The sequence below is a fragment of the Triticum aestivum genome, chromosome 3B (genome assembly GCF_018294505.1).
Source record: "Triticum aestivum cultivar Chinese Spring chromosome 3B, IWGSC CS RefSeq v2.1, whole genome shotgun sequence".
In the NCBI taxonomy this organism is placed as follows: Eukaryota; Viridiplantae; Streptophyta; class Magnoliopsida; order Poales; family Poaceae; genus Triticum; species Triticum aestivum.
In genome coordinates, this window is record NC_057801.1 from 270,674,002 (window position 1) to 270,746,090 (window position 72,089).

A 72,089-nucleotide genomic window follows, 5' to 3' on the forward strand; every position below is an offset into this window, starting at 1 on the left:
CATTGGATGGACATCGTACGGTCATTGGAGCTAGAATCATTCATATTGACTTAGTTGACAAAGCCCTCCATCCCCGTCAACTTAGTAGGCCCACAAGTTAGCCTCCCACTATGGTAGTCCCAGCTAGCAGGGGGTATTCATTTTTTTGTGCGTAATAAGGAGGCACTTTCTTGCGTGCGAAGATATAGATGGTGGGTCCGACCTGTCAGTGGGCAGAATGTTTTTTTTGTGAAATACAGAGGCCCTTCCGGTGGGTCCCAGATGTGAGGTGGAGGAATCATTATTTCGCGCGTAATAATGTGGCATTTCCTTTTGTGCGGCCGTGGACCCAGCTGTCAGCCTCTCCACATACAGTCCACGCTCGATGGAAGTCGTTCCTTGACCATGTTGACCACGTTGCATCGAGAGCACCAGGGCGGTGGATGACGGCGAGGCCTAGGAAGGGGACGACACGGAGCCAAGGAAGACGCGACAGTGGATGCCCACGCGGAGAGGAGTACGAGGGTTCACTGGTTCTCCTTTGGTGTGAGGCTGCCATCTCCGCAGAATAACAGGGGGTGTGGGTGAGTGGAGGGATGGCCTGGCCAGCGGTGGGAGTAGTAGGGGAGATGAGGCCTCCGCGGCAGCACAGCCGGCCACGAGAGGCAGGAGCAGGCGGCACGACCGGCACTGCTTTGGGCGGCTGGAGCAAGAAGACCAGAGGTTGAAGAAGCACAGCGACCGTTGAATGGACACCGTGCGGTCATTGCAGCTAGAATGGTTTATATTGACTAAGTTGACAAAGCCCTTAGTACGTGACAATTTAATAGGCCCACAGGTCAGCCTCCGAAATGGTGCACCCCAGATGTCAGTGGGAGGAATCATTTTTTCGCGTAATAAGGAGGCAGTTGATTGCGTGCGGCCAGGCTAGCGGAGGGAGTAGGGTGGGCCGGTGAAGCCTGTGCGGCATCACAGCGGGCCACAAGAGGAGGGAGCAAGAAGTCCCGCCGATGCTAGTTTAGGCGGCTGGAGCAGCAAGATCGGATATTGAAGAAGCACGTCGGCCGTTGGATGGACATCCAACAGCCACCGCTGCTAGAATCATGTGTTGACTGACAAAGCCTTGCGTAAACAAGTCAGCCTCGAAATATGTGGCGTGTACAACCCATTTGCTATTATTTTTATAATTTTTACTCATTTTCTAATGGAATTTATTGCAGCCCATTTTCCATTTTTAGAATTGCTGCCCATTTTCTGGTCAGTACCAGGGTTAAAAAATTGAACCAAATATGTGCGAAATTTTGAAAATTCGCAAATTTTTGCTGGGGAACAAAATATTCTTAATCCAAAAATCAGTAGCCATACTAAAACAAATTTAAAAATGAATTAGTACTATGTCATGTTAAATCCAATGAAATACTCCCTCCGTCTCAAAATTCTTGTCTTTGTTTTGTCTAAATACGTATGTATCAAGTCACGTTTTGGTATTAGATACATCCGTATCTAGACTAATCTAAGACAAAAATGTTGGGATGGAGGGAGTATAAAATATCAATGAAGAACAAAAACAAAAAAAGAAACTAATTTCCCATTTGCTATAATTTTTTTTGGAATTTTCAACCCCTTTGATATTACTTTTAACAGACACTGACCATACTCTTTGGCCAGGCCGGAATGCATCCCTCCTTTTCTTGAAAGATCTGCAGCCTAGTAAGTCGGAGAAAACAAATAGTCCTAGCTTGGGTATTCTTCAAAAAGAAATAGTGGGCTACCTATTTTCCCAAAGAAAAACTGTTGGGCTGGTCATATTGCTAGACGGGCCACAGAGACTGCATAACCCAGTTTATAGCCTGCTCCTCCGAATTACTACTCAAAAAAAGTTGTGCAATTCTATCGTTAATTGACTATACGTTGAAAATGATGTGGGTCCCAGATATCAGCAGGGTGGGTTAGAATAAAAAAACAAGGGGTGCATCTGAGTAGTAAAAGAGGTGATTGCTTGTGTTCAGGAGTGGACCTGGTGGGTCCGTACTATTATACTCACAACTACAGTCCTCTCCCGATTCACTATGTTGACAGGGCCGGACAGCGGTGCCGCGGTGAGCGCACCAAGGCGGAGGATAAAGTGTTGTTGCCAATGTGCTGGGCTGGGTTGGACATTCTTATTGAAAAATAAAAATGGACCGGAATTACGACGTTGACTATGATTTGCATGAGTCCGCTGGTTGCAGGAAGAAAATGCTGGGAGAAAGAAGACTGTTCTCTATCTTTTCCTAAGAACAATATCGACTGAATGTAACGACACTGTCATAGGAAATAATATCCTCCTGTTAAATGATGAATTTAAAGAACTAGTGCATGAGCATTTAGCTTTATTTATTTACTTATTTATGTTTAGGGGACCATGAGCATGTACTTGGGCCGGATTCATATGAGAGCCTCCCTTCCAGTTAATTATGGGATCCTCTATTGGGCCTTCATCAGTGGGCTGCATGTTATCAACAAGTGGAAAATGTGTTTCATACCAAAAATAGTATGTGTTACGTACGGTACGGGGCACAAAAGGATCGGACCGTGCAACGACTTCCAAAACATTGTGTTTGTCGTTCTAACAACACATTTATTCAACCAATATACGGAATATACTACTGATTGTACATTGAAAACAGCAGCAGCAGCAACCAGGGCTGGGGGTGCAACAGAAGCAGTAAGCAGGCCAGAAGAGTAAAGACGTAGCTCTCTCTTCCAAACCAAACATCAACCATCATTAGAAAAGGGCTACCAAAAAAGAACAAGTGTATGCATCAAACTAAATAAAGATCCTACTAGACCAAGTGTACGCATCTAACTAACTGGCTCAGTTAGACGATACTATTTATTAAGCTGTGGAGGTTGGCTGACGGCTTGAACCAGATGGGTGCTTGATGGGGGAAACTCTAGCCAGCAGGTCGAAGTCTAATACTTGCGACCCTCTCTCCTACTTTCGACTGCAGAACGTGGCGGCACATATCAGGGTATGGTGCATGCAGAGACGCATGGTATGCTGTGTACACATAGTTTTGCCTGATGAACGAAACGGCGATGCCATCATGATCCTTGCCGTCGGTTATCTCCTGGTTAATCGGATAATTCAGTCCGAGAAACAGAGAGCGTGTACCAAGGCTACTTACCAGCCTCCAGTCAAAAATTCCTGAAGGCCCAGAGAAGCTGGGATCCTGCTCAAAGACCTTGCAGTGACTGTGATTGTATTCCGCAAAACAACAAGCCCGGTACGTCCGAATGATCATCAATCGTTCGCCGTCGTCTGATCGAGCCAGGAACCACCTGCAACTGCCATGCCGCTTTTCTTTGAAAGGTTCTGTGATTAGGAAGGGTAGGGACACCAGGCAGCCTACAACATCATATCAAGTTGAAGTCAAATAAAAAAGGCTCTTAATCTAGTCAATCTTAAGAACATGTTATGAGCATGAATATTTTTTTAGTAAATGTTGACAGTAATATAAGCAAGCCATCATGATATCATAGGAAAGTAACATACTACTGTAACAGCTGTTTGTAGCGATGACTGTTGTAGGCCAGCAATACGCCCAGCCATAGATGGACTCGATAGCGTAAATGAAGCCCTTGTGTTCAATGGCATCAGAAAACCATGGAGGATCTATGATCCTGCGATGGACGTGCAGATTTATCCACTTACCACAGTGACCTGTTAGATAGGCGAGACCGCTGTTGAGGAAGGCAATTAGCTTGAAGTCTTTATAATTCACAGATCTTGTGGGCACTTGGCAGATTACAACCTTGAGCAAATCAAACTTGGTATCATGTTGGCTACTATAAGATTCTGAGTATTCTGGGCCGCGGTGCCAAAGCGGTGTAGTGTTAATCGAAGGAAGGAGGATCAATCGCCGGGTGTAGACCTCCACGAGCATCCAGCTGCCATGACCGTCGACGAGCACCATCCAAGATGTGTTCATGCCAACCCAGTACATACCGTTAATGTAGTTGAGGGTGACGGGGATCGGGTCGCAGTCAAGGGGGTTGATGCTTGCAACCCTACGATCGTTATGCTGCGTGACACAACGTTTCTGAAGATCAGGCGGCATTAGCAAGCAAGGAGCTGGCTTAAAAAGCTCCAGCCTGAGGGCTTTGAGTAAATGGTACAGCCTCGACGAGCACGCGACGAGCGGCATGGTACTGAGATTGTCCACACGTGAAACAATGAGCTTGATTACCTCTGTGGGGAGCGAATTCCAGCCACTCTTTCGGCGGACGCTGCTCGGTTCTGCCATTGTTAGTGCTTGGGTTTCGGACGAGGGGGGAGGCACCTTAGCGGGGATGGAAGATTGGACGAGATTCTGTGCGGACAAAGATGGATAAGCGAATATGTGCTACGAGAAGTGGACAGGTGATGATGACTACAGCATGCCGCTTGACTTGCGAGACATATACCAATAGCATAGGGTCATATCGATGCCAGACAACTTGCTTGAGTGATCACAGTACTGGTACTCCCTACAGTACCTACTACTATTCCCTAACTTGCTTGAGTAGAGTAGTAGTGGAGTAGGACTCTGCTCTACTACTAGCACCGGAGGAGGCTGATGACCCACAAGTATAGGGGATCTATCGTAGTCCTTTCTATAAGTAAGAGTGTCGAACCCAACGAGGAGCAGAAGGAAATGACAAGCGGTTTTCAGTAAGGTATTCTCTACAAGCACTAAAATTGTAGGTAACAGATAGTTTTGTGATAAGGTAATTTGTAACGGGTAACAAGCAATGAAAGTAAATGAAGTGCAGCAAGGTGGCCCAATCCTTTGTATAGCAAAGGACAAGCCTGGACAATTTCTTATAATGAGAAAAGCGCTCCCGAGGACACATGGGAATTATCGTCAAGCTAGTTTTCATCACGCTCATATGATTCACGTTCGTTACTTTGATAATTTGATATGTGGGTGGACCGGTGCTTGGGTGCTGTCCTTTCTTCGACAAGCATCCCACTTATGATTAACCCCTATTGCAAGCATCCGCAACTACAAAAGAAGTATTAAGGTAAACCTAACCACAGCATGAGACATATGGATCCAAATCAGCCCCTTACGAAGCAACGCATAAACTAGGGTTTAAGCTTCTGTCACTCTAGCAACCCATCATTTACTTATTACTTCCCAATGCCTTCCTCTAGGCCCAAATAATGGTGAAGTGTCATGTAGTCGACGTTCACATAACACCACTAGAGGAGAGACAACATACATCTCATCAAAATATCGAACGAATACCAAATTCACATGACTACTAATAGCAAGACTTCACCCATGTCCTTAGGAACAAACGTAACTACTCACAAAGCATATTCATGTTCATGATCAGAGGAGTATTAATATGCATTAAGGATCTGAACATATGATCTTCCACCAAATAAACCAATTAGCATCAACTACAAGGAGTAATCAACACTACTAGCAACCCACAGCTACCAATCTGAGGTTTAGGTACAAAGATTGGATACAAGAGATGAACTAGGGTTTGAGAGGAGATGGTGATGGTGAAGATGTTGATGGAGATTGACCCCCTCCTGATGAGAGGATCGTTGGTGATGACGATGGTGATGATTTCCCCCTCCCGGAGGGAAGTTTCCCCGGCAGAACAGCTCCGCCAGAGCCCTAGATTGGTTCCGCCAAGGTTCCACCTTGTGGCAGCGGAGTTTCGTCCCGTAAGTTTGCTTATGATTTTTTCCAGGGTAATATACTTCATATAGCAGAAGATGGGCACCGGAGGGCCACCAGGGGGCCCCCGAGGCAGGGGGCGCGCCCAGTAGGGGTGGGTGCACCCCCACCCTCGTGGCCAGGGTGTGGGGCCCCTCTGGTACTTCTTTCGCTCAAATTTTTTTATTAACTCCAAAAATGACTTTCATGGAGTTTCAGGACTTTTGGAGCTGTGCAGAATAGGTTTCCAATATTTGCTCCTTTTCCAACCCAGAATCCCAGCTGCCGGCATTCTCCCTCTTCATGGTAAACCTTGTAAAATAAGAGAGAATAGCCATAAGTCTTGTGACATAATGTGTAATAACAGCCCATAGTGCAATAAATATTGATATAAAAGCATGATGCAAAATGGACGTATCAGAGGCATGTTCAGCCGGGCGTGCAGCGGATGGTGCAGTACTATTCAATTTGTTATAAAAAAGAAAGAAGAGTAGTAGAGATAGAGATAAGAGTAGAGATCGAGACTTAGGGAGGAGCACCATCTACTGCTTCGTGTGCTACTCCTGCGCTCCATTCGGCGCCCGCAACGTCCCCTACAGCTACTCCCTCCTGCGCTCCATTCGGCGGGCGCTGTTGAAATTTGGGGAGCGCACTCTCGCGACTGCTGGCAGCGACGACTTCACCGATGAAGACTTCTTCCCCAACCTCAGCAACCTCTTCCTCAACGACATGGTCGACAACCTCAACGCCAACGGTGCTGCTCCCGTTGCACCGTATGTGTTTCTGTCCTTCTTGTTAAAAATCGTGGTAGAACTCATGTTTCTGGTCTATGTCCTAGATTCTATCTGTTCATCTATTATGCTAGTCCACATGATTAGTTTAATCTCTGTTATAGCCGTCATGATTTATTTTGTGCTTATTCGGACTAAATCTCGTAGTAACTTGCTCATATATTCTACTGGCGCAACGTCCCCTACAGCCACTCCCGTTTCATGGACGGCCTGGTCGATGCTTCAAGGAGCCCTTTTTGTATACTACTATGAGTGCTCGATGCTGTTTTGGGGCTCGCTGGCGGACATCGTGCATCACCTCACGCAGGCGTGCGGTGATCACTACTGGCCCTTGGCGAAGAACATCAAGTACGAGACATGCTACCCGTTCACCGTGCCGGAGTTGTTGGAGGATCACTGTTGCCTGCTAGTCTCGGAGGAGGACGGTAGTGTCTTCCTCTTGATCATGGGCATCGGCGAGGCCCGCGCAGGCCGCCGCCCCATCTCTGTAGTGTGCGTCAGGGGCGACGCCGCTGACGCTGACACTGACACGAGGCCGATGTACGGGTGCATGCTCACTGTTACTACCCCTCAGAGGTACGTCAGCGGTGACACCGGCTCCATCATGCTGACTAGGACTATGCCGAGTTGGGACCTTCCCGCTGATGTGGACATGGAAGACACATGGTATGATTCCCCCCCCCCCCAACGTGGTGCACGGGAACTCCAAGGAGGTTCACCTGGACATATGCATTACCAAGTTAAAAGTTGATCATTAGTCTTCACTCAATGTAATCCGCTGTCTAAGCATGTGGAGACTTCCATGCATGATCTTGCTCTATTGGAGTATTGTGCATGAATAAAAGTGTCTCCATTTATGGTTTAGTCTAGAATCTTCCATGTATGAATTTTTACTACAGTACTGGTGAAAGACTTACGATGAACATTTCTTACATCTCCTCTGCCCCCTTCCAAGTCATCCTGATTTAATCCCTCTGTCTAGGTGTATAAGGGCATGGTTAATACTTAATAGTATAGCCAACTGTTGACTATAAGAAAGTGTCATGTCATCTGTAGCCAACATGTATAACAATCGATACTCAAAAACTAATTCTTAAAGATCATTTCTTGCAAAGCACAATAAGTGTTATTTCTTCACAAGTTTTGGATGCACGTTGAATAGTTGAACGCTTTTGTTTGCAAAAGATACTTTTTTATCTATTTCACCTAGATGTTTGTGAGCTCTAGAGATGAAATAATATCCGAAGAAACCTATCGATACCCGTTACACATGAGATGACCCCCACATCCTTTGTCAAAATAAACAACTCCCTGATCAATGCATTTCACTCTTCTGTGCAACGCACGGGCACCTTACTATAGATTAGTACGACCAAAAATTGAACTAACATTATATATAGTACGATAAATGCTGATGCATGTCACCTAAAATTATATCATTGAAAACTATTTTCAAATACGAATCCAACGATGTAGTTTTTGTTGACATGCACTAAAATTTTGTCAGTTAAATCTTCAGTCAAATTCAATGGGGGATTAATAAACCATGACCGATGTAGTACTAGTGTAGAGGGCGGCGCTGCACGGGAGTCTCACCCCGCTCGTGGCGCGGCAGTAAAGCCGTCATATCACAAAACCCAACCACTCCCAGTAATAAGTGGCCTGGTAAAATAAATGGACAAGCAACCATCACATCCCTCCGTCTTTTTTGCATTTCATCTCTCTGCATTTACTTTCTCTGGTTCATCTCGTACACTCGATCCTAGCTACTACTCCTAGTATCCCTAGCTACTACTCCTAGGGCCAGTTGTTTTAGCGGCTCAAAAAATAAGCCGTCTCTTCCCCAGCTTTTCCCATAAGACTAGTCACAGTGGAGAGTAACATTAAGGCTCCTCACTCATTTATTTGGGCTTCTAAACTACTACTAGTACCTCCGTCATGGTTTATTTGTCACCATTTTAATTTGTGCTAAATTTTGACCAAAGATTTAACTGGTGAAATGTTAGTGCATGTGACGTGCACAAACATTTCATTAGTTAAATTTATGATCAAAATTTGACACACATACAATGGGGACCAATAAACCAGGACGGAGGTAGTAGTACGGGATTACTAATCTAGAAGCCTAAAAGAACAGGCCCCTGGTACTCCTACTAGTAGTAGTACTCAAGTTGGAATTCCAATTTCATAACACAACTTGTTAGGCAAAAAATTCGATACAGGGTGTAGGAAGCGGTTTGGGAATTTGCATGCCATTCCGACCAGTGAGATACTCCGTACAAAGTACGGCAGAGAAATAACCACAGAGAAAGAAGCTAAAAGTAAACAATCAAACAAGCATTTTTGCATTTGTTTTGCATTGAATCGTTTCACAAGCTTGACTAGTGTTGTTTTTCTACTTTTACAAAAACCGCATAGTAATGTTAAAACGTGAATTTGCACGTACATAAGTAATAGTAGTACTCCCTCCGTCTAGGTGTATAAGTCTTCCCTCCTTCTTGGTCAAGGTGCACAACCAAAGATGACTTATTCACCTGGACGGAGGGAGTAGCACAGTCTGCAAGCATATACAGAGAGAGACACGTAGTGCGATAGTATATAGTAAAGTTTGTGCTATATGCACGTACTTACAAAATGCGTACGGATATACAAGGTTTCCAAACTTTCCCTTTTACATACTTAATTAAGGATGCTAATAATTCCCGAACGTTCGGGATTTATCATTTGCGTCCCAAAACTAATGAGATCACCTTACGAAACTAAACTATACTCCTACTAAAAGCCATGACACTCACAGGAGCGCTTGCGGCGTGCCATGAGTGCCCTGGTGCGCGGCCGTTTCCCAGCGTGCCGACACAATGCCTCTTCCTCAGCTTGCAACTTGCGAAGTGCCGATTGGCGGCTTGTCGGCGGGCAAGCGCGATCTTACCGGTGTAGTGATCCAGCGCTAACAGGTACTCTCCTTGCTGGAAGCGTGCACCCGGTACAAGTACCGCCAAGCCTAGATGAGGCGCTTGGGCCCGACTACACTCAGGGCTTTGGCACGGGCGTCCTCCACCACCCTCACGGCCCTCGCACGAGCCTTCTACCAAAGAGCCAATTGCCTGACTCTCTCGGACGCGATATAGACCTGCCAGGTAGCATGCCTTGCGGCGCGCTTCTCTTCCTCGGCCATCTTCTTCGCCTCTATTTTGGCGTGCTCTGCCGGGCTGGGGGGCTTGGCAGGTGGTGTGGTGTTCTCCTCATAGCGGGGAGCCGATGCGTCCTTCGACGCGCGTGCTGGCAAGATTGGGAACGCCGACGCGTCCACCTCGACGCGTCGTGGCGAGGAGTGGAACGCTAACGCATCCTCCTCGACTAGTGGCAGCGAGGAACAGAACAGTGACGCGTGACCGTCCGCGCGGTGCAGCGAGGGGCGCCTAGGGCTTGGGAGGGGCGATGCCATGGTGGTCGACATGAGAGGGAGGGGGAGGAGATGGCGATGAACGTGAGCATTCTTCCGAATGTCGTGGGAGGCGCAGTATTTATAACGAGCAATGGCACACCTACGTAAGATATGGACTGAGCTGCACTGACTTAACTGCAGGTCCAGATGCGTCACTGACATGTGGGCCAGACCCCTGTTGGGCCCATATGTCAGTGACCCAATGCACCTGTAGTTAAGTAAGTGAAGCATCGTCCTGTAAGATATCACTACAAAAAAGATACACTTCCGTGATGATACGTGTTTGTCACAGTAGGTCACGTTTTTTGTCATGCATGTACATCCATGACGATTTTATGACAGAATCAAGATAGTCATACATGTGCTGTCGTAGAAGTGTTCCATGACATTACCAAAATTATCATCACGAAAGTGTCCACTTCCATGACGATAAATCGCGCGTCACAGAAGTGTTTTCGTCAAGGGTGACCGACACGTGGCATCCACCGTAACGGAACGCCGTTAAGCTATCAGGTCGGGTTTTGGATCCGATAACCCGTTAACAGCCCGGACCAATGGGAAATTTCGACGTGTAAAATTCTGATTGGCCGGAGGGAACACCTGTCAGCTCGTCAGTGGGCCAGATGTCGCCCGTCCATTGGAGGAGACATGCCTATGATACGTCGACACGTGGCTGGGCCCAATAGAGGCCCATATAGGTTAAAAAGGCCGCCTCAGTCAAAGGCACGTAGTACTTAATCAGGTACTAGTGGGCCAGCCCAATAACGGCCTGCTTAATAAAGGCCCATTTATGGCCCGAAGCCAGATCTGGCCAGTTAATTGTTCACCCAATATTTGGGCCCATTTACGGCCCGAAGCCAGATCTGGCTCGTTAATTATTCACTCAATATTTGGGCCCATTTACGGCCCGAAGCCAGATCTAGCCCGTTAATTGTTTGCTGAATATTTGGGCCCAACTACAGCCCAGTGACTTTGGGCATGTTAGAGGCCCGGTGTAGACATGGGCCCATTTCAGCTCGGTGTGACTTTCGGTCTGGGAATGGCCTGTGATGCCCATGGGCCATATATGGTCCGACGGGACATCGGGCCCACTAACGGCCCATGCTAAAGGTGGAAACAGTTAAGCCCAATGTGACTTTGGAGCTGTTAAAGACTTGTCGCATAATTCGGCCCGTTGATGCTTGTACTAAGCTTTCGGCCTCTAAAAGGCCCATGATATTAGTGGGCCAACTAAGGCCCGAGATATGTTTCGGCCTGGTAACGGCCCGTGAGCTAACTGGGCCCAAAAAGGCTCGGTCTACATTTCAGCCTGCTGAAGGCCCGTCGACAACTAGTGAAAATTGAGGCCCAACATGCATTTCGGCCTGCTAAAGGCCCGTGGTTTCATCTGGGCCGTAACAGGCCAGTACAATATTCAGCCTGTTAATGGCCAACACTACCTGGGCCAAACTAAGCGCTGGGTCGACAAAAGGCCCAACTGAAATATAGGCCGGTGTAAGTTGTGGGCCTGGCGCAATGTGTGAAGTCCCTAATCATTCGGGCCCAAGAAAGACGCAGGACGGCCCAATTGTGGCCCACTAAAAACCAGGCCCGTTAGAGTCGAATGTTTCGGCCCGGTCGGCTACATCTGATTTTTTTTCAGATAGCGAATGATGGCAGTAACTAGTAGGAATTAAGAACAAACCTACTCTATACAATAAAGAAATTATGACATAGTAACTAAGAATAAACCTACACTATACAATAAAGGATTTAAGGTATATTACATCCACTGGGCATCGAAGTTCGCCACCAGTGATCATAAAGCGCAACGAAGAAGCAGATTACAAAACTGGGCACCGTTGCAGCGTAACAAAATAATACTAAACCGAGACCACTTCCAAGACAGTTCAAGAAAGGTTAGCCTTGCGGGGGAACTGCTGCGCAAGCTGCTGAGCAAGGCTGTGAGACCGGCCTAGCATGTCGGTCATAGCTTCCAGGTGTAGCTGTTTAGCGATGAGGTTCTCATTGGTGTTCTCCGCAATCTTTCTTAGAGATAGGACTTCAAGTCGAAGTTGAGTTGCAGAATGCCTTTCTGCTAGAACTTGGGACTGAAGAAGTCAAACTGATTCAGACAACGAATTATGTGAGCTTGTCTGACTGCTAGTCTCAAGTAACTTGAACACTGCATCAAGACAAGACTTTGGGGTTGTCTCGATATCTTCAAGATGTTTTGCCTTCTTTGCTGCAATATATGTTGGGTTTGTCTCACAGCCTTCAGCAGACTTGTGCATGCCATCAGGCATATCACCCGGTTTTGCACGTGTATAAACAAAGATGATAACTGTGTTGTCAATTCCATCCAGTTTCAAATTAGAAAATAAAGAGTAAGTTCAAGATATCAATAGCATAATTTGGCATTGTTCATAATGCGGGGAGCTTCACCACACTACTGGATTACCATGTCAACATAACAAGCATAGATTAAGGGCAAAGAAAATCATTGTATCTATTTTGGTTAATGTGCATGGCATGTTGTTCATATCATCAGCCACATCAGTAAGATAAAACAGGAGATGACAAGGTGCAAACGTGGTCTGCTTCACCACACACTGGATTATAGATCCACAAAAACAAGCATACATATAGGGAGTATTGAGTAATGTGCATGGTATGAATAAGGAATTTGGTTTTACAAGTAAAACTTAGAACTTACGGTTCTTGCGAACATGCATTTTGGTAGAAACAGCAAACTAAACAGCAGTAAACGATAGGGAGTATGAGCAAATTAAACAGTAGTTGAGGATAAAGGCTTTAGAAGGACTGACTTACATTAACAGTTAACACCGGCTTTATAATGCCCTTCTCCATGTCAAGGGAAGGATAACTCAAGACTTTCAGCACATAATCTTCTTCATAAGCATTGCCTGTACTCTACATTTTGTAGAGAGTAATTATAGATATGATAATACTCGAAGGGATAGAGGATAATGAAGATAAGATGCAGATTGATGCTACATAATCAACTACCAATCCCTGGAAGTACAAGCGTTGCAGGACAAAATGTACTGACAACAGCAATGGGCTACACTTCTGCACTGGCATTGTCTGTGTATTCTACTTGTTGGTAAGATTAAATATAGATCTGATCTTTTTTAGTAAATGGTGGGCGAGGGAGATAAGATGCAGAATGCTACACAATGAACCAATCCCTCTTCCCATAATACAAGAGTGTTTTGAACACTGGTGTACTGTACAAAACATTCTTATATTATGGGACGGAGGGAGTAGCTGTTAATGTAAGTACAGTGATAGACCACGTTCAGTTCTTACAAGCGGACTGCAGAGCTAAACCTCTTCAAAAGCATTGGGTTGATTCTAAATTTATGTAAGAGTCCATACGGATCTTATAATGTCCACCAAATGGACGATTACAAGGCTAACATGTGCGGTGATGCTACATAATCAAACAGCTATGAAAGTAAGTATGGTCATACAGGGCAAGAGGTACTCACAAGAGCAATGCAGTGTGCAGTATAGTTGCGAGATTCTATGGTCCCTTGAGAACGAATGTTCTTCTGCTAACAGTTTTCGTACAAGTGAGACATTAAGGCAAATGCAGAAATGTAGTTCAAATTGTGATGTGATATCATAGACAGTACCTTACACTGCAGCTGAGACCAATGTGTAACAAGATTATTCCAGTCACCGTCGGATAAATGTAGCACCGGAGACTTTACAGAAATTTCGTTCAGAGGCTTGCCATCAAAGTGCGCTTGCCTCAGGTAGGAACGATACTTCATCAATGAGTGCTTGAAAAGCGCAACCAACCCTTGCTCGTCTTCACAATCCAGTTTGCTCCTCGCCTATTTAAAAGAATGAAATATTGTGTCTTCTGTCAGCAGAAACATATGCAGTAATGACCATGAATAACATTAGTGCATTACTTACACGTAAGTTGTGGAGGAAGACTGGAAATTGTTCTGTGTCTGCGGTATAATCTTTCCATGAAGGAAAGATGCACACAAAGTTCCTGACAACAACATAAGCTTCGTCTTCTAAACTGGGAAGAAATGGAACAGGGGTCCTATTTGCTGCAATTGGGGCTCTCTCTGGTTCGAAAAGGGATTTGGCAACTGGATTTGGTGTACTCTTTGCTGGAATGGGGGTTTTGCATCATAGAGCTAGTGCTATGTCAACTAGCATAATCACACTGTTTGCTGCAGTTGGGGTCTGCTGAGTTGGGGCATCAGAAATGACCAGTGTAGTAGGGCTAGAGTCTGCTAGAGTTGGGGTGTTTTGTGGTTCAGGTGATATTGCAACTACACCTAATGGGCTATTTGATTTATCAGGTGCCACTACCTTTTCCAAATACTTTGCTTGTGCTCCTCCACGATCAGCAATCGCCCTCTTCCATTTGAACGTCTGATACACAAGAACAACATTTGAATGGATAAATATGGTATGATGACAAATGGAATATGTACTGAAAATGGATAGGCAGGGCGTATTCACATACACAATGTGTAAACTAAGCTAATGGCAGTTCAACAAAGTAGAAGCAATGCAAAGCATTAGTTGCAAGATATGTGCGACCAATGTAACCTTGCAAAGTTAGACCAAGCACCTTGATGGGTGAATAAGATAGGGCATCTTCCTCTAACTCCTCCACTAGGGAGCTACATTGACTTAGGTCTCCCTCTAGCTCAGAATCACTGTTAGGATAATATTTTGAGCATGAATCTGTAGGTGGAGAGCGTTTGCATTGCATTGCATCCAGACTTGATTTCAGTCCCTTAATGCCAAGTTTGACAGCCATGGCATTGTTCTGCTTTATTCTTTTCATGCGCGTAAGCTCATAATCGTTATGATGCTGTTCAAAATCTGAGATTCATGAAAACATAAAAGGTAGTCAGATTATCTATGGAATGCATTGCGGATTCAACTCGAAGAGTGTCTCCCTATAAACCCATGCATATGCAAAGTTCACCCCCCAACCGTGCTGAGCAGACCACACACAGAAATACAAACCCCTTATGTCTCTATAACAGGTAGACACACATTTCAAAACTGAAGTAGGAACATTAGAACCATATGAAATTCGTATTTGAACAAATAAACTAAGGGATTATGAGTGGCATAATGTTTAGCTTCAAGGGTGGAGTGTTGGTAGTGCGACACAAAGCAAGTAGGCAGATTGTATTCCATGTAAAAGATCGAAACCTATGTAAAAGCTGGAAATGACACTTTATTTTTATACAATGCAGTGTTCGTTGCCCACACATGATGGAAGAGATCACATAGAGAAATACTATTCACTCATGTCTACGGTTCCAGAATTTAGAAACAGGGTGGTCCACCCTAAAAGAATATTGACAACAAATATGACAAGGCAAGCATAGATGTAGTGAATCAATCATTTACTTGTGAGCTTACTAGGACAAGTATGCAGAATTGTAACTGCAGTAAGAGACCGTCCAAAATCTGAATGAAGAAGTTTGTCTAGCACTTAATGTTTGCAACTAATCAACATGAATAATTGAATATTATATCAAATGAGTAAGAAAGACAAGTAAAATTGTCAACAAACCTGGCTTGCAGTAGTAATCTGGGTCAATGTCACTACGACCAACAATCCAAAATGACTAGTGTCTGTTCTGAGGGCCGGAATTTTGAAAACCTGTGAACTTTAGAGGTACTAAAGATTACCGAAATACACCTGAATCATTAAGTGCAGGTAGCACTGAGCACACAACAAACCCTAATGATAGTCCTGCCTAATGAGTAATGAATCAATTAGAAAATGGGTGATGAGGAGTGGCTGCTGAGTGTTGAGGACGTATCTCAGGATAAATCGGGTTGGCTTGGTGGGTGTTGCATGCCTGGACCCTGAACGGACTGGGAAGGTAGGCACGACGGTGTGCCCGGGCAGTGGTAACGCTGTTGGGCGAGCGGCTCCTGACTTCCTGTTAGTCCGGCGTCTCCTCCTAGAGTCATGTCGTCCGGGGGCGGCAAGTGGCCGACGACGCAGGCGGCTGGGGGCGAGTAGAGATCAGAAGCGCGCAGCAGAACAGAGGGGAATCGGGGCCTGGGATGACCAAAAATCCCAGGATGGGCCGACCCACCGTGGGCACCCTGTATAGATACACACCCGAGCGGCGAACATGCATTTTCGAAACTAATTTAGGAACATTTAGCTGACTAATTAAACGACTTTGTTTTAATAATATCATATTCGTATTTGAACAACTAAGCTTGTTTAGCTTGATGGGTGGAGCAGTGTTATTATGACACGAAGCACGTATTCTGATTGTATAGTGATCATAAAAGGGGGAAACTCTAAGCATATTTTTTTTAGCAAAAGAGGGTTTCCCCTTCGATTTCTATTAAAGAAACCACCACGGAACCAACATGATCAATTAAACCCTAAGCATGATCAATTAAACCGTATTATGACTGTGCCATGGTAGATTTGAAGCTGCAAACCGGAGAAATGATATTTAGCATCCATTGTTTGCTTCGAACTAAGAACTAAATTCTAAGAGCTGAAAAGAAAGTAGAGTAACCAAGTTAAGATCTATTTTCTGGTTGAGATCAAAAAGTTGAGGAGATATGAAGTACCACCTCTCTTGCGGCGCCGTGTAGGCATCGGGGGTGCGATGGTTGTCGGTGGCGTTGAAGCAGATCTGCGACACTAGACGGGTGCATCGGGGGATAAGTCCCGTTGCGGTGGAAGAGAAGGTCGTGTGAGCGGCCCCGACAAAGAGGACCACAGCGCCGATGAAGCGAGAGGACGCAATGCAAGGCTATTGGTCCGTCGCCGTGGATGAGAAACGTCCATCTCTAGCAGTGGACGACGCGGTCTTGGTAGGCGCTCCGGCATGGTGGAGGACGGTGGCGATGGATGTGGTGGAGGACGGCGGCGATGGATGGGGTGGCGGACGGAGGCTGGTGTGGGGATGGTGTTCTAGCGCAGACGGTGTATGAATGGGAAAATGGAGGGAGAGGTACGGGGAACCATGTTTTTGGGACGCGCCTGTCTGAAATATGGGAAAGTTACGAACTTAGCCCCCGTTTAAAATTTGGACGTCTCATCGGTTGGGGATAGGACGGTAATCTCGCATCTCGCCAATATTTGCCCAGAGTGATTTCGAGCGAGGAGAGGGTGGTTGGCGCCCACAGTGTATGAACGGGGCTGACAGGTAGGGCGGTTGTGTCATGTCTGAGTGAAGTTACAAACCTGCCCCTATTGAAAATATTTGCCTACATCGATTTCGGCTGAGTCGAGTTTGTTTTGCCGTCCACCGTGTATGAATGGGGAATGGAGGGAGAAACAGAGGTCTTTCGGACGAGTTTGAATTAAATGTGTTTTGCCGCCCATGTTTGACGCCCACCGTGTCGGAATGGGCTCAGAGGCGGTCGTGTCACGTCTAATTGAAGTTACTAACCTACCCCTATTTAGAGCAGTGGAAATCGGGCCGATGGATTGTCCGTGTAATGGGTAGACAGTAATTTCCATCTCCCAAACACTTGGCTTCGGGCAGCCGATGTGGGAGTAGACATTTTGCCGCTTCTTTCGAATTTTGGGACAATAAGCATCCACGTTTACCCTGGCAACTAAATTTGAATCCATTTTGTATTCCTATATGAATCTTTATAAATCATTCTATGTGTTTTTATATTCTTCAAAAGGATGACAAAGATGTATTCCACTGTCATATATGAATATGGTTTACAAATGCCGATACTCAAATTCAAAAACTAGAATCCAGTTTAAGGTGAATTCGAATATTTGGAACACTTCATGTTCAACTCAAATGTCACACGCAACATAATGTGTACTCCCATTTAGATATGTACACAAGCGATGTATCAAGATTCAAATACCGAGTCAATCAATCAAGAATGTACAGAACTAACAGACATATAAACACTTATTGAGTATATGGATCAATAATATCAACTAACATACATAAGCCAGGCCGCTGTACTTTTTTTTTGCTACAACAACATCCTTTTTTTAGTCAGCATCTTGGCCCTTTCTGATGCGTGCCACTTATGGTCCATCTATACTACTATTATTGCTGAATGCACATTCAGCCCGATTGGCATATTTGTAGGTCTGGCACAGCAATCCAAACGAAATGTCTCCGAGTCTTATCAATTAATACAGACTTGTGCTCAAATAAAATTACAAATCAAAAAACAAAAAACAAAAAACAATTATTATATGATCTCTAAAACAAATGTTTGATTGATTATATGAACAAACAACACAAAGGTTATCCAACGATGGAAAGAAAATTTCACCTATAATTTACCAAGTGGGAATTTAATTTCCTTTTTCCTTTAGGACCTTAACAATGTGGTCAGTCTCAGCTTGCTTCATTTTGAAATCCATCAAATATTTAATGGTTGTCTTGAGTACTGCTTGTGATTGTGTTGTCTGCTTCCTTAACATGTCAACTTCATCTCTAAGCTAGTTTAGCCTCTAGAGCATCAGCAGTTGGCAATTCGTAATGCATGATTGTGCCAGTGCCACTGTTGTGGGATGATGCAACGTCCATGGGGACCTCGCTCTTTGATCTTGGGCTATCCTGTTTTGTCATTAAAGTTCCGATTGGATTCATTAAAGTTTCGATTGAATTCAGAAAAGTTAAAGTTAGCAAAACATCTCAACTGGAAGTTATAACAGCAAACCAGTTAAACAAACAAGGAATTAAAGAGTTTCAGTTGGATGCTGAAAAATAGTTATTGATATGATTGTAACCCGTTGTTGCAGCAGCAAAGCAGTTAAACAAACAAGTAGCTATTTAAGTTAAGGCAAACAGGTAATTTTTAACAGTAAGTATCAAATACATAGATAGGCGCAGTCTACAATAGGATTAACAGGCTGTGGCATTATGTAATCAGTAACAAACTAAATTAAGGTGGTGTTTGGTTCTCTAGTCCTAGGACTTTTTCTAGTCCCTAGGACTTTTTGAAAAAGACTCTTAAGGAGGTGCTTCTAAGGCTGCTGCCAATGCATGAGTGTTTAGATGAGGTGCTAAGCACATTAAATAGCTTAGCAACTATACTCTTCAATGCATAGGTGCTTAGCTTATGGTTGCTAAGCTTGCTTCATTTAATGATTTAGCAACTAAAGCTCTTCATGTATTGGTGGGCTTCCTTCCTTTAAATATTTTGCCTAGGTTCACGCGCTTAGCATTGGTTCTTTCTGGGGTCACCACACTCATCTCTCTCCTCTTAAATAACTTGCCACATCAGATTTTTTGCCTACGTGAAAGGCTTAGCACCTGTACAAGGTGGAGCATTGGGAGGGGCCTAAGGACTTTTAGCAAAAAGTCTTATAAAAGTTTCATCTTGTTTGATTTGCTAGGGACTTTCTCTAATCCCAACACAAAAAAGTCCCTGAAACCAAACACCCCCTAAGTCAAGCGGTACGCCAGTGGGCGCCAGTTCCTAAACCGGCGCATAAAGTGCCGTTTAGGAGCTCTTGCTGTGCAGCCCAACAGGGCCCAGACATTGCTCGTTTTCTGATTCTCCCCAAACCCGAACGCACGCGCAGCCGCCGCTGGCGCTGCTCGCCTGTCCCCGCCTCGCCCCATCCCGCGGTCCGCCGGCGCTGCTCCTACGGTCCCATATCCAAGGTTGTCGCCGTCTGGCGGCTACCTCAGTCCCCGGCCGCCGTGTTGCAGGCTTTGGTCCATCTCGGTTCAGGTGAGTTTTCAGGCAGCCTGCAGCCGGCAACGGTTTTACATACTCCAGTGCTTGCTAGTAATATTTCGTATCATGTGTGTGCGCCCAGTGCCCAAGTGTGTCATGTTTTGGTGCTCGAATTGAACAGCAGACGTAGAGATTCTGTTATGCGTGATTGTGCAGGACACTTTTTTGTTGTCAATTGTTGAGAAATTGTCAAATAGAAGATGAAACAGACCATTGATTTGGTATTAGAAAGCATCTCTCTATTGCATTACTAGCAAGCATCTATGTATTGTATTACTGGCAAGCATTCTCCAGCTGACAATACAAAATCGTCTTGCACAGTACTATTACTAACCGTGCATTCTCTGTTGCTGTAGGGACAGTTAAGTTATTGGCCATCCAAGCTTGGCGTGCAGTCGTAATCTCCTTAAGTTGATGTTCGTGTGCAAGCATGCTGGAGGAGACGCCGCAGGGTTAGTAATGCAGCCACAATCTGCTTATGATACGCATAAAGCTCTGAGTCCAGTGGATTAGTAAATTCATGATAAGCATAGCTAACTCAAGACCTCGGTTTCCCTTCACCAGGTGTGGGTTTATTAGCTGTTCATGCTTCTAGGCCTCTCCAAACGGAGGCGTGGCACGACTTCCTGCACTTGCCGTTCGGTTTGCCCATGGACAACTTCGGCCATGCACAAGCATAGCCATCTACTCTGGTACCGTTTCAGCAGCCATTTACCATCATTGTCACCAATTCGTCTGTGCGTGGCGAATTTTGGCACTCACTTACCACCCGGGAGATCAACAAAGCAAGGGGGGCGTGGCATCCATGATGCATTGAGAGTTTTGCACCTCATGCTAGGGAAGGCATATAATGGCAAGGAGGAAGGTCCGTCTCATCACCGCATTATCAATGATTGTATGCATGACATCTTGGGAGCTCAGTTAGGAAATCATGGTATGCTTAATGGAAAAGTGCAGTTCGTTAGCTCAAGCAATAATACAGAGCAAATTTTACCCGGTACCGTTGATTCTCATGATATCTCTGCTTCTCCTTCCATGAATAAACTCGCAAAGGGAAACAAGTTTATGCTACTTGTGGAGTTGCACAAGAGAGGAATAAGTGCGGATATATCTATTTTAGCATCTGCCATGAGCTTTTGTGCTGTTAAGCAATCCATTAGGGGAGGTGCTCAGCTCCATGCTCTACTGGTGAAAGTTGGTTATGAATTGTCAGTCCTTTCTGGTACCTCTCTGATTAGCTTATATGCAAGGTGTTGTCAGCTGGAGAACGCTTGTCAGGTTTTTCAGAACATGCCAATCAAAAATACTGTGTCGTGGACAGCACTAATTTCTGGTTATGCGCAGGATAATCAGGTTGAGCCATGCCTCCAGGTATTTCAGCTGATGAGGCAGTCTGTGTGCAGGCCTAATGACATCACATTTGCCACTATCTTCAGTGTGTGCACTAATCACGCACTTCTTGCACTTGGTAAGAGTGTTCACGGTCTAGAACTGAGAATGGGTTTTGATTTGTGTGTGCACGTCTCAAATGCACTGATATCAATGTATGCAAAGTGCGGGAATATAATTGAGGCCCAATCAATATTTGAAAGCATTATGTGCAAGGACCTGGTTTCTTGGAACTCCATGATCTTTGGATATTCACAGCATGGCCTTGCTGACCGTTGTCTAAGCTTACTAAAAGAAATGGAGGAGGAGCAGATAGTGCCTGATGTAATCTCCTTCCTTGGCATCCTGTCATCATGTCGGCATGCATGCCTTGTAGAGGAAGGCCGGCGCTGCTTCAAGGCAATGATTGGACTTGGAATAGAACCAGAGTTAGATCACTACTCGTGTATGGTAGACCTCCTTGGCCGGGCAGGATTGCTCGATGAAGCATGGGATTTGATCCATACAATGTCCACGCCCCCAAATGCAGTCATATGGGGTTCTCTGCTGGCTGCTTGTAGGATGCATGGAAACATTCCGATTGGCATCCATGCTGCAGAGCACCGTCTTAAGCTGGAGCCAGGTTGTGCGGCAACTCATGTACAGCTAGCAAACCTATACGCTAGCATTGATTGCTGGAGTGATGTGGCCAGAGTGAGGATGATGATGAAGGAGGGAGGACTGAAGACGAACACTGGATGCAGCTGGATAGAAATCGGCAGTAAGGTTTATACTTTCACAGCAGAAAACAGATCAAAGAGCCACCAAGTAAACAATGTCCTGGCTGTTCTTGACTGCTTGCGATCTCGTATGGAATACAAACATGATGTGCTGATAGATGGTTTTGAGTTTGATGACCCTCAATAGTTCAAGGTAATTTTGAGCTCTGAGTAAAGTATTGGGAGATGATAACGTCGCAGTCATTTGTATATGAAGATCAAAGAGTCAATTCTACAGAAAAAGCATGACTCTCACCTCAGAGACTTGCGATATGATTCATCTGATTCCTACCTCAAAGTATTCAATATTGTATTGCATTAGCAGCAGCAGAGTTTTCCCACCTGACGTCTGATTTGAATTTTGATGCTCAATGTAGTCTTTCTTATACGCACTTGATGTTTTAAACTAGGCTACACTGTTAATTAGACTAGGCTGCACTAGTAATTAGCGCGAACCATTTGGGAACTTTAGATGTAAATTTGAACCAAAATATGAGAAAAGGTTGGCTTGATTGACTAGATAAGGTTTGATCGATATTTTTTCTCTGCTATTTTGCATTGGTTTGAATAATGTAAATTACATCATATTTCAGTTTGACACTTGGAAATTACTTCTTGATTGCAACTTATGGTCAAGTCAATCCCCTAATCGGCCTTCTAATAATTGTCTCTTAGTTGCATTCTTGTGGTTATGTTTATGGTTTTGTCCTTTTAGTGGTTTGTGGAAGAAATAAATTTAATATTGGGTAATCCTATATTTTGCTTATTGCTTTCCACCTATGTTAGTATATTTCACTACAATCTCCTCTAACCTGTAAGGCTTCGTTCGGTTAGACCCCACCCCGCCGGGATCAGGTCCAAACCCCATGGTTTCGTCCCGCCCAGGGTTCCATCCTGGTCGATCTTATAGGTGTGTTCGGTTAAGCCCCGCGTGGATTGTACCCATCTCATATGAATTGTTGTATATTCTAGTATTGCTTCTGAATTTCATACACAGAGCACATTGGTAAATTCTTTTAACAGTTGCATTTTGTGTAAAGCAGTACTTTCTGATTAGTGCTGCATCAGCATATGAACTGCCATCAAACCCAATAAGAGTCGCGTGAATGGCGCTCGCTGGGTGATCCACGCGATTTTACTGTGCCGATCCCTGGGCTATGCCACGTCGGATCGCTGTGGAGAAAAAAAATTGTCGATTGGGCAGCGGCTTAATGACGACCAAACCCCAGATAAACACCTCCCTTTGCTTTCCTTCCCCACGAAGCAAACCCCACATCCCGTCATCCGCATTTCTCGCACGCAATCTCTGCCGCCTCCACATCGCTCTCCGGCATTCATGCGCTGCCGCCTCCGCCACTTCTACTCATGACTGCTTCTACCTCGCCTTCTCCTCCACATCTCTCTCCTACCGATCTGAAGCAGTCCAGCCCCGCGTCGTCCCCTCCTCCTTGACCATCTCTCCTCCTGAGGAGCACGGATCAGGTGCCGACGGTACCAAGGAGGAGCACACGGGGGCGCCGATGGCATCCACACGTGATGGTGGGTATGTCACCGAGGGTCAGCAGAGACGCGGGACGGAGGAAGAAGATGGCGTGGGGGATGAGGCGGCGTATGGAGGAAGCGGGCGAGGCTGGCTGACCTCAACCAAGGAGGAGGTGGTGTCGTGAAAGAATACGGCATCGGCAAAGCCATACCTTGCATCTCTTTCAATTGGTACGGTAAGATGCTCCATTCTCTCTCAATCCTTTGATCAATTATTAAGTTCAAATTTCCATTGTTGTAATTTAAATGCCTATGAATCTGACAAACAATGCTAGGAAAGTGAACCAATAATTCATAGAATCACAAACATATTAATGCGAAATTCTTGATGCTTGATTAGCCTGCTACAGCTAAAATAAAAGAAAAAAGTTGTTCGGGGTAAACGGCTGCATATGACTGTTGTCTTTCCTGTGTGCTTGCAGCTGTTATTGATGTGTTGCGCGCTGGTAGTATGGTAGTAGCAGTGTCTAGTGGAGATGGTGTAAGCAACTGCTCCACACTCCACAAAAATCTCCTTTTGGCAACCACCTCTCTCTCTCTCCCAGCGTGCGTGCGTGCGTGCGTGCGTGCGTTGATTTGTATTCAAATTTGCTGCAGGGAAGTTTCTGTTAGCGTTGAGTTACTTGTGATTCTGATGCTTCACCGAGTTCATATGCCTGGGACTCTGCTTTTTGATATTATACTGAGATTCGAATAGTGGTTTCCTGCTTTGCGGCATTCTGGAATTCTTTATCTACATGATCTGTGATTTGTGCTGCATCAAATTTGAGGTTTGGAATCTTAATATGGTTTTTGTCGTTGGTGCAGGTATGACCAGGACATTTGTATGATGGCGGACAGGCACCTCAACGTAAGTGACTTGTTGAGCCTCGCTGCCACCTGCCATTGGTTTCTCCGCCTCCTCAAGAGGTCTCCTGCATTGTTAATCTAATATTCTGATTATTTGTTTTGTTTTTGAGTTCACTAAATACCCAGATTGTAAATTCAGGAGCCATTAATTTTCTCCTGATAATATAGTTGATCTATACGCATAAAAGGTTCAGCATTCCCGTACTTGTAATATTTTGAAGTTTTATGGTTCTATTTTAATCATATCTCTGTTCGATTGTAATGTACATTGGGATATTTTTTGCAGTCACATGGTCTTTCTGGGAAGACTTAGCCGACATGAGCATGTTCATCACACTATTGTTCTTGATAGATGAAATCACAGTAATTGTTCTTCATAGACGAAATATCGTGGATAATCATATATCATTTAGTCTGACTGAGACAAAGCTTGTCACTTGTAGAATTTAGACATCGGAAAAGTTATTATTTATGAATCAAGTTTTGGGTAAAGAAATCTCAAAACTGAAGAAATACATCGAGATGTTGCAGGTTATTCCACGTTCTGTAGCTATTAGCTATTATTATATATGTAATTGTTAGCTTCCATATAACTTCATATTTTCTTGGGTGACGTTATGGCTGATGGCACATCATTGTTGCAATGTTCTGGGTTGTATATTCCTTGTGTACTGTGAACATACGAGGACACTTGCATATTCTTGCTTCTCTGCTTGGAATATCAAATAATCGATAGGCTTCTTTTTCATTTCAAGGGCTAACAAATTGATGTGACCTTGATATTTGCATCTCAGATGATGTTCAATTTGTGCATAAGGAAGATGAACTGAAGTTTAACTGTAAAGAAAGCAGGGTGGCAACGACGACATAAGTCTTGTTGTTTGGTTTATGCTGTTTCGGCCAAGCTTAAAAGAATCTCAACGGAAGGTGGAGTCTTTCTGTGGATGGTCGAATGCTAGCTAGACTAGTACTATCATTCAATTTTTACTCTTCTTCTCTGACTTTATATGGTTGGACGCTCAGAGGAGAAACAAAATCATAGAATATTTTTTATCTTGCAGCACTCATGGATATGAGTAGAATGAAAAAGAAATGTGTACACATTTTAGCTTTTTAGGAGAATGACTTTATTACCTTCATGTTAATATGGACCTCCTGGCTTGCTCTGCTTGCTATACTATATGACTGAAAGCTCTAATGATGTATTTCTGTTAAGTGTACTTTTTTAACATATGGTGCTCATTTGGGCTGTATATGCACGATCAAAATTCCATCAGCATGATTTGTGCGCATAGGACGGCAGAGGAGGCGTGCCAAAGTGTCTCAATGCTTTCCTTAGTCAGTTTAGTCTCTAGGTTCTTTTGTTAGAAATTTTGCACTCATTCAACAGTTGTGTACATTTTCTTCTTCTGTAAAGCGAGCTTTTTGTTCATTATTATTTAAGCTCACTTTGTCAAACTTGAATTTCAGGAATTTGAGAATAAGCTTGTGGACAGTGAGAACTTGTTGAACTTGGAGGAGTAGCGTACCAGGAGCAGCTGCTGTTGTGTCTTTCTTGGTGTGTGGCGGCTCACACGGAACAGAGGAGGAGGAGCACCTCTTCTAGGTCAACATTTCTCATGGGCTTGGGCCTAAGAGATAGGTACAGATGGGCTAGGGCCCATACCAGTTCAACACTCCCCCTCAAGATGGGTGGTAGATATCTATCATTTCCATCTTGTCGCAAGCTAGGTTGCATTCCTTTGCTGCCAAACCTTTTGTTAAGCAGTCTGCTATCTGTTGGCCTATGTGCACATACTCAATCTTTATAACCCCAGCATCAAGCTTCTCTTTGATGAAGAATCGATCAATCTCTACATGCTTAGTTCTGTCATGTTGCACTGGGTTGTTAGCTATGCATATAGCAGACCTGTTGTCACACCAGACATTCAGAGGTCCTTCTCTTAGCAATTTCAATTCACTTAGAAGGTTTCTCACCCACAACATCTCACTTAACCCCTGAGACATGGCTCTATATTCTGCTTCTGCTGTTGATTTTGATACAACTGGCTGCTTCTTGCTTCTCCATGAAACTAAGTTACCTCCCACAAACACACAATACCCAGATATTGATCGACGATCATCCAGGCAACTTGCCCAGTCTGCATCACTATACCCATCAACTACCAAGTGGCCATTCCCTTCGAACCACAGTCCTCTTCCTGGTGTTCCCTTCAAATACTTCAGAATTCTGTGTGCTGCCTCCACATGTCCACTTCTGGGCTCATGCATATACCTACTCACTATGCTCACAACATAGGCAATGTCTGGCCTTGTGTGACACAAGTATAGTAAACGCCCTACCAGTCTTTGGTATTTCTCCTTATCCACTAGATCTCCAGATTGTGTTGTTACCTTATGGTTTTGGTCAATTGGGGTAGTAGCAGCTCGACACTCTAACATTCCCATATCACTGAGGAGATCCAAGGTGTACTTGCGCTGGGACAAGGCTATCCCTTTGGCAGATCTTGCAATCTCAATACCCAGAAAATACATCATCTGACCAAGATCCTTCACTTCAAATGCCTTTCCAAGACACTCCTTTAACCTTGCTATCTCCGTCCCATCATCTCCAGTTATGATTATTGAAGGAAATATGCCCTAGAGGCAATAATAAAGTTATTATTTATTTCCTTATTTCATGATAAATGTTTATTATTCATGCTAGAATTGTATTAACCGGAAACATGATACATGTGTGAATACATAGACAAACATAACGTCACTAGTATGCCTCTACTTGACTAGCTCATTAATCAAAGATGGTTATGTTTCCTAACCATAGACATGTGTTGTCATTTGATTAACGGATCACATCATTAGGAGAATGATGTGATTGACATGACCCATTCCGTTAGCCTAGCACTTGATCGTTTAGTATGTTGCTATTGCTTTCTTCATAACTTATACATGTTCCTGTAACTATGAGATTATGCAACTCCCGTTTACCGGAGGAACACTTTGGGTGCTACCAAACGTCACAATGTAACTAGGTGATTATAAAGGAGTACTACATGTGTCTCCAATGGTACATGTTGGGTTGGCGTATTTCGAGATTAGGTTTTGTCACTCCGATTGTCGGAGAGGTATCTCTGGGCCCTCTCGGTAATGCACATCACTATGAGCCTTGCAAGCAATGTGACCAATGAGTTGGTTACGGGATGATGCATTACGTAACGAGTAAAGAGACTTGCCGGTAACGAGATTGAACTAGGTATTGGATACCGACGATCGAATCTCGGGCAAGTAACATACCGATGACAAAGGGAACAACGTATGTTGTTATGCGGTTTGACCGATAAAGATCTTCGTAGAATATGTAGGAACCAATATGGGCATCTAGGTTTCGCTATTGGTTATTGACCGAGAATAGTTCTAGGTCATGTCTACATAGTTCTCGAACCCGTAGGGTCCGCACGCTTAACGTCACGATGACAGTTTTATTATGAGTTTATAAGTTTTGATGTACCGAAGTTTGTTCGGAGTCCCAGATGTGATCAGGACATGACGAGGAGTCTCGAAATGGTCGAGACATAAAGATTGATATATTGGAAGCCTATGTTTGGACATCGGAAGTGTTCCGGGTGAAATCGGCATTTTACCGGAGTACCGGGGGGTTACCGGAACCCTCCCGGGGGTTATTGGGCCTACATGGGCCATAAGGGAGAAGAGGAGAGGAGGCAAGAGGTGGGCCGTGCCCCCTCCCCTTCCTAGTCCGAATAGGACAAAGAGAGGGGGGCGGCGCCCCCCCTTTCCTTCCCCTCTTCCTCCTCCTTCCCCCCTTCTCCTACTCCAACTAGGACTCCCCCCTTGGCGCGCCCTCCTTGGCCGGCCGCCTCCTCCCCCTGGCTCCTTTATATACGGGGGCGGGGGGCACCCTAGAACACACAAGTTGATCTACGGATCGTTCCTTAGCCGTGTGCGGTGCCCCCCTCCACCATATTCCACCTCGGTCATATCGTCGCGGAGTTTAGGTGAAGCCCTGCGCCGGTAGAACATCATCATCGTCACCACGCCGTCGTGCTGACAGAACTCATCCTCGAAGCTTTGCTGGATCGGAGCCCGGGGATCGTCATCGAGCTGAACATGTGCTGAACTCGGAGGTGCCGTACGTTCGGTACTTGGATCGGTCGGATCGTGTTGCTATGCCATCACCATGATCTTGCATGTGCGTAGGAAATTTTTTGAAATTACTACGTTCCCCAACAGTGGCATCCGAGCCTGGTTTTATGCGTAGATGTCATATGCACGAGTAGAACACAAGTGAGTTGTGGGCGATACAAGTCATACTGCTTACCAGCATGTCATACTTTGGTCCGGCGGTATTGTGATATGAAGCGGCCCGGACTGACATTACGCGTACACTTACGCGAGACTGGTTTCACCGTTACGAGCACTCGTGCTTAAAGGTGGCTGGCGGGTGTCTGTCTCTCTCACTTTAGCTGAATCGAGTGTGGCTACGCCCGGTCCTTGCGAAGGTTAAAACAGCACTAACTTGACGAACTATCGTTGTGGTTTTGATGCGTAGGTAAGAACGGTTCTTGCTAAGCCCGTAGCAGCCACGTAAAATTTGCAACAACAAAGTAGAGGATGTCTAACTTGTTTTTGCAGGGCATGTTGTGATGTGATATGGTCAAGACGTGATGCTATATTTTATTGTATGAGATGATCATGTTTTGCAACCGAAGTTATCGGCAACTGGCAGGAGCCATATGGTTGTCGCTTTATTGTATGAAATGCAAACGCCCTGTAATTGCTTTACTTTATCACTAAGCGGTAGCGATAGTCGTAGAAGCAATAGATGGCGTAATGACAACGATGCTACGATGGAGATCAAGGTGTCGCGCCAGTGACGATGGTGATCACGACGGTGCTTCGAAGATGGAGATCACAAGCACAACATGATGATGGCCATATCATATCACTTATATTGATTGCATGTGATGTTTATCCTTTATGCATCTTATCTTGCTTTGATTGACGTTATCATTTTAAGATGATCTCTCACTAATTATCAAGAAGTGTTCTCCCTGAGTATGCACCGTTGTGAAAGTTCTTCGTGCTGAGACACCACGTGATGATTGGGTGTGATAGGCTCGAGGTTCAAATACAACGGGTGCAAAACAGTTGCACACGCGGAATACTCAGGTTAAACTTGACGAGCCTAGCATATACAGATATGGCCTCGGAACACGGAGACCGAAAGGTCGAACGTGAATCATATAGTAGATATGATCAACATAGTGATGTTCACCATTGAAACTACTCCATCTCACGTGATGATTGGACATGGTTTAGTTGATTTGGATCACGTAATCACTTAGATGACTAGAGAGATGTCTGTCTAAGTGGGAGTTCTTAAGTAATATGATTAATTGAACTTAAATTTATCATGAACTTAGTACCTGATAGTATTTTGCTTGTCTATGTTTGTTGTAGATAGATGGCTCGTGCTGTTGTTTCGTTGAATTTTAATGCGTTCCTTGAGAAAGCAAAGTTGAAAGATGATGGTAGCAATTACACGGACTGGGTCTGTAACCTGAGGATTATCCTCATTGCTGCACAGAAGAATTACGTCCTGGAAGCACCGCTGGGTGCCGGGCCTGCTGCTGATGCAACTGATGACGTTAAGAACGTCTGGCAGAGCAAAGCTGATGACTACTCGATAGTTCAGTGTGCCATGCTTTACGGCTTAGAACCAGGTCTTCAACGACGTTTTGAACGTCATGGAGCATATGAGAAGTTCCAGGAGTTGAAGTTAATATTTCAAGCAAATGCCCGGATTGAGAGATATGAAGTCTCCAATAAGTTCTATAGCTGCAAGATGGAGGAGAATAGTTCTGTCAGTGAACACATACTCAAAATGTCTAGGTATAATAATCACTTGATTCAACTGGGAGTTAATCTTCCTGATGATAGTGTCATTGATGGAATTCTTCAATCACTGCCACCAAGCTACAAGAGCTTTGTGATGAACTATAATATGCAAGGGATGGACAAGACTATTCCCGAGCTCTTCACAATGCTAAAAGCCGCGGAGGTAGAAATCAAGAAGGAGCATCAAGTGTTGATGGTTAACAAGACCACCAGTTTCAAGAAAAAGGGCAAAGGGAAGAAGAAGGGGAACTTCAAGAAGAACAGCAAACAAGAAGCTGCTCAAGAGAAGAAACCCAAGTCTGGACCTAAGCCTGAGACTGAGTGCTTCTACTGCAAGCAGACTGGACACTGGAAGCGGAACTGCCCCAAGTATTTGGCGGATAAGAAGGATGGCAAAGTGAACAAAGGTATATGTGATATACATGTTATTGATGTGTACCTTACCAGTGCTCGTAGTAGTACCTGGGTATTTGATACTGGTTCTGTTGCTAATATTTGCAACTCGAAACAGGGACTACGGATTAAGCGAAGATTGGCTAAGGACGAGGTGACGATGCGCATGGGAAATGGTTCCAAAGTCGATGTGATCGCGGTCGGCACGCTACCTCTACATCTACCATCGGGATTAGTTTTCGACCTAAATAATTGTTATTTGGTGCCAGCGTTGAGCATGAACATTATATCTGGATCTTGTTTGATGCGAGACGGTTATTCATTTAAATCAGAGAATAATGGTTGTTCTATTTATATGAGTAATATCTTTTATGGTCATGCACCCTTGAAGAGTGGTCTATTTTTATTGAATCTCGATAGTAGTACACATATTCATAGTGTTGAAACCAAAAGATGCAGAGTTGATAATGATAGTGCAACTTATTTTGTGGCACTGCCGTTTAGGTCATATCAGTGTAAAGCGCATGAAGAAACTCCATACTGATGGGCTTTTGGAATCACTTGATTATGAATCACTTGGTACTTGCAAACCGTGCCTCATGGGCAAGATGACTAAAACGATGTTCTCCGGAACTATGGAGCGAGCAACTGATTTGTTGGAAATCATACATACTGATGTTTGTGGTCCAATGAAAGTTGAAGCTCGCTGCGGGTATCGTTATTTTCTCACCTTCACAGATGATTTGAGCAGATATGGGTATATCTACTTAATGAAACACAAGTCTGAAACATTTGAAAAGTTCAAAGAATTTCAGAGTGAAGTGGAAAATCATCGTAACAAGAAAATAAAGTTTCTACAATCTGATCGTGGAGGAGAATATTTGAGTTACGAGTTTGGTTTACATTTGAAACAATGCGGAATAGTTTCGCAACTCATGCCACCCAGAACACCACAACGAAATGGTGTGTCCGAACGTCGTAATCGTACTTTACTAGATATGGTGCGATCTATGATGTCTCTTACTGATTTACCGCTATCGTTCTGGGGTTATGCTTTAGAGACGACCGCATTCACGTTGAATAGGGCACCATCAAAATTCGTTGAGACGACACCTTATGAACTGTGGTTTGGCAAGAAACCAAAGTTGTTGTTTCTTAAAGTTTGGGGCTGCGATGCTTATGTGAAGAAACTTCAACCTGATAAGCTCGAACCTAAATCGGAGAAATGTGTCTTCATAGGATACCCAAAGGAAACTATTGGGTACACCTTCTATCACAGATCTGAGGGCAAGATTTTCGTTGCTAAAATCGGATCCTTTCTAGAGAAGGAGTTTCTCTCGAAAGAAGTGAGTGGGAGGAAAGTAGAACTTGATGAGGTAACTGTACCTGCTCCCTTATTGGAAAGTAGTTCATCATAAGAACCGGTTCCTGTGACAACTACACCAATTAGTGAGGAAGCTAATGATATTGATCATGAAACTTCAGATCAAGTTTCTACTGAACCTCGTAGGTCTACCAGAGTAAGATCCGCACCAGAGTGGTACGGTAATCCTATTCTGGAAGTCATGTTACTTGACCATGATGAACCTACGAACTATGAGGAAGCGATGATGAGCCCAGATTCCGCAAAATGGCTAGAGGCCATGAAATCTGAGATGGGATCCATGTATGAGAACAAAGTATGGACTTTGGTTGACTTGCCCGATGATCGACAAGCCATTGAGAATAAATGGATCTTTAAGAAGAAGACTGACGCTGATGGTAATATAACTGTCTATAAAGCTCGACTTGTTGCGAAAGGTTTTCGACAAGTTCAAGGGATTGACTACGATGAGACTTTCTCACCCGTAGCGATGCTTAAGTCTGTCCGAATCATGTTAGCTATTGCTGCATTTTATGATTATGAAATTTGGCAAATGGATGTCAAAACTGCATTCTTGAATGGATTTCTGGAAGAAGAGTTGTATATGATGCAACCAGAAGGTTTTGTTGATCCAAAAGGTGCTAACAAAGTGTGCAAGCTCCAGCGGTCCATTTATGGACTGGTGCAAGCATCTCGGAGTTGGAATAAACGCTTTGATAGTGTGATCAAAGCATATGGTTTTATACAGACTTTTGGAGAAGCCTGTATTTACAAGAAAGTGACTGGGAGCTCTGTAGTGTTTCTGATATTATTTGTAGATGACATATTATTAATTGGAAATGATATAGAATTTCTGGATAACATAAAGGGATACTTGAATAAAAGTTTTTCAATGAAAGACCTCGGTGAAGCTGCTTACATATTAGGCATCAAGATTTATAGAGATAGATCAAGACGCTTAATAGGACTTTCACAAAGCACATACCTTGATAAAATTTTGAAAAAGTTCAAAATGGATCAGGCAAAGAAAGGATTCTTGCCTGTGCTACAAGGTGTGAAGTTGAGTCAGACTCAATGCCCGACCACTACAGAAGATAGAGAGAAAATGAAAGATGTTCCCTATGCTTCAGCCATAGGCTCTATCATGTATGCAATGCTGTGTACCAGACCTGACGTATGCTTAGCAATACGCTTGGCAGGAAGGTACCAAAGTAATCCAGGAGTGGATCACTGGACAGCGGTCAAGAACATCCTGAAATACCTGAAAAGGACTAAGGATATGTTTCTCCTATATGGACGTGACAAAGAGCTAATCGTAAATGGTTACGTCGATGCAAGCTTTGACACTGATCCGGACGATTCTAAATCGCAAACCGGATACATATTTTTATTAAACGGTGGAGCTATAAGTTGGTGCAGTTCTAAACAAAGCGTCGTGGCGGGATCTACATGTGAAGCGGAGTACATAGCTGCTTCGGAAGCAGCAAATGAAGGAGTCTAGATGAAGGAGTTCATTTCCGATCTAGGTGTCATACCTAGTTCATCGGGACCAATGAAGATCTTCTGTGACAATACTGGTGCAATTGCCTTGGCAAAGGAATCCAGATTTCACAAGAGGACCAAGCACATCAAGGGACGCTTCAATTCCATCTGGGACCAAGTCCAAGTGGGAGACATAGAAATTTGCAAGATACATACGGATCTGAATGTTGCAGACCCGTTGACTAAGCCTCTCTCACGAGCAAAACATGATCAGCACCAAGACTCCATGGGTGCTAGAATCATTACTATGTAATCTAGATTATTGACTCTAGTGCAAGTGGGAGACTGAAAGAAATATGTCCTAGAGGCAATAATAAAGTTATTATTTATTTCCTTATTTCATGATAAATGTTTATTATTCATGCTAGAATTGTATTAACCGGAAACATGATACATGTGTGAATACATAGACAAACATAACGTCACTAGTATGCCTCTACTTGACTAGCGCATTAATCAAAGATGGTTATGTTTCCTAACCATAGACATGTGTTGTCATTTGATTAACGGGATCACATCATTAGGAGAATGATGTGATTGACATGACCCATTCCGTTAGCCTAGCACTTGATCGTTTAGTATGTTGCTATTGCTTTCTTCATAACTTATACATGTTCCTGTAACTATGAGATTATGCAACTCCCGTTTACCGGAGGAACACTTTGGGTTATACCAAACGTCACAACGTAACTGGGTGATTGTAAAGGAGTACTACAGGTGTCTCCAATGGTACATGTTGGGTTGGCGTATTTCGAGATTAGGTTTTGTCACTCCGATTGTCGGAGAGGTATCTCTGGGCCCTCTCGGTAATGCACATCACTATACGTCTTGCAAGCAATGTGACCAATGAGTTGGTTACGGGATGATGCATTACGTAACGAGTAAAGAGACTTGCCGGTAACGATATTGAACTAGGTATTGGATACCGACGATCGAATCTCGGGCAAGTAACATACCGATGACATAGGGAACAACGTATGTTGTTATGCGGTTTGACCGATAAAGATCTTCGTAGAATATGTAGGAACCAATATGGGCATCCAGGTTCCGCTATTGGTTATTGACCGAGAATAGTTCTAGGTCATGTCTACATAGTTCTCGAACCCGTAGGGTCCGCACGCTTAACGTCACGATGACAGTTTTATTATGAGTTTATAAGTTTTGATGTACCGAAGTTTTTTCGGAGTCCCGGATGTGATCACGGGCATGACGAGGAGTCTCAAAATGGTCGAGACATAAAGATTGATATATTGGAAGCCTATGTTTGGACATCGGAAGTGTTCCGGGTGAAATCGGCATTTTACCGGAGTACCGGGAGGTTACCGGAACCCTCCCGGGGGTTATTGGGCCTACATGGGCCATAAGGGAGAAGAGGAGAGGAGGCAAGAGGTGGGCCGCGCCTCCTCCCCTTCCTAGTCCGAATAGGACAAGGAGAGGGGGCGGCGCCCCCCCCATTTCCTTCCCCTCTTCCTCCTCCTTCCCCCCTTCTCCTACTCCAACTAGGAAAGAAGGGGGTCCTACTCTCGGTGGGAGTAGGACTCCCCCCTTGGCGCGCCCTCCTTGGCCGTCTACCTCCTCCCCCTGGCTCCTTTATATACGGGGGCGGGGGGGCACCCTAGAACACACAAGTTGATCTACGGATCGTTCCTTAGCCGTGTGCGGTGCCCCCCTCCACCATATTCCACCTCGGTCATATCGTCGCGGAGTTTAGGCGAAGCCCTGCGCCGGTAGAACATCATCATCGTCACCACGCCGTCGTGCTGACGGAACCCATCCCCGAAGCTTTGCTGGATCGGAGCCCGGGGATCGTCATCGAGCTGAACGTGTGCTGAACTCGGAGGTGCCGTACGTTCGGTACTTGGATCGGTCGGATCGTGAAGACGTACGACTACATCAACCGCGTTGTAATAACGCTTCTGCTTACGGTCTACGAGGGTACGTGGACAAACACTCTCCCCTCTCGTTGCTATGCCATCACCATGATCTTGCGTGTGCGTATGAAATTTTTTGAAATTACTACATTCCCCAACAATTATATCATCTACATAGACTGCAAGGATGACAATCTTCCTATTCTGATGCCGGTAGAAGACGGTGTGATCCTTATTGCATTGTTTGTATCCCATCTCACACATAGCCCTTCGGAATCTATCAAACCAAGCTCTCGGTGATTGTTTTAGACCATACAAAGACTTTTTCAATCAACACACCTTGCCTTCAGTTTTAGATGAGTCCAATCCATGGGGGGACTTCCATATACACTTCTTCTTTTAGTTCTCCATGCAAGAAAACATTTTTCACATCTAATTGATGCAAAGGCCATTCAAAGTTTGCTGCACACGATACTAATATCCTCACAGTGTTCATTTTTGCTACTGGAGCAAATTTTTTGTCATAGTCTATCCCATAGGTTTGACTATATCCTCTTGCAACTAGTCTGGCTTTGTATCTCTCAATCTTGCCTTCAGGATTCTATTTGACAGAATAAACCCATTTGCAGCCCACTGTTTTCTTTCCTGCTGGCAACTCAGCTAACTCCCAAGTCCTCTGTTTTCTCAATGCTTCTAGTTCTTCTCGCATAGCAGCACACCACTTAGGGTCCTTCTTTGCATTTCTCCAATCTGAAGGAATAACCACTGAGGGAGTCCTGGACTAGGGGGTGTCCAGATAGCCGGACTATCATCATCGGCCGGACTCCAAGACTATGAAGATACAAGATTGAAGACTTTGTCTCGTGTCCGGATGGGACTTTCCTTGGCGTGGAAGGCAAGCTTGGCAATACGGATATGTAGATCTCCTACCATTGTAACCAACTCTGTGTAACCCTAGCCCTCTCCGATGTCTATATAAACCGGAGGGTTTTAGTCCGTAGGACAACAACCATTACAACAATCATACCATAGGCTAGCTTCTAGGGTTTAGCCTCCTTGATCTCGTGGTAGATCCACTCTTGTACTACCCATATCATCAATATCGATCAAGCAGGAGTAGGGTTTTACCTCCATCGAGAGGGCCCGAACCTGGGTAAAAACATCGTGTCCCTTGTCTCCTGTTACCATCCGCCTAGACGCACAGTTCGGGACCCCCTACCCGAGATCCGCCGGTTTTGACACCGACATTGGTGCTTTCATTGAGAGTTCCTCTGTGCCGTCACGATCAGGAAGGATGCCTCTTCCCGTCTTTAAAGACGGTACCATCGCCAAAGGAGCTTTGGCCGCCGGCCAAACTATCCGGCTAGGTGGTTTTCTCATGACCGCCTATTCGGCCGCCGCTTTGACGATGACCTCTCGGGTCATCAAAAGCAATCTTCACGTCAACTCGGAATTCGCCGAGCAGCTGGATACAATGGAGCTCTCTTTCGTAAACGAGCTCTTGGATCGCATCGCCGCCCTGGGAGTCGCTACAGACTACAATCAGATTGGGCTTAAAACCGATCTGAGAGAGATTAACTCTCCCCAGGTTACCCACCACGTTGCGGTGGTAGAGGAACAACGCGGTGACTCTTCTTCTGTATTAAAAACCAGTTATGTCCGGACTCCAGATCCCTCCATGCCGGATTCCCACGGAGGGACGGACGTCGATCAAGTACTGAACCAAAAGTCAGGCAGCGGACCAGACTCGTCGGACAACGTCCAACAATCTAAGCTTCCAAATTCAGAAACTTTTCGGCCCTTGAGCCTCAAGATGGGCAGGGTTCCGGACTCAATTCCACCCACCCACCCAAACGTATGCGATCTATCTCAAATCCGGCAAGAGCCCGCTGAAACAGTACATCATTACTGGGCCAGATTCCTCCTGGTTATGGACAGGATAAAGGACTGGCGTGAGGAAAACACAATTTCAATTTTCTGCAATAATTGCACGGACAAGGGAATCTTGAACGCCGTAAGTCGTCGTGAAATTACACGCTTCGCCGACCTGGCGTCCATAGTACGAAAGTACTGTGCGATGGAGAGTTTCCGAAAAACTGAAACTAAGTTTTGGGACAATCCGGCTCCGAATACAACCCTAGTCCGAAACAAAAGGGTGCATCATGCTTAGGCACCCGGTACAAAAACCAAAAAGCAAAAACGCCATAAAGGGCACGGAACCGTACTGGAGGGATGGCTCAGCGGACCCTGTAAAATTCACAGTACAGAGGGCGCCACTCCAACACATAGCCTTCGAGCATGTTGGATACTGCGGCAGGTGGCCAAAAGTGACGAAGAGCTTCTAGCCCCGGAGAACCACTCCAACAGTACCAGTACGGTGTCAACAGTCTTCTAGACTTTCGCATCAAATAATATGCGGAAACGAACAATCCGCAGCCTCGCCGAAGTCTACCAAGTAGCAACAACAAACCCATGGAGCGACACGGCTATCACCTTCAACGCCAGCGACGAACCTAAATTTCGAACAGCCCGAGCACCAGCCGCATTGGTCCTCAGTCCAATAGTGGACAGCTTTCGTCTTACCAAGGTGCTCATGGATGGCGGCGGCGGATTAAACCTCATCTATGAGGAAACCCTTCGAAAAATGAAAATAGACTGGAGCCGCATTGAGCGAAGCAGCACAACCTTTAGAGGAATAATCCCTAGTCGGGAAGCACGCTGCATAGGAAAAATTACACTCGATGTGGTGTTCGGCTCGCCGGACAATTACAGGTCCGAGGAGGTCACGTTCCAAGTGGCCCCGTTCAGCAGCGGATATCACGCTTTATTAGGGAGAGAGGCATTCACAATTTTTCAAGCCATACCCCATTACGGGTACATGAAGCTTAAAATGCCCGGGCCCAATGGAATAATCACTCTTGTCAGTGATCCGGACATAGCACTCCGCACCGAAAATAAGACAGCCGCACTAGCCCTAGAGGCACTATCCGAAGCCCTAGCGGCAGAGGAACTCACTGCGCTGCGCTCCACGGTGAACAGGGACGACGTGATACTCGATAAAAGACCCAAGTCCACTTCTTTTAAACCAGCGGACGAAATAGTCAAATTCCAGGTCCATCCAACGGACCCCACAAAGACGGCCTCCATCGGGGCACAATTAAACCCTGATGTAGACGCCGCACTACGAGAATTCCTTCGGGACAATTGGGATATATTTGCCTGGCACCCTTCAGATATGCCAGGAATCCCACGCAGGCTGGCAGAACACAGCCTAAATATCCTAAAAGGATTCAAGCCAGTCAAACAGGCTCTTCGGCGATTTTCCAAACCCAAAAGACAGGCAGTGGGAGAGGAGCTAGCCAAACTATTAGAAGCCGTATTCATCAGATACATCAAACATCCGGACTAGCTAGCAAACCTTGTAATGGTACCAAAAAAGGACAAATCCTGGCGCCTTTGTGTCGATTTTAAAGACCTTAACAAGGCCTGCCCAAAGGATCCTTTCCCATTCCCCCGCATCGACCAAATCATCGATGCTACCGCAGGGCATGATTCATTGTGCTTCCTCGACACATACTCCGGATACCATCAAATTAAGATGGCGGAAACAGACCAGGCCGCAATGGCATTCATTACTCCATATGGACCATTCTGCTTCAACACAATGCCCTTCAGACTCAAAAACGCCGGCGCAACATATCAGCGCATGATTCAGACATGTCTGCCTACCCAGATCGGCAAAACAGTGGAGGCATACATAGACGACGTGGTCGTCAAGACCAAACATGTCGAAACTCTAGTAGACGACTTGAGGCTCACATTCGACAACCTCCGAGCATATGACATTAAGCTCAACCCGGAAAAATGCGTTTTCGGCGTACCAGCCGGAAAGCTCCTGGGCTTCATTGTATCCGGTAGAGGAATTGAAGCAAACCCAGCCAAGATCCGAGCTCTGTCACAATTGGATATCCCAAAAGACCTCAAACAAATACAAAAATTAACCGGATGCGTGGCGGCTTTAAGCCGCTTCATCTCCCGTTTGGGGGAAAAGGCATTGCCCCTCTATCGCCTCCTCAGGCGCACCGAACACTTCGAGTGGATGGATGCTGCCACGGCCAGACTCGAAGAAATAAAGGCCATACTGGCAACAAATCCGGTCCTGGCCACGCCTAACTTGGGCGAACCAATGTTATTATATATCGCAGAAACACATCAAGTTGTCAGCGCGGTACTCGTCGTCGAACGAGAAACAGAAGGACACAAATTCCCTCTTCAAAAACCAGTGTACTACGTATCCACTATCTTAACTCCATGCAAGTTCCGGTACCCGCATTATTAAAAGATAGCATACGCGGTGTTCATGGCATCTCGGAAGCTGCGACACTACTTTCAAGAGTGTTCGATAACAATGGCCTCCGAAGTACCCCTCAACGACATTATAAACAACCGTGACGCGACGGGCAGGATTGCGAAATGGGCCATCGAGCTCTTACCATTCGACATAACCTATAAACCACGGAGAGCTATAAAGTCGCAAGTTTTAGCTGACTTCATCGCTGAATGGACCGAAGCCGAACTCCCTAAAGAGTACGGCGCATACTCCAATTGGATTATGCATTTCGACGGCTCCAAAATGTTGGCCGGCTTGGGGGCTGGTGTCGTAGTTGACGTCCCCAACCGGAGACACAGTCCAATATGTACTTCAGATAATGTACACGGACTCCAACAATGCAGCCGAATATGAGGCCCTCCTACATGGTCTCCGGATGGCAATCTCCATGGGTATTCAACGCCTAGAGGTGCGCGGGGATTCAAACCTTGCAATATCCCAAGTAAATGGAGACTTTGACGCCAAGGATCCGAAAATGGCAGCCTATCGTAACGTTGTCTTAAAAATGTCAGCTCGGTTCGAAGGACTCGAATTCCACCACGTAGCCCGGGATAATAACTTAGCAGCCGACGTGTTGGCATGCATCGGCGCAAAACGCGACGCCATCCCTCCAAACATCTTCCTGGAGCGGCTCTTTAAGCCATCCGTACTATGGGAAGAGGAGTCCAGAACTAACAACCCGGAAGCAACCGCACCACCCAACACAGAACAATCTGACATAATCGGCGGCTCAGCCGATGAAATAACACCTTCAGCCCACGAAATAATGGTGGTAATTGCCCCGTGGACAGAACTATTCCTAGCCTACTTAACTAGGCAGGAACTTCCCGAAGACCAAAATGAGGCCCGCTGCATAGTTCGGCGATCTAAAGCCTACAAGGTCCATGAGGGAGAACTTTATAAGAAAAGCACAACCGGAGTCCTTCAAAGGTGCATCTCCGAAGAGGAAGGGCGAAACCTTCTGGCTGAAATTCACGCCAGACTAGGCGGACACCACGCTGCAGCCCGGGCCCTTGTAGGCAAGGCCTTCCGTACAGGATTTTATTGGCCGACGGCCCGGGCAGATGCTCAGGACTTAGTCCAATGATGCGTCGGTTGTCAGCTCTTTGCTAATAAGAGCCACATGCCACCCACCGCCCTCAAAACTATACCCATCACCTGGCCGTTAGCGGTCTGGGGGCTTGACATGGTTGGACCCCTTAAAGGGGGAACCCACAAGCAAAAGTACCTATTGGTCATGGTGGACAAATTCACCAAATGGATAGAGGCCAAGCCAGTTAAAACGGCCGAATCCGGACCAGTGATAGACTTCATATCCGGGGTAGTACACTGTTATGGTGTCCCCCACAGCATCATCACCGATAACGGCACAAACTTCCTGGTCGACGAGGTTAAACTCTGGTGCAAAAATATGGGCATTAAGCTCGACTATGCTTCAGTCTATCACCCTCAAACCAACGGTCAAGTTGAACGAGCAAATGGTCTAATCATGAGCGGCATCAAACCCTGATTAGTGCGGTCCCTTACGGAATCTAACACGCACTGGGTAGAGGAGCTCGACTCCGTACTCTGGAGGCTGCGGACCACGCCAAACCGTACTACCGGATTCACACCATTCTTTATGGTATACGGCGCAGAGGCAGTTTTGCCCTACGACATAATTCATGACTCACCTCGAGTGCGCATGTACGAAGAAAGAGAAGCCGAGTTGGATCGGCAGGACAGCTTGGACGCATTGGAGGAGGAGCGCGACGTGGAAAAGGCTCGTTCCGCATTCTATCAGCAGCAGGCTTGAAGATATCAAAGCAGAGAAGTACGTGCTAAAACTTACAATGTTGGCGAACTAGTTCTACGCCTGCCGGACAAGAAAAAGGACAAACTCAAGCCCAAATGGGAAGGTCCCTTCATTATCAACCAAGTCCTGACCGGCGGAGCATACCGTCTGTGAAACGCATCGGACAACTGACTCGAGCCAAACTCATGGAACACAGCCCGCCTCCGAAGATTCTACGCCTAGCGCCGGACTCAGAGTTCGTCTCCTTCCTCCGTCCACATTTTATACTTCAGTTGCCTTTTGTTTCTCTCTTTTCTCCCACCTTTTTCATAAAGCCCTCGAGGGCTGATTTGTGCATTGTTCGCACACACTTGATGTGCTACCCGCACTCATTATACCTGGGGGCTTCTTTAACAGAAGCTTACTTATACGGGCTTTATGCCCAACACATGTGTCAAACTTCCGCATGTACCTTTTATTCACCATTATATGCATCGATATGACTTAAGTTTTGGCCAAGCTGGGTTGCCTGGCTCCTGTGCTTACCCCTACGTTCCCGATTGTTCGGCTAGGAGGTAAAGGGAGCACCTCTGCGATTGTTACTGCCGAGTCAGCCGGATGTGTACCTCAGACTGGGTGAAGCCAAAAGCTAGCGTTCTTAAGGGAATATTCGGTCGGTGACTTGAAAGATGATTTCTTATTTACTTATTTATCTGCCCCCAGATGCTTTTCTGCTCTTTTCGCAGTCCGGACATGCACTTTAGGGCATGCCTCCCAGGGAAAGGAACCCCTAACGGAACTATTCTCCCTGGAAGATGTTTCTTACTAACCATGTAATATAACATAACTAGTTGGGCACTTGTCTGATAAAGCACTAATGACCCCTACGCCTGGTCTCCATGCATGCCCCGGTTTTTTCATAACCGAGAGGGTATTCGGACACACTCCGGAATCTAGGGTCCCGAGGTTGAAGCGAAAAGGTCCGCAAAGACAAACGATCTACAATCCGGCTAGAAGGCATTTTACATGTCATTTTAAATACATCGTCAAATCGACTGACTGTCTTCCTCCTCAATCCCGTCTAACAGGCTGTCTAATTTACAGTCCCGTTGGGAATACTTAGTGGCCAATTCTACTTGGCCGTACACTAAGCTCACAGGGATCTCCTTCCCATCGGGCCCCACAGGTCCGACCTCGGCCATGTGGTTTGGATCTGCCTTCTTGTACCACGTCTTCACCATGGCCCAGGCCTCCCTGGCGCCTTGACGGCAGGCCGATATCTTCCATAAACAGAAGCACTGCCGTGCTCCCTGAAGCTTCTCCGCAAGCTCTCCAAGGCCCTTGGGTAGGGAGACGGACGGCCATAAGGCCTGGGCGACGCCACTCATCGCCTGCCGAACACGTTCGAGTAGTTGCACCAGCTCAGGAAGTTGGTCACCCGTTGAACCGGGCATTTCCTCCGCAGGGCGACCTGTGAGCACACCTACAGACATATTTCTGTCAATCGACTTCCTCGCCGAACTCTTCTTTTCAAAAGAGTTTGCTCAAGCACTTACTATAGATGCCGCGACGAAGCCGCTGATTCTCCTTCATGGAGCCAGACAGCTGGGCTCGAACACCTTTTAGCTCTTCTCCAAGCTGGGTGTGGGCATCTTGGAGTTTGTTCCTCTCCTGCTGCACCTTCATAAGCACCCTCTCGCCGGCCTTCAGCTGGCGCAGTAGCTGTTGCTTGTCCGGATCAAGTCCGGCAACATCTGCAATATTATTGCCATACTTATACGCACGCCGCACACTACTTATCTTTTTGAAATATGTGTTACCGGAGGGGGTCTCTGTGTCTCCTCCTGCGGTGGCTAGTGCGACCTCTAGTTGACCCTTGCACCCTTGTAGCTCCTGAGACAATTGGGTATTCTTCTTCGTGAGATCTTGCATATCAAATGATCCTTAAATCAGTTATTTTAACTACTTTAAGTCTCGGGGGCTACTGACATATACAACTATTAAAATCCCTTACCCGTATGTCTTTTACATACTGCTCCGTGGCTCTGGTTAAACCATCTTGAGCGGCACGGAGGTGCGCGTCTCCCGCGTTAAAGGCATTCAACGCCTCTGGGGAGAAACACGCGTCACGAAGAACTGTCCGGCGGCGCCTGTGATTCATGGTGCTCTCCACCTCAGACCTGGTGGCGGACAGCCTGTCGGCATCCTCCGTTGGAGGAGCATCCGGCTCGCGCCTTGCGCTCGCCTCCCCCTCCGGACCAGGTGTTGGAGCCTGGTTGGCGGAGGCTTGGTTGGCAACCTCTTCGGACACAGTCCGGCGATTGCTCTTTCTCCTGGAAGAGTCATGAGCATTAATGTACTTCACAGAAGTCTTTTCCTTAAAAATGGCGGCGGGACATACCTTTGCGGCGACGTTTCGATTCGCACTGCACCCCTCTTCCTCCTGCTGGGCCGAACTGACCCTTGTTGGTCAACTGCCACGGGATCAGCTTCCCGCCTTGAAGGCACCTCCTGCGAGACACCGTTGGTATACGGTGGTTAGAAATAAGCACAGACGAAGTGATGGTGTCAGGGCTCCGGTCATAGTTACCTGGGAAGCCGGAAATAAACCGGGGTAGTCAGCCGTAATGGCGACTAGAGCATTGTCCATACTAAGCTGGTGGAACACCCCGTCAATTAGCTCCACCTTTATGTCCGGATCCTCTTCGGAGGCCGGATCAAGGGATCTTCCCGGATCCTCGGGTTGTGGAGCCGGACTGTGTATGCCCTCCACATCCCGGCGCAGTTCCTGCGTCAAAATCATAAAATAAAGTGCTTAACTTTGAAAGCGCGGATCGGATGAGTAAAAAATCCACTTACCCAGCTCCGAGGGTTATTCATGGAGAACCCATTCAATGGGCTCGTTTGGAGGAAGTCCTCCTTCTCCCCCTTGTACAAACCGGACAGGATCTTCACTAGATCTGCGGCCGATCCCGGCCCCTTGCGGCCATGACGGGTGGCGTCATTCTCCCCGTTGAAATCCCACATGGGGTGGCCCCTATATTGGAGCGGCTGCACCCCTCGCATAATGCACGTGGCCATGACCCCAATCATGGTCGATCCGGAATGAGCCGGCAACCTTACCCGGCCCATCAGATAACGGATGCTCCTGTCATCCTCCTGTTGAGGGCTCCGCGGGCGCCAACTCAGGCATTTCTTCAGAGGAGCATTGCTGAACTCCGGGAGGCCGATCCGAACTGGGTCCGGCAGTGGAGCATCTTCCACATAAAACCATTCTGAGGGCCAGTCTTCGGACGCCTTCTTTGGGGTTCCGGATAGATATCCGGTCCCGGCGATGCGCCATATTTCTGCTCCGCCCACTTGATATATTGACCCCTCGTGAGAATGGGGTACGAGGCAAAACAGTCTCTTCCACAGCGCAGAATGGGGCTCGATGCCCAGGAACAGCTCACAAAGAGCTACGAAGCCCGCAATGTGCAGAATGGAGGCAGGCGTAAGGTGATGAAGCTGGAGTCCGTAGAACTCCAGAAGCCCCCGGAGAAACGGAGCCCCCTTATTAGATAAGGGACGAAACACACCCGCTCTCCTTTGGAGGGACTAGGGGTGTTCTCCGCCTGATTTCCACCTTTGTAGGTGGCCAGCCCGGCTCAAACTGGGACCATAAAGGCCGGAGGAAGGTATCCCTCCGCTTGGAGCGTCACCAGCTCGCTGTGCGGGACTGAACATCTCCTCCAATCTCCTGGCTGAGGGCTAGGAGCGCGAGAGGAGGAGCCGCGTCAACGGTCCATGATGGAATGGATCTTGGTCAGAAGCGCTCCGATGAGTACTCGCGGAAGGAGGATGGTGTGATTTGGATCTGGATTCTTGCCTCTCTTATAGGTAGCTTATTCGCGCAGCTAGGGGGTAAAATGTAACAGTACCCTGGCCTTTCGCATTCGTGCGACACGTGGAAGAGGGCCATTATTGGGCGCGGAAGCCAAGGAGCGCAACATTTATAAGGAAGCCAGACACTATTCGGCAAACACACGGAATTTGGAGGAGAACCCGCCTTGCAACGCCGAAGGCAATATACGCGCCGGACTCATCGTCATTGAAGCCTGGTTCGGGGGCTACTGAGGGAGTCCTGACTAGGGGGTGTCCAGATAGCCGGACTATCATCATCGGCCGGACTCCAAGACTATGAAGATACAAGATTGAAGACTTCGTCTCGTGTCCGGATGGGACTTTCCTTGGCGTGGAAGGCAAGCTTGGCAATACGGATATGTAGATCTCCTACCATTGTAACCGACTCTGTGTAACCCTAACCCTCTCTGGTGTCTATATAAACCGGAGGGTTTTAGTCCATAGGACAACAACCATTACAACAATTGTACCATAGGCTAGCTTCTAGGGTTTAGCCTCCTTGATCTCGTGGTAGATCCACTCTTGTACTACCCATATCATCAATATCAATCAAGCAGGAGTAGGGTTTTACCTCCATCGAGAGGGCCCGAACCTAGGTAAAAACATCGTGTCCCTTGTCTCCTGTTACCATCTGCCTATACGCACAGTTTGGGACCCCCTCCCCGAGATCCACCAGTTTTGACACCGACAACCACCGCTTGAAGAGAATCAATGAACACTTTATATGATGCCGGCAGAGCATCATATTTCACATAATTCCCAATATTATGTTCAAACCCATATCTCTCGACAGGTTTGGCAGCCGCAGCCCTAGTTCCCTTCCTCAACGCAATTGGCATCTCCGTGGATGAGTCCTCCTGTTCTATGTGTGACTCCCCCTACATCACATTCTCATTTCCTGCTTGCTCCCCCTAGGGTTCATTTGCCTTAGCTCGCCGGGTGTAGACTTTAAGTGGCTTCTGTGCTATGCCCTGCTGCTGCTCAGGTTGCTCTTGAACCTGATGCGTTTCTGTTTCACCTTCTCCACTAGACAACGGCAACACGGGTATAGTGCCCACCATTGGCGGTCTTGCTTGCTGCATCACCTCTTCCTGACCTCTTCCTTGTTCTCTCCCTCTTGATTCAGATACTTGAGGTTGCAACACCACCTCCCCCTCTGGACCAACCACAGGCTGGTCCAGACATTCAAACAACGAGTTCAAGTCAGTTTTTTCCCCATAGTAAGGATTAGATTCCCAGAATGTCACATCCATGCTCACGAAAGTGCGACTATCAGAAGGACTCCAAAACTTATACCCTTTCTGTCCAGAAGGATAGCCAATAAAGATACACTTCACCGCTCGAGGATCCAGCTTGTTCACAGCAGGTCTATGATCCCTGACAAAACAAGTACATCCAAACACCTTTGGTGGCACACTAAATTTATTCTCTCCTAATAAGAGTTCACAAGGAGATTTCATACCCAGTATCATGGATGGTGTGCGATTGATCAGATAGGTTGCAGTCAGAACGGCTTCACCCCATAGACACTTTGGCACATTCATAGTGTACATGATTGAGCGCGCCACCTCAAGGATATGCCGATTTTTCTGCTCTGCCACGCCATTTTGGGGAGGAGTGTCCGGGCAAGATGTCTGATGCAGAATACCTTGGTCTGATAGGAACTCTCCCAGCCTTCTGTTGACATATTCTGTCCCATTGTCAGTCCTTATCATTTGAACTTGCACCTTGACTTGAGTTTTAACATACGCACAGAAGTCCTTGAAACACTCAAACACCTCATCTTTATGTCGCATTAGATACATCCATGTCATGCGAGTATAGCAATCAATGAAGGTGACAAAATATTTCATTCCATTTATCGAGGTTGATGGACATATCCAAACATCTGAATGAACAAGCACAAATGGGACTATACTCCTGAGCCCCTTACTCACATACAATATCCGAGTGTGTTTAGCATACTCACATGCCTCACACCTTAACTTGGTTTTATCTAAACCATTCATTACATCAGGGAAAGCTTTCTTCATTTTCTCAAAAGAAACATGTCCAAACCTACAATGGTGGATCATAGCTAATGTTTCCTTCTCTGTCGCACTCGCAGCAAGAGCCATGCCAGCAGTCTTCACATCCTCCCGGCGATCCATGTACCATAGTCCTCTATGCCTGGTTCCTGCCCCAAGCCTCCTCCCAGTTCCCATCTCCTGAATCAAACAGCGGTACTTATTAAGAGTTACGTCACAATCTATCTGATCAATCAAAGCACTCAATGACACTAGACTAACTGGGAAAGCTGGAACATGCAAAACTGATTCCAACTTAATACTTGGAGTACATTGCACTGCCCCAACCCCCTTAATAGGTTGTGCAGTACCATCTGCAGTTTGAATAGTTCCATTGTACGATTGGGGGTACTGTTGATAGCATTCAAACTCTCTAACGTTGCCGGTTACATGTTTCGATGCCCCTGAGTCTAAAACCCAATCTACACTAGCCCTATGAACAGCAACAGATGCAGTTTCATTACCTTCATCAGATTACACAAAATGAGCAAAGTCACCAAACACTGTCTCTGCTTGCTGTTCGTTCCTCTTGTCTTGACCCTGCTGCTCACTTCTCATGTCTTGACTATGAGAAGAACTGGACTGACCCTCACTCATGACAGATACATTCGCTCTGGCCTCCCCTTGGTAGCGATTGTAGTTTTTATAGTTACTTGGAGCACTTCTGCCCCTGTTGTTGCTTCCACGATAGTATCCCCTACCATCTCCTCTGTAGCTGCCTCTATAACCTCCTCTGCCTTTGTTGTCTCTCTTCGGTGGGGCTGTGCACTGGTAACTGAGATGCCCTTTCAGCCCACAATTGTGGCAGTCTCTTGTCTCAGGCATATTCATTATGTGATAAGCAGGTCTCGAAGCCACCTTTGACCGCTCCACAGCTTTCAGTCTAGTCTCCTCCTGTGCTATAGCAGCAATGGCATCTCTTAGTGACGGCAACTCAGCTTGTTGCATTAAGATAGCCCTTCTATTCTCAAACACGGAGTCCAGCCCCTTCAAAAACTTGAGGACACACCTATCCTCAACCCACTTTCTAGCTATCACTGCACACTCAGCATGTGGCAACACAAGAGATGCAAGATAGTATAAATCAGCCCAAAGATATTTCAGCTCTTCAACATACATCATTACAGTCCTATCACCTTGAGTGAGATCATGCACAGTGTCTTCAATTTTGGAGACCAACATGACATTTCCCTTCCCTGAGTACATACTAGCTAACGCTGTCCATACCTCAGCAGCAGTAGGGAGGTCCTCCACCGAAGCAGCAACAGAAGGGGATAGAGAACTCGGCAGCCAATTCAACACGAAACTGTCCATGGCATTCCATTTCTTCCATGAAGCTCCCCTCTTGTCTTCTGGTTCCTTCACCTCACCAAGAGCATAGTCTTCCAGTGACTTAGTTCTGAGGATGAGTTTACCTCTCCTCGACCACCTCAGGTAGTTTTCTACACCTTCTAACTTCACCTCGTTTGGAGCCAGCTCAATCTTCTACACCATCTCTACCTGCGCAGTGCTCAAGCCCACATCAGCAGGTGCCTTCTCACCGGCAGCCACCATCTTCACGGCCATGATGTCCGCAAGCTTGTCCATTGCAGCCGCCAGTGCTTCCTCCGCCATTTTCCCTTTCAGTCAGCAGCAGACCAAAAACAGCGGGACTTTCAGCACCTGCAAGCAGCAGTAGCACTCCTCTTCTCCTCTTCTCAACCAGCAGTAGTTCGTCACCTCTCCTTCCTTTACCAACCTGCAGCAATCAACAGCCAAGAGCAGAAGGGGACCTGACAGCGTTGCTACCGTGTTAGGTGAGATGCGAGACCTGCCCTTCCTTTTCTCTCTTCCCCTCAATCTCTCTCTCGCTGCCTCAAGCAGCAGCAGCAGCACCTCCAGCATGCAGCAGCTCCAGCAGCACGCGCGCACAGCAACCTCCTCTCCCGAGTCGGCCGCGCCGCCTCGCTGCACTCCGCCACCAACCGCAGCCGCTGCGCCTAGCTCGCCGCCGCTCGCCCCCGCAGGTCCTCCTCGCCAGACTACACCACCGGTGCTGCCGCTGCTGCTGCAGCCTGGTATGATACCATGTTGAACTTGGAGGAGTAGCGCACCAGGAGCAGCTGTTGTTGTGTCTTTCTTGGTGTGTGGCGGCTCACACGGAACAGAGGAGGAGGAGCACCTCTTCTAGGTCAACATTTCTCATGGGCTTGGGCCTAAGAGATAGGTATAGATGGGCTAGGGCCCATACCAGGCGAAGAAGAAGAAGATGATGAGCTTGAGCCCTCGGATGATTATGATGATGATTTTATTGATAGTAGGAGGCGACCGAAATGTCTTAAGATCGTAGGAACTGAAGCTCCCGAGTGACAAAAGCTTCCTATGCAGGCTCCATCGAAACAAGGTATATCTTTCACGGACAAAGAATATTCTTTGGGAAAAGACTTGGATGTACCCAGTTCTGATTTCAGTCATCGATCAGAAAAACCTACCAGGTTGCATCTGAAAACTGTCGACCATAATGATGTTTTCTCAAATGTCAATTCCCATTATGAATACCGAACTTCTGGGAGAGGAGGACGCAGAGAAATATCTCATATGCTGAAAGTGAAAGTGTTGATAGTCACAAGAAGTCAACTAAAAAAGGGTTAGAGTTCTGTTTCAATTATGTATCAAATTATTTATTTCATTGAGATGTCTAAGATTTAAATTAGAAGAAATTTTAGTACCTTTGCCATATGATTACAAAATCCCCTCACAATTTTTAGATCTTGGCAGTCTCTGAACCTGTTATATTCTGTAACTTTGGAGAACATGATGGACGTTCACTGTTGCTTGAGATATTAAGCTTTTCTATTTGAGATATATGGGTCTTTGGATAAGTAGGGTCCACTATACCGAAGTGAACATGTTAGAAGTATTTACTAGCTTTCCTCTGCTTTTTTGTGCAGGTGGCACTTTTGCTTGTGTCTTGTTATCTTTTCAAAATGGTGAAGCTGATAATGATGGCCTATATCACTGATGGCCTTCCGTTGGCGGGGTGCTTACATGATGGTTGAGATCTGAAGGATGTTGTCTTCTATTTTAGAAAAGAAGGATGTTGACTTCTACAAGCAGCAACCAAAGTTGTTGTTCAAAAGCTTATCTAAAGGCCAACATGAATCATCAAGACTGCCAAATGAGACTGGACCATACCTTTTCCAGGTCAAGGTATGTATTTACAGTACATGATACATTTTTGCTTCCAGCAAGACGAGGGTAGTGTGACTGTTTGTGTGTGTGTGAGCTATATGATACATTTTCGCTTCAATCAAGATGAGGATACTATGACTATTTGTGTGCGTGCGTGCTTGCCGGAGGTGTTAAATCATCTTGATCTGCATTGTGAACTAGGGCAGGGGCAACTTTAATCAGCCCTATATCCAAAGTGTCGTGGAATTGTCACGTCAGATGTCCTAGCGGAAGGACTTAGGAGTGGAGCCATCGCATGTAGTTAGCTTGAAGGGGTCAAACGGGACATGGGACACATCGAGTTTATACTGGTTCGGCCCCTCGCGGTGGAGGTAGCAGCCTAATCCAGTGTAGGGTGGTTATTGCTTGGTCTTCGATTACCAGGGAGCGAATACACTTGACCTAGTTCTCGATCTCTTTCTTTCCTGCCCTAACTTGCCACCGGGTCGTCCCTTTATATACACAGGTTGACGCCCGGCGGCTTACAGAGTCCCGGCCGGCTCATAGACAACCTGTCCGGCTCGGTGACTACCTAAGTCTGCCTTACAATACAAGTTATTCTCATGGCGGTTCATCCTCTTGGGCCCTAAGCCGCCTCTGGGTCTTGGGCCGTCAGCGGGCTTACTATAACCCGCCACCTTCACGGGTTATCTCCCATGGTATGACCTGGCCCCTCCTGGGCGGTTCATACCCAGTAGTTATATCCCCAACATTAGGCCCCGGGTTGATTTGAACTTGTTCATATCAATCTTCAATACTTGACTTGTAAGAATCTATATCACTTGTCGTAACCCACCATGACGTCAGCTCTCAAAATCTTTTTAAACCGCCACGACGTCATTTCGCCTTAACTCCGCACAAGGCCCAGAATATCTTAACTGATCCTTATCTTAATAACCATCCCGGAAATCGAGGCGTCCATATGGCCATGTGATGATTTTGGCCTCCTCGATTCCGGTGCATGCCTTGTATCCGCCCCCTTATAAATAGGGACAGGGGTCTTCCTCATTTTCCCCCTCGCTTCCTTTGTCTTCCTCCTTCACAGCCACACGAATGCTCCGGTCCCGCCGCCGTGACCTCCAGCCGCCGCATCGACCTGACTAGACGAGAGAACTCCAGTGCGCCACCGCTGATCCTCATCATCTGTAAGTGCACCTCCCCCTTTCATCTCAGATCTGCATTAGGGTTTGTGCTGTTCATCGGTGTTCTTGTTGTTCTTCATTACCTTCTTCAACTCCTATAGGTTTCAATCTGGATAGGCCGTAGATCTTGCACGGAAGTAGTTTTATCACATATTTTTGTCATTAAAATAGCATCTCCCTATATAAAACCACATCAATGCATCAGAGTTTTTTCACTGCTGCCACCTTAGGTTTTACTTTCACTACCTTTTCTGAACTGTCACAGATCCCAAATTATAGCGCTAGCTTGTGAAATCTGTTTGTCTGCCCCTTAGCAAAATTTTCACCTGATAGATTCAAATCCCCAAAACTGCTATGGCGGCTTATGACATAAACTGTGACCCATCATATAACACTAGGCCTTGTGTAAGCCGCCATCATCCACTTAGTCCATAATCCGGCCATCTCCTTTCGGTTTAACCAAGCTGGCTTGTTCTGAACTGGATCTCTATAGCTTTTATCCTTTTATAACGGTTGAAACAATAACTTGTAACTCGCCATATAATTGCCGGTTTAATAACATCTTGAATCGCATATTGTAGGCCGTGCACCCAATCATGACCAAGACAGTTACATCATGCGACTGGGTCCCATCTATTGTCACCGAGGCAATGCTCGAAGATTATGTAAAGATTGGTTTCTTACCGGCCAAAGACGTCATTCACTGGCGTGCTCCTAATCCGGGTGAAGCCAAACCTCAGCCGCAAGACGATGAAGTTATCGTTTTCACTGACCACATGAACCGGGGCTTCTCAACGCCCGGGTCAAAATTCTTCTGTGATGTTCTGCATTTTACGCAACTTCATCCTCAAGATATCGGGCCCAACTCCATTTCCAACATTTGCAATTTCCAGGTCTTTTGTGAAGTATACCTTCAAGAAGAACCTAGTGTTGACCTCTTTAGAGAGTATTTCTACCTGAACCGCCAGAATGAATTTACTGACGGCCCCAGCCAAGAACTCGGACGGATCTCAATTCAGCGTCGCAGAGACGCCACTTTTCCTTATGCTTCGCTTCCAAGCCATCCCAAAGATTGGAACCAAACCTGGTTCTACTGCAAGGTTACTTCTCCTGCTGATGAAAATCCCTTACCAGGCTATCGTGACCAACGGCTCAACCTGAAGCACCCTCTTCATGGTCGGCTCACCACTGCTGAACGAGCCAAACTTGCACCTACCTTCTCAAAGGTTAGGGCATTAATGGGCAATGGATTAACTGGTATTGACCTAGTTCGGTGATGGGTACCTTGGAGGATCATACGTTTAAGCCGCCGACCCGGTTTAATGTGTACGTATACTAGTGACACCAAAGACCCGCTGCATTACAGTTCAACGTGTTTGGCTGATAAAGCCATCAATGTCATGACCAAGACTCTTCTCAATGAGACCTTGGAAAGCTGCAGCAGAGTGGGTCTGAATCCCTTCTGCAAACTTAACCCGGCACCAGAGGTATGTCTGTCCGGTTTACATACTTTTTACCTCATTGCTCGTAGAATCTGGAAATCTTAACCTTTATTGTAAACTTTCTCAGGCTGGATCCGCTTTTTGGGATAAAAGATATGATGAGAAAGCCGCCAAGAAGGCCAGAGCCAAGACCAAGGCCATGAAGAGAAACAAAAAGAAATCCACTGCTTCTGATATGTTTAACGTGGATGAAGATGAAGAGTTGGAGGTAGACCTTGATTCCCTTGGATCCTTTTTCATCCATCTTATTGACATTGATTACCATCAGGACGAGGCGGAGAGCAGCCAGGCGATTGATGACGAGGTAACCATTATTTCCTCCGACTCAGAGCCCTTGCCAAGACAGAAAATTCGACGCGCTATCCGGAAAGTAAGGTTTTCTAACCCTTTAGCTCACATGGATCCCAACTTTATTTTGAAGCAACAACAGCATGAGAACCGGTGCAGAACCCGGACCAGTGGAGGCGGAGAACTTTCCTCTGGTTTCCCTAACATGCCTGCCGCACGCAAACGCCGGAATGAGGTATTCAAAAAATTCCGACTCTTATTTTATTTTAACCCAGATATTATTCATCCAGTACTTCATGCTTCTGACTTGAATTATTAGGAGACCTCTCACTCTTCGTCCGGCAACTCATCATCTCAGACTCAGCTTCCTCCTTTCAAGACTGCCCCTGGGTACCAACTTAAACCTGTGCTTTTTTAACATGTCTAAATTATTACTGACTTTCCCAGTCCTCTTGTAGTGGGAAAGCAACGCCTAGCAAAAAGGCCAAAGTAAACAAGCCCACAGAAGATCCCAAACCTCATGAGCCGGAAAAACAAGCACCAATTTCTGAGGCCTCCGTGCAACAACCGGATGACCCTGCTGATGACCCGCCACCAGAAAATCATGGCACCTCTGCTGATCCTATGGTTGCTGAACCGCCAAGCCCAACTAAGCCTCCAAAACCAAACACTCAGGAAGTTGTGGTCACTGGCACTGATTTTCAAGAACCGGGGAACCCTGTTGTTCTGGCTAAACATTCTACCAAGGAAGAGCTGGTCGAGAGGCGCAAGGTCAAATTTGACATGGCCAATTACTCACATCTGAGCATTAGTGAAATCCTCTCCGGCTATCTGAATCAAGTACACAACAATCATGATCTGGAAATTGACATGGTCAAACACATACATTAGAAACATGAGGTATTAATGCTTGCTCTCATATGAGATATATTCTTTTAGCCCCCAAGTCTACTGAATATGATAGAATAGAATATACTGTAGACTTGTTAGATAGCCTTTTTATTATGCTTCTGAGTCGGAACATATAGCCCCCAAGGGCCGGCTTAAACTATTAGGTTAATCCGGTTCTTTAGTTAACAATGATCAACCTTGCATCTGTAGTCCCCAAGGGCCGGCTTAAACTATTAAGTTAAGTCGGTTCTTATCACTTGTGAAAAAATCTCATCTAGTCATCCTTGCAAACCGGGTAAACTTTGGATAAATGATGAACCGGGGTCATCTTGTCATTGCATCATAAAATAAACTTTTGCATCCATTAGCCCCCAAGTGCCAAGTGCTGCTGCTTGCAAAGGGCTCGGGACTTGTAAATAACTCCATAAAGAAACTTTTTGTACCCATTAGCCCCCAAGTGCCAAGTGCTATTGCTTGCAAAGGGCTTGGGACTTATCAATATATATTATTTCATAACTGTTCATATTTGTTTGGACTTTCTTCTTTTAGGAAGCATCCGGTCAATTTCAATTGCAGCTGACCGACTTGAAGATCCGGCTTGAAACACAAGAAGCTGAGACCCGGAAGGCTGACTCCAAGTTCAAGTTTAGCTTGGATGAAAATGAAAAACTCAAGATGGAATTTACCACGGAGAAAACCGCCTGGGCTGAAGAGAAGGCTGCCTTGATCCAAAGGGCTGAGAAAGCTGAGGCCTCATTGGAGGAGGTCACAACCGAACTCACCAGTTTAAAGCATCATATTAACCATATGACCTTTGCCATTTTTGGTAAGATCTGTTTATATCATAATGACTCTTTGCTCTTGATGTTATAAACCGCCAAATGACTTTAATCATAATATGTCATGCAGGTCCCAAAAGCAGCAATCTTGGGAAAGAGACGCTGATAAAGCTCAAGGCGGTTTATAGAACAATTGTATACCAGAGCTCAACGCACAATAGCCGCCATCTCCCCAATTAAACAAACACCATCTCTTCTCAACAATGTGTTAAGAAGCCTTTCCGTCTTGCCAGCCAGAATCGAAGAGAATAAGCGGTCGGCTGGTAGAGTCGGTGCCCTTACGGCTTTAAGCCGGGCTAAGGCATGGCAGTCAGAACTAGACCCGGCCGAGCTAGCCACTGGTTGTCCCAGTCTAAAAGAGGACGGGTCTCCTTTTGACAAGAAAGACTTTGCTACCTGTGTAAAAGCGGTGCGTCCTTTGGTGAGTCTGCTTGTTGAAGAAACTGATCTGTCCAAGTATCAGGCGGCTTACACCGCAGAAAATCGGAAGATGCCCACAACGGCTTATAAGATTGCAGATCTTATCCCTCCAATCCGTAAGCATACTTTTGCCCTGGAAATTGATCTGTCTGAGCTTATCGATGATGATGCTGAATTTCAAGCCTTGACTGGTATCAATTGGTCATCGCCTAACTTCCAGAAGGTGGAGGAAGAAGAAGAACCGGCGCAGGATGACCCGGAAGCTTCAAACCACCAAGGCCAAGAGAACTGATCCACTGGGCGACTCTTTATTTGCACTACCAGGAACTGGTTGAAAAACAATTTATCCATTTGGGCTCGCGGAGCCATGTAATAGGCTAGTTAAATACTGATCTAGCGTGCCATCGTCCATGTTTTGTTTGCATAACACTGCTGATCCATCATGGGAAGATATGCCACTTATGCTTATAATATTATCCATTATGCAGATCAAGTTTATCATTTTTCCCTGCATATAAACAGATAGCAAGTGCACTGGTGGTTTACCCCAGGGCGGGTCATGATAACCCATATAAAAAACCACTGAGGACTAAATAGTCCATAATCAGGGCCGGTTTGTCAAAACCTTATATAATGAAATAAATATCATACCTGTGACATTTGTTCATACTGCCGACTTATCATAAGTCGTGTGGTAAAGTCAATGGCCCATAGACAAAAGCACAACGCCATGTTCAATATATTCATACTGCTGGCTTACAACGCCGCATGCAGCAGGGGGTGATATCCCAAAATTTGAGCAAAAGCTCTAAGCATATGATCATTATATCCTGGCTACTTAAAGTCCAAAGCCAGGCCGGGTTTATTATACTCCGGACAAAGATAGACATAAACCATAAGGCAACGTGGCCCTAATTGGTTTTCAACCATGTATTGACATGTCACAAGAGACAAAACTCCAAAAAATGTTCAAATCAAAGATAAACCAGAAAACAAGGCTTTCATAGGCCGCCAAGCCTAAAACTCAAGTTCTTTCATGGGCCGCACACACCTTCATTCAAACCTTCATTCAAACCTTGTAAGCCGGACCTCACATGACCAATCGTCATTTTAACGTTGACAAGTTCAGGGTCTTTATAAGATTAACTGTCAAGAGTTCGGCAAGTCATTCCAGGATTACCTGGGCAGAGTGACAGACTTACAAAGGCAGGATAACCCGGATTTCTTGGTGAATACACCAGGCGTCCAAAGCCTATTCAGAGCTATGCTCCATGAGGGTCATAGCTATGCTTAATGAGCCCACAAGTAAAAGTTTATTTCAGGCATATAAGCCAGATTCAGAGCTATGCTCAATGAGAAGGAAGCACCCAAGTAGATTTTAATTATGGCGTATACGCCGGATCAAGAGAGTAATCATAGCTATGCTCAGTGAGTAGGAAGCCCCCAAGTGATCGTATGAAGTGACAATAAAGACTCATATTCTCAGAAATGAAACAACAGAGGCCCTGAATTATCAAGGATGTCGGCTTTATTATATTCATGATAATATATACATTGATAAAGTATGTACATCACAAGAGCCGGTGGCTCAGGTGTAATAAGGCCGAAGATGAGAAATATTCCATGGCCGGCGGGTCTCCTCTTCCGACGTGTGTGAGTCCTAATGGTCTCGAACATCGATAAGGTAGTATGACCCGTTGTTCAGATTATTGCTGACCACAAAGGGCCCTTCCCAAGGTGGGGATAGCTTGTGCATGTCAGTTTGATCCTGGATGAGCCAGAGCACTAAATCGCCTTCTTGAAAGGTCCTGGTTTTAACCCAGCGGCTGTGATAACGACGCAGATCTTGCTGGTAAACCGCCGAACGAGCCGCCGCAAGGTCACGCTCCTCATCTAATAGGTCAATAGCATCCTGACGTGCTTTCTCATTGTCATCTTCAATGTAAGCCGCCACACGAGGCGAATCGTGACGTATGTCACTAGGGAGAACCGCCTCGGCTCTGTAAACCATAAAGGCGTGTAACGTGTAGATCTGTTGGGGGAGGTATTAATACTCCAAAGTACTGAGGGCAACTCTTCCACCCAACAACCCGGTATTCTCTGCAAAGGAAACATAAGCCGGGGTTTGATACCTCTCAAGGTTTCTTGATTAGCTTGTTCGGCTTGGCCATTAGACTGGGGTTGAGCCATTGATGATACATCAAGCCAGATATGCTCTTGTTGACATAATTCTTTCATTGCTCCCTTAGACAGATTAGTACCATTATTAGTGATGATACTATGAGGATACCCAAAACGAAAGATCACCATTTTGATGAATTGAACCGCCATGGCTGCATCACATTTGCTGACTGGCACAGCCTCAACCCACTTTCTAAACTTGTCAACCGCCACCAAGAGGTGGGTCTTTTTATCCTTGGACCTTTTGAAAGGCCCAACCATATCTAGCCCCCAGACTGCAAATGGCCAAGTAATTGGAATCATCCTCAATTCTTGAGCCGGCACATGAGCTCGTCTTGAAATTTTTTGACAACCATCACATTTACTGACCAGATCTTCTGCATCAGCATGAGCTGTCAGCCAATAAAACCCATGACGAAAAGCTTTAGCAACAGAGACTTAGAGCCGGCATGATGACCGCAATCTCCTTCCTTCATGAATCTCTCTTAAAATTTCACGGCCTTCCTCAGGAGAAACGCATCGCTGAAACACCCCTGTAACATTGCATCATTGAAGCTCACCATTGACAATAGTCATTGACTTAGACCTCCAGGTTATCTGCCTGGCCAAAGTTTCATCCTCAGGTAACTCGCCCCGGGTCATATAAGCCAAATACGGAACAGTCCAATCAGGAATAACATGAAGGGCCGCCACCAATTGTGCCTCCGGGTCAGGAACTGCCAAGTCCTCCTCCGTAGGCAACTTCACTGATGGGTTATGTAAAATATCAAGAAAAATATTAGGGGGGCGGCTTACGCTGAGACCCCAGCCGGCTTAATGCATCAGCTGCTTAATTTTTCCTTCAATCAACATGCTCCACTTGATATCCTTTGAAGTGACCAGCAATAGTATCAACCTCTCGACGATAAGCCGCCATGAGTGGATCTTTTGAATCCCAAGTCCCTGACACTTGCTGAGCCACCAAATCTGAGTCGCCAAAAGGCTTAGATTCATCTCTTTAGCTATCCGGCGACCATGGAGTAAGGCTCGTGGGGAAGTCAATATAACTCCAGCCCCCGAGCCTTCCAACTGCCTGGATCCCTCAAAATTAATAGTCCAATATGTATTATTCGGCTTATCCTCAGGCATCTGCAACTCTGTCCAATCATTGATGAAGTCCACGAGTGCTTGAGATTTTATAGCCGTCTGAGGCACATATTTTAAACCATTGGGTCCAAGCTCAATAGCCCACTTAGCTACCAGGCCTGTGGCTTCTCTATTTTGGATAATATCCCCCAATAGAGCGGAGCTAACCATAGTGATGGGATGACCAAGGAAATATTGTTTCAATTTGCGACTAGCCATGAGCACGACATAAACCAGCTTCTGCCAATGTGGGTATCTCTGCTTAGACTCAATGAGCACCTCACTGACATAATAAACCGGCCTTTGAACCGGATACTCCTTGCTTGACTCCTTCCTTTCAACCGCAACTGCTACACTGACAGCCCAGTTGTTTGCAACCACATATAACAACAAGGGCTACTTATCAATAGGGGCTGTAAGAACCGGCGGCTCAGCCATTTTCTTCTTAAGTGCCTCAAACGCCTCATTGGCAGCATCGCTCCAGACAAAGTTATCTGTCTTCTTCATCATCTGATACAAAGGGATAGCCTTCTCTCCCAGGCGACTTATAAATCGGCTCAAAGCCGCGATACGACTCGCCAAAAGCTGGATGTCATTGATACACGCCGGTTTAGCCAAATATGTGATAGCCTTGATCTTCTCCGGGTTAGCTTCAATGCCTCTCTCAGACACCAAGAAACCCAATAACTTGCCTGCTGGCACGCCAAAAACACACTTGGACGGATTAAGCATCATTTTGTAGACTCGGAGATTGTCAAAGGTTTCTTTTAGATCCTCAATCAATGTCTCCTTCTTTCTGGATTTCACAACAATATCATCCACATAAGCATGAACATTGCATCCAATATGGCCATGAAGGCAATTCTGAACACATCGCTGGTAAGTTGCCTGGGCACTCTTGAGCCCAAAGGGCATAGACACATAACAGAAGGCTCCAAAGGGAGTGATGAAAGTTATATTCTCCTGGTCCTTAACTGCCATTTTGATCGGATGATAACCAGAGTAATAAGCATCCAAAAAGCTCAAGCGCTCACAACCCGCTGTAGCATCAATAATTTGATCAATACGAGGGAGAGCAAAAGGATCCGCTGGACAGGCCTTGTTAAGGTATGTATAATCCACACACATACGCCAAGTGCCATTTTTCTTAAGCACTAGCATCGGGTTAGCCAACCACTCTGGATGAAAAACTTCAATGATGAACCCTGTCGCCAAGAGCAGGGCCACCTCTTAAATCGCCTTGCACCTTTCCTCATTAAACCAGCAAAGAAACTGTTTAACCAGTTTAAACTTGGGATCCACATTAAGAGTGTGCTCAGCGAGTTCCCTCGATACACCTGGCATGTCAGAAGGCTTCCATGCAAAGATGTCCCGGTTCTCACGGATGAACTCGATGAGCGCGCTTTCCTATTTCGGACCCATATTAGCACTGATACTGAACTGCTTTGATGAGTCGCCAGGAACAAAATCAACCATCTTAGTATCATCCGCCGACTTAAATTTCATTAAGGGCTCATTCTCTGTGGTTGGTTTCTTCAAAGGTGTCATATCCACTGGGTCAACATTGTCTTTATGAAACTTCAATTCTTCAATGGCACAAGCCGACTCAGCATCAGTAGCATCACCCTCTTCACAATCCAGAGCGATCCTTCTATTGCCATGCACCGTGATGGTGCCCTTGTGACCCGGCATCTTAAGCTGCAAATAAACATAACATGGTTGTGCCATAAACTTGGCGTAAGCCGGCCGCCCAAACAAAGCATGGTATGGGCTCTTAATTTTCACCACCTCAAAGGTTAACTTCTCAGCTCTGGCATCATTGTCATCTCCAAAAGCCACTTCTAGTGTTATCCTTCTCACAGGGTACACCGACTTACCAGGCACCACCCCATGAAAGACAGTAGAAGACGGCCTAAGATCTTTATCAGTCAAATTCATATGACAAAAGGTCTCATAGTAGAGGATATTGATACTGCTGCCTCCATCCATGAGCACCTTTGTTAGTTTATATCCCCCTACCTGTGGAGAAACCACCAATGCCAGCTGACCCAGATTGTCGACCCGGGGTGGGTGATCCTCTCGGCTCCATGTAATAGGCTGCTCAGACCACCTTAAGTATCGAGGCACCGCCGGTTCAACAGAGTTCACCGTCCGCTTATGGATTTTCTGATCTCGTTTGCACCGACTTTTGGTGAACACATGATACTGACCACCATTTAGCTGCTTTGGATTACTCTGATAACCAGACTGCTGTTGTTGGTTTCCTTGGTTAGACTAGTGATTAAAACCACCTTGATGGCCTTGACCCTGAAAACCAGAGTTTGAGCTGCCACCACCAAAGCCAGGTCCATGAGAGCCGGATCCAGAACCGCCATTCGGGCCATGATTGAAAAAATTGGAATTCTTAAACTCCTTCGTGATGTAACAATCCTTCCACAGATGACCAGATGGCTTCTCGCGCGTACCATGCCTTGGAGAAGGCTGATTCATCACTGCCTCAAGGTTGAGTCTTGACCCTGTGGACTAGGCCGGCCTCCCCTTGCGACACTGATTATTATTCTGCGCATTGGTGTTAGCCACAAAGTCGAAATTACCATCAGCCTTACGCTTACCATTGCCGCCTTGACCTGTCGGGTTATGCTGCTGCCCTTTTACATTGCGGCCCTTCTTTCCCTTACCCGTCTTATCATCATCAAACTCGGGGTCCTTGGTACTGTCAGAGTCGGCATATTTTATGAGAGCCGCCATTAGCTCCCCCATGTTGTTGCAGTGGAGCTTAAGTCGCCCCAGCTTCTGCTTAAGAGGGAGGAAACGACAGTTTTTCTCTAACATCAGGACTGCAGAACCGACATCGATACTATCCGACAAGCGTATGATTGACGAGATCCGACGCACCCAATGGGTTGTTGATTCGCCTTCACCTTGAACGCGAGAATCCAAATCCAGAATCGATATAGGCTGATTGCATGTGTCTTTGAAATTTTTAATAAAACGCCTTTTAAACTCTGCCAGTGATCCGATAGAATTAGCGGCCAGGGTTTTTAACCAAGTCCGAGCCGGCCATCCAACATCATGGTGAAATACTTAGCACATGCAGCATCGCTGACATCCAGCATCTCCATGGCCATCTCATAACTCTCAATCCAAGCCTCTAGGGGCTGATCCGCCGTGTAATTTGGCACCTTGCGGGGGCCTTTGAAATCTTTGGGTAAGCACTCGTTGCGTAGAGCCGGCACTAAAAACGACACACCCAAGGTTCTAGAGGTTACTCCTGCCTCCACGGACGCTGAAGGATAAACCAGCGATTGTTGTTGAACCGCCAACTGAGCCGCCAGCTCTGCCTCACGTCGCGCTCTGCCCTGGTCTACCAAAGCCTGAGCATCATTACCAACACGTGGCGGGTCAGGCCTACGAGGCTGATTGCGGTGCATTTCACTGCTTGATACGTCCGGTTCATCAATATGCCTGCTATAACTCCTGCTTGGACGTGGTGTTGAAGGATACGATCACGACTGTACGAATAAGCTGCCTGCTGGGCCACAACTGTCTAAAGAAGCTCTCCCGCTCTCCGTATTTCCATTGCCGCTGGCGACTCATCCTGAGCTGGGAGAGCCATCAGTCGAGTAGCCGCAGCTATCATGTTATCCAAAGGGTTAGAAAAGTGCCTTGGAGGTGTTGGAACGTGCTGAGGAGGGGTTAAGTTCAAACATGGGGGTCTGTAACTTGTGGCTGAACCGGTTCCCCAGCCGCTGGCGCCTCAGCGGTTCGATTCGCATCGGGCGGGTTACTGGGTCCCACCCTAGGTGTGTTAAAAAGGTTCCTCACATCGTAAGTCGGGGGCAGCCGGCTCACATACCTTCTGTTGAAAACAGCATTTCATGCATCCACGTCCATGCTTAAGCAGAGACTCTCTGCCTGAAGCCGTTCCGCCTCCCTCTGTAAGGCGGCTCGCTCCGTGTTCATTCGGGTGTTCTCCATGTTTAGCTCCTCCTTGGCTTGTGCTATCTCATCACGCAGTTTTACAACCTCCGCGTTATGCTGAGTTTGATTCACCGGGTTAACCTCCGCCGTTAACAACGTCGTTAGAGCATCCAACAAAGCAAAAAAGACTTGAGCCGGCGGGCCCACAAGGCCTCCTGCCGTGAAAGCCATCGCCGCTGCTCACCCGAAAATCATTGCCGCCACAGTCGTAGAACCCTGCGTTGGCTGTGTCCCGGCCATGAAGACCGTTGCACAGTGTGGCGGGTCGTAAGGGTCCGGAATACTGTCACCATCGGAACAGCCCCCAAGCCCGCCATCCTGAACCTGGTAGATGGAGTTGGTCTCACCAGCAGAAGACTCATCGCCTGAGTAAATAACTGTCCCACCACCAGATTCAGATCCTCCTTCTAGTTCCGCTCCATGAACGAAACCAACAAAAACATGCTTTGGGGCGGCTTTAGCCTTGGCGGGTCGTGCGCGCCGAGCCGACTCGACGGTGTCAGTACAGATGTCCGGCTCAGCTTCCAACTCACCAATCTTGCAGATGAAGACGTGTATTCCGCCAAAGGGGACCTGGTACCCGTACTCGATTGAGTCGGCCTCGGGGCCCCAGCCTTCGTCGTCGATGTAGAGCTTGCCGCGACGACTCTTGGTCATCTGGCCCACAGGGTACCCCTTGAGCCCTGCAAAGCTTCCCTTCAAGAACTCGAAACCACCGTGCACTGGCCCCACGGTGGGCGCCAACTGTCGTGGAATTGTCACATCAGATGTCCTAGCGTAAGGACTTAGGAGTGGAGCCATCGCACATAGTTAGCTTGAAGGGGTTAAATAGGACATGGGACACGGCGAGTTTATACTGGTTCGGCCCCTCGCGGTGGAGGTAATAGCCTAATCCAGTGTAGGGTGGTTATTGCTTGGGCTTCGATTACCAGGGAGCAAATACGCTTGACCTAGTTCTCGATCTCTTTCTTTCCTGACCTAACTGTCAGCCGGGTCGTCCCTTTATATACACAGGTTGACGCACGGCGGCTTACAAAGGCCCGACCGGCTCATAGACAACGTGTCCGGCTCGGTGACTATCTAATCTTGCCTTACAATACAAGTTATTCTCATGGCGGTTCATCCTCTTGTGCCCTAAGCCACCTCTGGGTCTTGGGCCATCAACGGGCTTACTATAACCCGCCACCTTCATGGGTTATCTCCAGTGGTATGACCCGGCCCCTCCAGGGCGGTTCATACCCAGTTATATCCCCAACACAAAGCATGAATGCATTCATGTTGTATCGCCTAATTAACTTACTTACTTACTTACGAAGCCTTTTATCCCAAACAAGTTGGGGCAGGCTAGATATGAAACCCTTTCACAAGGACTTCCCAGGAGGTCACCCATCCTAGTACTACTCACGTCCAAATGGATTTCATACCCAAAAGACTGGCTAGTTTTTACGTTGGCTGGCCAAGCCAATCACAACCCTTAGATATGAAACCCTTTCATGAGGACTAACCAGGAGGTCACCCATCCTAGTACTACTCTCGCTCAAATGGATTTCATACCTATGAGACTAGCTAGTTTTTACGTTGGCTCGCCAAGCCTATCACAACCCTCCTCCTTTACCCAGGCTTGGGACCGGCTATGCCTAGAAGACATAGGCGGAGTTTGTATCGCCTAATTAACTAATTAACTAATTAGGAGTGCCTTTTTATTTTCTCTGCCGACCAATTAGGAGGCCTAGATCCAGGGTCAGGGCCGGCAGGGCTTGGTCGTCTATGCCTGCGACTACAGTGACAGGGTCGGGCTGACGCTGCTGATGAAGATGCACACCCTCGCCCATGACTTTGTACCTGATCCCATCCATGCAGGTGTTGGTCACTGCAACTTCTGACCACTCCTTGTTTGTTTTCATTAATTGACTTCCTGTTATGTTCACTGATGCGAAGCCATTTGTGCAGGTGGGCTTCGCTACCATGGAATGACAACTGATCTCCCATGTGTATGAGCTCGGTTTCATTGCAGCTATATGTCCATAGGGCAGTTCAAGTGCTTCCAAGGTACTGACTAATTTACTAACTTTTTTGTGTGACCAACAAGCAACTTTTCTTTAACGACATGAAACATCATCTCTGAATTTTGCAATTTGATTTCTTATCCTTGACCATGTATCAAAACTTTATTATATTTTTTTGTGATGACTAATTGAAAAATTGCTGCATTTTTATACAAATATGAAAAGTTGCATTGCCGAACCTGGAAAACGTTGGTCTTTTTTGGTGGCTTTGCTCCTCTTCTGAAGAAGATACCTTCAGAGGAGACTGGGAAAGACATGGAAGCTACAGTCGATAAGAGTAATTTGCTATCAACATGATTTCATCCATGGATATGAGATATATTAACTCTTTGAAAATGTTGAACTGAGTACCTATTTTTGTGACTTCTCAGTTTTAATCAAGGAGAACTGGAGCCTATTGATTTTGAATCACTGACGCATGATTTGCTTTAGACAAGCAAAGCTGCTGAGCTAATGTGTACACCTAAATTGATTCTACATATATAATACATCTATGGAAAAAATTATACAAGCATGAAGGCTCTAATGATTAGAATGCACATTTTTCACTATCTGCGAACATGACAGTGACACTGGTTATCTGTAATTTGAATCTTTTGTGATATGTTCATCCTCTTTTTGGTGGCCTAAAACAAACGGCACATATCTGTTTTCTATATAATGTTGAGTTGATGTATAGGTATGATGCTACTCCTTATTTATGATGTTTTATAAAGTGAAACAGGTTAAACAAGAAGTGACTCGCTATAAAATAATATCCAGGAAAAAAGAAACATGGTTGATACTTGATAGGCACACAACTTGAGTCTTGCTACTATTTTCTACACCATTTAGTTTATATAGGAATAAAGACTAAGGACATGATATTACTAGAAATAAATTCCATGTGCCTGATGCTAACAAAACAACAATAGTGCCATTTAGTTGAGTCTTATGATTATCCTCTCTTGTATAAACAATCCGAATGATTGTTTCAGTAGGTAGTTATGAGCTACCGGTCTTCACAGAAATTGAATTTTATTAACGAAGGTTGGTTTTGAATTCATCGGCACACACACAAAGAGACTTGTTCAGGATTCAGAAATGTCTTGTGGAAATTCTTGTTACAAGAAGATCGATAAATCGTGGACTGCCTATATAACAACCTCGCCTTTCTGAATTTAGATAATACAAAGGATCGGAAATAGCAATCTAGAGGAGCACATGTAATAGAATTTAATCTCAACACATAAGGAAGAACATTGCAGTTGTGACCGAAGTTGAACCAATAATCAGTAAGAGAAGTTCATAGAATGATAAGAAACATTGAACCTTTTAGTGAAGATATTATAGCTTTGCTTTTTGTAGAATCACATGAATCATTATCAGATTGATGATACTAGCTATATACCAGAGAAGTATGGAATTTTATATTTGAAAAAAATCTATTCGTTTCGATTTGGCATTTTGCTGAAGATTCGAAGAATCTAGACTAGCAATCACTAATGAAGGTCTTCCTATTTGGTGGTTGACAGGAGGAGCAGGGGTGCCCGGGACGACAACAATGACAAGCCGAAGAAGACATCGTGGATTCGTTGTCCAGGACTGATAGGAACCGAGATCCTACCAGGGTGTACCCTCAGGTTGTAGGGATGGAAGGGAAGTTGGCGCGGTGAGGGGCGCGAGCAGCGCCGTAATTGTGCGGGGGAGAGGGAAGCGCAGGGGCGGCTAGGGTTTAGGGTTCTCGGCTCCTGAAGGGAGCCGAGCAATAGAGATCACTTACTGCTTAATTCCAAAACAAGTCCTTACAGGTGTTTATATAATCCTCCTATGCGCTAATAATAATAACGATAACTTGGGCCAAGCCCCTAACTGGCCGCACCATTGGGCCTCCTCTGGCTATAATGACCGCGAGCTCTGCCTCTTGTGCTTCGGACCGCCGATATGCCGGAGCCGGCTGGCGAAGCTTGGGCGCCTGCCTTTTCTCTCCACGGTGCAAGACTTCACCGATCGCTTCCAGGCCTGGCGTGCCACGCTCCCGGCGTCACGGCTCGCGAACGGTCCGAGCTCTTCGTTGGCGGTCTGCCAGATCACATCCGCATGGACGTGGAGATGCGCGGGCCTCAGGACCTCCAGACGTCCATGTACTATGCCCGCGCCTTCGAGCGCCGCGCAGTGACCATGCAACAAGTGCCACCGCCCCGGGCCGCCCGACAGCCCCCCCAGCCGACGCCGACACCACCAGCGTCGGGGCATCCTGCCTAGGCCCCCGCAGTGCCCAACTCCCCGGCCGCGACGCACCCCTTCCGTCGGCTCACCCGGTCGAGCAGCTCGAGCATCGTTGTCAGGGGTTGTGCTACAACTGCGACGAGCCCTATGTCCTGGGCCACATTTGCCCGCGCCTCTTCTACTTGGAGGCCACGGACTACATCGAGGAGGACGCTGCTATCGGGCTCGGTGACCCGACTGCCCCATTGGACGTCGAGGTTCCCCCGAGGCCCGCCCAGGCGAACGCCCTCGTGGTATCCCTCCATACCCTCACGGGCATACGAATGGAGAAGACTATGCTGTTGCCGGTGACGATCAACGGGGAGCGGTTCCTCACCCTGCTGGATACAGGCTCCACCCATAACTTCCTGCCCGGGGCCACCATGCGCTGCCCGGCGCTACAACCGACCGGCAAGGAGCAGCTACGAGTTACCGTGACCAACTGTGACCATCTACACTGCCAGGGTATTGCTCGGCATGTCCCCATCCTCATCGGCGACAAGCACTTCACCATCACCTGCGTCAGCGTTGACTTGGGCTGCTTCGACTTCATCCTCGACGTCGACTTTTTGTGTACCATGGGTCCCATCCTCTGGGACTTCGATGCCATGACGATGATCTTTTGGCGTCTGGGTCGCCATGTCCGGTGGGTGGTGCCGCCCCGGCGGTGTCCCAGCCCCAGCTGACGGCGGCCGCCGTCGATGTCGAGCATCCTCTGTTGGCTAGCCTGTTGCAGCAGCACAGCGACCTCTTCGATGAGCCACAGGACCTTCCGCCAGTCCGGCCCTACGACCACCACATCCACCTGCTGCCGGACACAGCTCCTGTCACTGTGCGGCCATATCGCTACCCCCAACTACAGAAGGACGAGCTGGAGCGGCAGTTGCGGTCATGCTTGCCCAGGGCATCATCCGGATCTCGACATCACCGTTCTCCGCGTCGGTGCTCCTCGTTCGCAAGGCCGACGGCTCGTGGCGTTTCTGCATCAACTACTGTGCTCTCGATGACAAGACGTCCAAGGACAAATTTCCTATCCCCGTCATTGATGAACTCCTAGATGAGCTACACAGGGCCCGCTTCTTCACCAAGCTCGACCTCCAATCGGGCTACCACTAGGTGCGGATGCACCCGGACGATGTCACGAAGACGGCTTTTCGCACACATCACGACCACTTCGAGTTCTTGGTGATGCCTTTCGGCCTCTCCAATGCCCCGCCGACATTTCAGGCCTTGATGAACGATGTCCTCTGCCCCTACTTGCGACGGTTTGTGCTCGTTTTCTTTGATGACATTCTCATCTAAAGCTCGTCGTGGGCAGAGCAACTGCAGCACGTGGCCATCGTCTTCAACGAGCTTCGAGCGCACCATCTGCACCTCAAGTGCTCGAAGTGCTCGTTCGGCACGACGTCCGTCGCCTACCTCGGCCACGTCATCTCGGCGGAGGGTGTCGCCATGGATGCCGACAAGGTCGCGACTGTCGTGGATTGGCCCACGCTGCACTCGCCGTGGGCCCTCCGCGGTTTCTTGGGCCTTGCAGGCTATTACCGGAAGTTCATCCGGGAGTTCGGCCTCATCGCGGCGCCGCTCACGCGCCTGTGCACCGCATCGCCTAGTCCTAGGATACAGAGGCGACCGAGGCTTTCCAGACCCTCAAGCAAGCTCTCACTATGGGGCCGGTCCTCCAGATGCCTGACTTCGACAAGTTGTTCATGGTGGACTGTGATGCCTCGAGCGTGGGGTTTGGCACCATCCTTCATCAGGGCGTCGGGCCGCTCGCGTTCTTCAGCAGGCCATTCGCCGTGCGCCATCACAAGCTCGCGGCCTACGAGAGGGAGCTCGTCGGCTTGGTGCAAGTTGTGCACCACTGGCAGCCGTACATATGGGGGCGGTCGTTCCTTATTAGCACGGACCATTACAGCCTTAAGTTCTTGTTGGACCAACACCTCTCCACCATGTTGCAGCATCAGTAGATCAGCAAGCTTTTTGGATTCGACATCACCGTCGAGTATCGCCCGGGTCGCCTTAACACCGTGGCGGTCGTGTTGTCTCACCGCGACACCGACGACGACACAGGCGCCATCGACACTGAGGGGGAGGTCCTTTGCACCCGCTCGGGGCCTTCATTCACCTTCATCGACGACATTCGCCGAGCCACGGCAAACGCCATGGATGCGCATCACCTCCGTCAGCGCCACGAGGCTGGCGAGCTAGAGGAGCCGTGGCGCCTTGACGATGGCCTGCTCTGTTGGGAACGCGGTAATTCCAAAAAAAAATCCTACGATCACGCAAGATATATCTATGTGATGCATAGCAACGAGAGGGGAGAGTGTGTCCATGTACCCTCGTAGAACGAAAGCGGAAGCATTTCAATAATGCGATTTATGTAGTCAAACTTCTTCGCGATCCAACCGATCAAGTACCATGTACATCACCTCCGCGTTCAGCACACGTTCAGCTCGATGATGTCCCTCGTGCTCTTGATCTAGTTGAGGACGAAGGTGAGTTCCGTCAGCACGATGGCATGGTGACGGTGACGATGATGCTACCGACGCAGGGCTTTGCCTAAGCACTACGATTGTATGTTCAAGGTGTGTAACTGCGGAGGGGGCACCGCACACGGTTAAGAGAAACTTGTGTGTTCTAGGGTGCCCCCTGCCCCCATATATAAAGGAGCAAGGGGGAGGCTGGCCGGACCTAGGGGCGCATGCAAGGAGAGGGTGTCCTACTAGGACTACTAGTCCAAGTAGGATTCCATCACAAGGAAGAGAGGGGGAAGGAAGGAAAGGGAGAGGGAGTAGGAAAGGGGGGCGCCGCCCCCTTCCCCTAGTCCAATTTGGACCCAAGGGGGGGCACGGACAGCCCTCCTGCAGCCCTCCTCTCTCTCCACTAAGGCCCAATGCGACCCATTAGTTCCCCCGAGGGGTTCCGGTAACCCCTCCGGCACTCCGGTTTTACCCGAAACTTCCCGGAACACTTTCGGTGTCTGAATTGTTGGGGAACGTGGTAATTTCAAAATTTTCCTACGATCACACAAGATCTATCTAGGTGATACATAGAAACGAGAGGGGAGAGTGTGTCCACATACCCTCGTAGACCGAAAGCGGAAGCGTTTCAGTAACGCGGTTGACGTAGTCGAACTTCTTCGCGATCCAGCCGATCAAGTACCAAATGTACGGCACCTCCGCGTTCAACACAGTTCAACTCAATGACGTCCTTCGTGCTCTTGATCCAGTTGAGGACGAGCATGAGTTATGTCAGCATGACAGCGTGGCGATGGTGATGATGATGTTACTGGCGCGGGGTTTCGCCTAAGCACTATGATGGTATGATCGAGGTGTGTAACTGTGGAGGGGCCACCGCACACGGTTAAGAGAAACTTGTGTGTCTTTGGGGAGCCCCTCTGCCCCCGTATATAAAGGAGGGAGGGAGAGAGGGCGCCCCCTAGGGGCGCGCCACGTGTATGGAGTCCTACTAGGACTTCCAAGTCCTAGTAGGAATCCTTTCCCTTTTAGGAGTAGGAGAGAAGGAAGGAGAGAGGGAGTAGGAAAGGGCAAGGGGGGCGCTGCCCCCTCCTAGTCCAATTCGGACCCATGGGGGGGCGCCACCTCCCCTTGGCCTGCCTCCTCTTTTTACTGTATGGCCCAATAAGGCCCATTACTTCTCCCGGTGAATTCCCTTAACTCCTTGGTACTCCGAAAATTACCCGAATCACTCGGAACCTTTCCGATGTCCGAATATAGCCTTCCAATATATCGATCTTCACGTCTCGACCATTTCAGACTCCTCGTCACGTCTGTGATCTCATCCGGGACTCCGAACAAACTTCGGTCATCAAATCACATAACTCATAATACAAATCGTCATCGAACGTTAAGCGTGCGGACCCTACGGGTTCAAGAACTATGTAGACATGACCGAGACACATCACCGGTCAATAACCAATAGCGGAACCTAGATGCTCATATTGGATCCTACATATTCTACGATGATCTTTCTCGGTCAAACCTCATAACAACATACGTTGCTCCCTTTGTCATCGGTATGTTACTTGCCCGAGATTCAATCGTCGGTATCATCATACCTAGTTCAATCTTGTTACTGGCAAGTCTATTTACTCGTTCTGTAATCCTTCATCCTGCAACTAACTCATTAGTCATAGTGCTGGCAAGGCTTATAGTGATGAGTATTACCGAGAGGGCCCAGAGATATCTCTCCGAAACACTAGGTGACAAATCTTAATCTCGATCTATGCCAACCCAACAAACACCTTCGGAGACACCTATAGAGAACCTTTATAATCATCCATTTATGATGTGACATTTGGTAGCACACAAAGTGTTCCTCTGGTATTCGGGAGTTGCATAATCTCATAGTCTAAGGAACATGTTTAAGTCATGAAGAGAGCAGTTGCAATGAAACTGTAACGATCATAATGCTAATCTAACGGATGGGTCATGTCCATGACATCATTCCCCTAATGATGTGATCCCGTTCATCAATGACAACACATGTCTATGGTTGGAAACATAACCATCTTTGATTAACGAGCTAGTCAAGTAGAGGCATACTAGGGACACTATGTTTTATCTATGCATTCACACATGTACTAAGTTTCTGGTTAATACAATTTTAGCATGAATAATAAACATTTATCATGAAATAAGTAAATAAATAATAACTTTATTATTTCCTCTAGGGCATATTTCCTTCAGTCTCCCACTTGCACTAGAGTAAATAATCGAGTTCACATCGCCATGTGATTTAACATCAACAGTTCGCATCTGTATGTGATTAACACCTATAGTTCACATCACCATAT

General features: G+C 46.6%; 1 protein-coding gene and 1 long non-coding RNA gene across 3 annotated transcripts; both read left to right on the forward strand.

Annotated features, from left to right (window-relative positions):
• The first annotated feature begins 19,411 nt into the window (after positions 1-19,411).
• Positions 19,412-22,380, forward strand: LOC123069682 (pentatricopeptide repeat-containing protein At2g37320). Its single transcript, XM_044492606.1, has 3 exons — positions 19,412-19,616; positions 19,979-20,074; positions 20,187-22,380. Exon 3 carries the CDS (start codon positions 20,208-20,210, stop codon positions 21,915-21,917), a length of 1,710 nt encoding a protein of 569 aa, XP_044348541.1. The 5' UTR covers positions 19,412-19,616; positions 19,979-20,074; positions 20,187-20,207; the 3' UTR covers positions 21,918-22,380.
• Positions 22,381-22,669: 289 nt separating this feature from the next.
• LOC123065342 (uncharacterized) lies at positions 22,670-26,584 on the forward strand. 2 transcript variants are annotated; one of them, XR_006430968.1, is made up of 3 exons: positions 22,670-23,487; positions 24,119-25,087; positions 25,631-26,584. It is a non-coding gene; the product is annotated as an uncharacterized lncRNA (long non-coding RNA). The 2 variants fall into 2 exon arrangements; XR_006430969.1 differs by having other exon boundaries at positions 22,670-23,482.
• The last annotated feature ends 45,505 nt before the right edge of the window (positions 26,585-72,089 follow it).

Excerpts from the sequence above, each read along its gene's own strand:
- LOC123069682 (XM_044492606.1), top strand. The coding sequence starts at position 20,208 with ATGCTTCTAGGCCTCTCCAAACGGAGGCGTGGCACGACTTCCTGCACT.